The sequence below is a fragment of the Pleurodeles waltl genome, chromosome 6 (genome assembly GCF_031143425.1).
Source record: "Pleurodeles waltl isolate 20211129_DDA chromosome 6, aPleWal1.hap1.20221129, whole genome shotgun sequence".
In the NCBI taxonomy this organism is placed as follows: Eukaryota; Metazoa; Chordata; class Amphibia; order Caudata; family Salamandridae; genus Pleurodeles; species Pleurodeles waltl.
In genome coordinates, this window is record NC_090445.1 from 1363661859 (window position 1) to 1363733947 (window position 72089).

Genomic DNA, 72089 nt, shown 5'->3' on the forward strand with positions numbered 1-72089 from the left:
GGCTGTTTTAGGCTCGCCTCACAATTAGGTTTGCTGCTCACGAATACATTACAAAATAAATTTAAAAAATCACTATATTCTCACTTACATCACAAATATAACTTTTGCTTCCAAGACAATTCCGGACCAGAGTCCACCAAACGGTTTTCCACCAGCCTCATATGTTTTTTTTCTAAGTCCTTCACTCCAAAATGGAAAGGCAAGCACTCTGAAGTCCTACTATTACTAGAAACACACCCCACCTTAAAAGGAGATGCTGGAAATAATGGGATCTCTACCTTTATTATAATTTTTTATTTTAACATCAGAAGAAACTGCTTCATCTAAAAAAAAAATCCTAAAAACCTACACATTCAGCTTTTTTGACACAGAGGAATTCTGAAGTAAAGGAAAGGACTAAAGCATAAGCTATACATAAAACATACGATTAAAAACAAAAAACAGAGTATAATATTCAGAACCTGTTTCCCAGTAGTAGAATACATACATGTATCGGCACATAGAAAAATTAAGGTGCTTAATCTACAAGAAAGGGGCTGATCAAGTTGTGCTGCCATAGGTATTGTTAAATAAGCCGATCAAAATTTCCAGTGCCAAAAAGGCTATGCTTTTGGCTTTTTGTCCTTGGCGGACCAAAAAGTGAAATTTTTTAAGAAACTACACATTTGAATACGTTATTCCTGTAGGAACTGATGAGAAATGTTATAAACTACTTTAACTTTTTTTTAAGTTTATTTTTTAAACTATCGCGAATGGTTTTTAAAAAAAACATTTTAACAAATATGTTTTAATGTGAAAATACAAAAGCATTTTATGATAGGTTGTGATAAGTGCTGCTTTCAATAAAAGTATCTGTATTCAAAATCTTTGCACAGGATGGTAGAGGTGATAAAGGCTACATGTAATCTTTGACGGTACAGTCTTATCTGTGATTAACACTTCTGCTGAAGTGCTGACTTAGGCCGTCTGTACAGGAACCTAGAACTTCCTGTCTGGTATTTGAAAATATTTTTTCTGCGCCCTATAATGTTCACGGGGGAAGTTACCAGCCAATTCTATATTTCAGCGGTCGAAATGCGGTTTCACCCGTGAAATACGAAACTGCACACCTAATAACTGCCTAGTTTATGTCTGAGCGAACTCTCTTTTCCCTACACAAAGTTTACCAGATACTACCTTGCGAAAAATGTACTGGGAAAAGGCTGGGATTAGCACCTTTTCCTCTGGCTGGAATCTCCCGAGATCCTACGCAGTGTTTTTCCAAGACCCTTATATTTTTAAGGTGTTGGTTAAGATGGCCTCAATCTTTCGCCATTCTGAAGTGGATAAAGTTATTCCAATAACGTTATCCCAATAAACTGAGAAATGGTACCAATGAAAGTGGGAAAATACAATTCACGTTTTTGGGTGTGCTATAACAATTGAGAACCTCTTACGTTTTAATTTTCTGTTATTGTAATTTTGTAAGATTTTCTGTTATTGTCATTTTGTAATATAGCCTACATCGCAAAAGTCCCTCGTACATAGAGCTGTGAGAATCATTGAAGCTCGTGGTCTGAATCAGAACCATACCTCAATAGGTCATTCTTTTGAAGACTAAAATTAGAACTATTGAGCTGCGTATTAAAACCACCAAGAGAAAGTGTGGTATGGGTAATGTGGTATGGTCAATAATATGCGTTCTTTGACTTGTTCGTCGTCTTTATTTGGCAACGGGTTAATACGCCTTTTGCAAGGATTTTAAGCAACATATTGGTGTCTGACTCCAACACTATCCCTGCAGCATTCAGTGAAGATCAAAACTTATTACAGCCTTTCAGCCCGGCATAGCGGGCTATACCTGTCATTAAAGCCCACTCCAGCGCTAAAGGCCGAAGGCGAGGGCCTTTAAAAAGGGAGTTGGACTTTAGCTAGCTACAAAGGGCTATAAGGCTATTAGAACATTCTGCCACTAAAGGGCAGAATGTTCTAAGAAATATAACAAAGGCTTCACAGAGCCCGAGGGGATCGAAATCCCCTCAGGCTCCGTTAGGTCTTTGTTCACAGCACAAGCTGTGAACGAAAACATTTGAATATTGTAGCTCCGGGCTTCTACCAGCCATTAGAAGCCCAGAGCACTTTATTGTTTTCAATGGAGCTCAAAACATTCCAATGTTCCAATAGAGGTTGAACTTTAAAGAACATTAGAAAAGAGTACTGCCCATATTTATACTTTTTGACCCACAACTGCGCCAACGCAGTTGTGCATCAAAAATTTTACCGCCGGCTAACGCCATTCCAAAGCGCCCTGCGGGCGCCTTATTTATTGAATGACGTTAGCCGGCGCTGCGGACTGGTGTGCGTCAAAAAAAATGACTCACACCAGGCAGCGCCGGCGTAGGGGAAAATGGAGGTTGGGCGTCAAAAAATGGGGCAAGTCAGGTTTGAGGCAAAATTCAGGCCTCAACCCGATTTGTGCCATTTTTTTTGACGCCCAACCCCCATTGACATGACTCCTGTCTTAGCAAAGACAGGAGTCATACCCCCTTGCCCAATGGCCATGCCCAGGGGACTTATGTCCCCTGGGCATGGTCATTGGGCATAGTGGCATGTAGGGGGGCCCAAATCAGGCCCCCCTATGCCACAAAAAGAAACGAAAAAAAATACTTACCCCAACTTACCTCAACTTCCCTGGAATGGGTCCCTCCATCCTTGGGGGTCCTCCTGCGGTGGGCAAGGGTGGCAGGGGGTGTCCCTGGGGGCATGGGAGGGCACCTCTGGGCTCCTTCTGAGCCCACAGGTCCCTTAACGCCTGCCCTGACCCAGGCATTAAAATACGGCTCCCATCAGGCTGGGCGCCGTTTTTTAAGGCTTGCCCCCTCCTGTGCGTCAAAATGACGTCAGAGTATAAATATGGGGCACAGGCCTTAAAGTCATTTTTTGGAAGGGAACGCATACCTTGCATATAATTAACGCAAGGCTGGTTCCCCCTTCCAAAACATGACGCACATGGTGGAACTTTGACGCCCGCGGGGTCGGACGTCAAAGTATAAATATGGGGCAGGGTTTGCGCCGATTGTGCGTCAAAAATGTTGACCCACATTCGGCGCAAACAGAGTATAAATATGCCCTTAAGTTTTTTTTTTTTTTTTGGTGGCTTTGACACTGGTCAACTTATATCCATAAGCTGCTTCAGAGCACTTTGCGAATTGTCTAGCAAGACATTATTGAGGTACACAGGTCTTTTAAAGCCCCAAGTTGCTTCTTGAGTGGGTTGTATTAGACCTGTCAGCCTTCGGATGGTCCTCCCCCAAACTTTTTGCCTGCTTGCCTCCAATTTTGCTGAATTTATTGTTGGCTTTAGGACTCTGTGCACTTTCTCACTGCTAACAAGTGATAATGTCCTTGTGCTCACTCCCATAAACATGGTTTGATTTGCATGTACCTAATTGGCATATTTAATTTACTTATAAGTCCCTAGTAAAGTGAGCTACCTGTGCTTATGGCCTGTAAATTAAATGCTACTACTAAGCTTGCAGTATTGATTGTGCCACCCACTTAGGCAGTCCTGCAACCATGCCCCAGGCCTTCAATTGCACCTGGAATGCAGTGTCACACTGCCAAGTCGACTTACATATGTCATCCCTAAGGTAAGCCCTAGGTAGCCCATAGGGGAGGGTGCTATGTACTGGACAGCCCTTGATGTGGTTCTTGCCTAGGAACGTCACCGGCCACATACGCTTTTGCAAGACCTTGTAAGACACTCTCCATGTTTGATTACAGAGGCTGTGCGGGGGTCCAATCAGGGAGATCTCTCAAGCCTAACAAATAGAAAGCGCATCCTTTTGTGTGCATTCTGAGAAGTAATGATTAACTTCTAGCAACAGCTGGTACCAGCTTTTAGTATCAGTCTGTACCAGCTTCTGGCACCAGCTTGTACCAGATTTTTGTACAGTGTGAAGCCCAGTTAATAAAAGCAAACTGTGAAACTGGCGCCTTTTCTGATGATAGGTGGGCTATATGGTAGTACTGTTAGGAACCGGGAATGGTCATCAACAGCCATTTCTAGTCTCTACATGTAGGCTTTATCTTTCTGTGAACAAATAAACAATAACCAGACTCTGCTCATTGTCCAATACTTCAAATACAATTCACTACTACAAAAGGAGATTTTGAAGCCTAAGTTACCCAGCTTTGGAAAGTCTAAACCACTTGCCTCAAATCACAATATCTATCATCCTTCTGCAGTAGGACACCACTGACAAATGGACTTATTTGCTGAAACTGGAGCCAGAACAGAAAATAGCTGCTTGCCATACTTGATGTATGTACTATTAGGCAGTAGTCTCTTTGTTTGACACTGTACATCTGGGAGTCTTAGGAAAAGCAATGTAAATAATAGGATAATACCCACTAATATAAGTCAGCATTGTTTATTTGCTCTGGTTTCGGCTTCTTGATCTTGTCTTCTGAAAGCCTGCGCCGCCGGTTGTCCTCCTTGGCCTCACCCTGGCACAGCTCCACATCACTGTTGGACTGCAAACTGTCGAAAGTGCTCTCTTTGGTATGCTCCCTCTTTAGGGTCTTCTTTGTGCTGCGTTTCCTGCGACATGTACCGGAGCATCGCTCCAGGCAGTTGAGCCTGGTGTCCGTTGTGCATGCGTACATGCCTGCCGGCACTGCCAGCACCATAGCACACACAATGACAATAATGTGGATCAGTTTCTCTCGCTGCTCAAGTTGACTAAGGTCTGTACCAGTGACGAATACAACACACTGACCGCGTCTGGGTGGCTGGTTCTTCAGCGTGATGCACACCTCATACTTTGTCGCTGGCAGCAGATTGTCCACTGCATAGGTGTTGATTCCAGGACCAATATATATCATCTCCTTCTTGGCAGTCTCATATGTGCCGAAGTAGATGGTGAACCATGTCTCTGATGGGTTCTCAGTAGCTGCATACCACTCCAGAACAATGCCATACACTGTCTGCTTGGAAATGCGGATGTCTATGAACACATTTTCATCTGAGTCTGGAGGAGAAAAGGACGAGGAGAGAGAGGAGGAGGCTGGGATGAACTTCTCCGGGGCCTGAATATTAAGGGAGATCCCAGTGGAGGAGCTGCCAATAAAATTTGTGGCAGTGCATTTATATGTGCCCTGATCAAGAATTTGTGTTGAAGGTATGACCAGTTCTGATATCATTCTGTCTTCACTTTCGTGAGATGTAGATACTATAAAATAAAACAAAACAAAAAGGAACAGTCAGAGAAAGAAGTGTACATTAGAATGAGCTCAAACATGTTGCATTTCACATTCTGGCCTCTGCTCTGAGTGAAGATTTCAAATGACTGCAACAGGAGAAAAAAGCTGCGGTGGCCACCACGTATGTCAAGGGAGGGGACATGATGGGGGACTACGAGGGACTACAGGGATGCAACATTTTGGGATTTTTTAGAAAAAAGAAAACACTTACCTTGCTCTGCGCATCTCCAGCTGCCGTTCCCAGCCTTCTCGCTCCTCACCACAAGCTCCCCAGCAATCCTGGTGCTGCTTACATGCCAAACATAGAATGTAAGCAGCTTCTGGATTAGTCTGAGCGGCAGTCACTGCTGCTCAGACACAAGCCTGGGGCATGTGTTGTTTCGCCAGCCCGGCTGTTTATACAGCTGGGTTGGAGAAACCTAAGGGTGCATGTGCACTCATGTGCACTTATTGCACTCTCCCCTACTCCTCCATCCCACCTCCCTGTGGCCAGCCCGACCCTCCCTGGACCTGTTGGCTGAGACAGCTGATGCAAAATGAAAAATGAAACAATAGCATACAATTGTTTTATTTTTCATTTTTCATCTGCTGGCTCTTCCAGGGGGACGCCCCTCCACCACTGAGGAGGAGCCACCCCTGGTAAAAAGTAAAAAAAGAAAAGAGAAGGACAATTTAGTGGAAGAAACAAAAGATAAATATGAATATTAAGAGGATTTATTGTGACAGGGAACTGTAAAGAAACAGAAGACGAAATTAATGAAAAGAGGAAAATAAATATCCTAGGTCAAAGTGATGAGGGAATAGAAATGGTAGATGAACTGCAGTTGGAAAAGAAAGAATGTAGAGTAACTAGATAAGCAACAATAGAAATGATACATTGAAATGCTTGAAAGTAATTAGGAAATAAGTGAAAAGAGAACACCTGTGTTAGTTTAGGAGGACGTTATGAAGAAAATGAGGATAGAAAAAATAGTATTGATTGGAATGAGAATGCGAATTGAAAGAGAAACAAGAAATTGTAATGAAGATACATATTGGAATGATTAGAAAAGGAAAAAAGTTAAAGGATGCATTAAAAAGCAGTATGTGGGATAGAAAGCAGAAAATTAGATTGAATGGAAGATAAACTGAATGTAGAAAGAGAAGGGACGTTATGGAGATTAAGGGTCATATTTATCAAACATTCACGCAGTGCAGGGCAGCAAACAAAGTTGTTGTGCTGCCTTGTGTGAATGGGAGAGAACTGAAAAGTGTGTTATCTACCAAGATATGCCCTCTTCAGCTCCCTCTGTGTGTTGGCACACTTGTGGCTGCCTAACTCCAATGCAGGCACATTAGCAACATGGTGCAATTGTGCCTGCATTACAGGCAAGGTTGTTTTTGTGCAGAAAGGCGTACCTTCCTGCACAAAACAATCTTGTATGCCACTTTTCTCATATAAAGAGGAAGTAACAAAACAAAATAAGCATATTACTTGTTACGCCTCAATGGGGAACACTGGGGGATCGCACTAAAATCCAATGGTGGATGCGTGGGAACACCCATGCTTCACCCATGTAACGCCTCCCAGATGCAGTGTAAGGCAACACAGCATAGGGCCTGTGCTGAATTACATATTCATACTCAAGGCAACGTAAGTCAGCCCTAGCGTGTCTTAGTAAATTCCAAGTAACATTTAGTATCATAGCTGTGTCAGAAAAGTGGCACAACCATCATGTACCATTATAGTACATTTGGGCCTACATGCTCCAAAAAGAAGGGTGTGGTGAATGGGAGGAGAAACAGTCTGTACTTGTAGGACTGAAAGAACAAGAACCAAAGAAGGGAACCAAAAATGGGAATGAAAAGATGAGACAAAGTAGCAAAAGCAAGTCTTATGTATCAAAGAGTAGGTTTAAAGGCATCCTGGGTAGAGTATTGAATTCTGATCAGTGCTTAATTTGTCAACAAACATAATTTAAGGGCCCAAGATCTTTCATAGGATTCCACTGGAGGTGGCACCACCCATAGTTCTCACCACTGCACCTGAATGTCAGAGCCAGTATTACCAACTTAACACTCAAGCACTGTGACATTTTAGAGTATTTGAGATAACTATAAACTGTAAAGATTTCCTGGGTATGAATGTTTTATCTTTTATAAAAGGAATTGAAACAGTTAAATGCTCCCCTGGTGTGCTTTGCTTAAATAAATAGGCACCCGGCTCTGCCATGAGGCGGACTCTCATAAATATTGGCACACATTAAGCACTCATTTTGGACAGGCTTGCTCTTTGGAAGATAGCCCTCTGGGGATAGGGGTTAATGCTCTTGGATCCCTGTTTGATAAGCATCTTCATGTTACTGATGTTTTTTCCACTGTGATTTTGCTGCAGAACTGCAGACCTACCGACCTGGCACTTTCTCCCCACTCTGATAGTCATTTTAAGCATACAATCCAAGGGCAATTGCTTAATTCTATGGTTAATGACTATAACTTGACTGATGATCATGTGCAGCTTGATCTTAGTGCCTTAATGGACTCCCTTACTCTAGACAGGCAAGAGGTAGTGAGAAATGTATTGGTGTGTAGGTTACTGAAAATCATTACATTTCCTAGAAGAGTAGGTTCTCAACCATACTCTATTACAGGGTGTTAACTGAGAGTTTTAGTACTTTTTGTATTGGTAGCAACAAGATAATAAGGATTGCATCTTGAAAAGTTGTCAGGAAGTAATAATAAAAATACTTCAACTGACAACCCATAAATCTATGTTAAATGCAATCAGAACAAGTACTACATAGACTATCAGAAGCATAGAGAAAGGTTGAATAGAATTTAATCAAAAATCAATGGAGTGACAACTAATTATGTGGGCAGCCACGTGTCACTTTTGTCTAGGTCCAATGCCTACTTCGACTTGCAAACACTCAATTTCCTCATCAAGTGTCCGATCCATCAAACCTCAGAATAGCATACATTAGCCATTAACATGCAAAGCCATGCCAGGTAAAAAAGCCCCTGTGTAGTAAAGCTTAAGAAAAGTGGAGCACTGTATTGTTTAGCACCCCCTCAGACAAATTGTTTAATTGGCATAGATCATACTATGTGTAATAAAAGTTGCATTTATTACCCACTAATTCCTCATTGTCTATGTTTGCAAAGGTAGAGAGTGAAGTCAATTGTAGTGAATGCTCCTGCAGTTCCTGTAGCCCCTCCAGGCGACCTCCAAACCTTCAAGGGACCCCTATTCAAAGGAAGGTCAATGATTGCCACTAAGAGACAAGAAACACAGGGTCTCGTTTACATGAACTTTTCTCCACTGTTGCATCATTTTTTTATGTTTTTGGCACATCAGTGGCAGTCCTCTACGCTGTTCCAGATTTACAAACTGACGCATTGGGTCCAATGATCAGTTTGTAAACCCTTGCGTCACATTATACCTGTGCATTGTGTATAATGTATGCAGGGTAGCCATTCTCACAGGAAAAGCCACACAGAACTGACGCAGTGAAATTTACACTTCACTGCATCATTCTGCAACGTCATTCCATCAGAATTTTACTGCCTGCTCAGAGCGGGCATAAAATTGACACATGATGTGTCAGAATTTCAGACACATCTGTGAAAACGTGTGCCATGAAATACAGCACATCCATGGCATTGTTGGGGGATCATAGGGCAGTACAAGAAATCGGGGCCAATTCGTCAAATTCTTGTAAATGAGGCCCTCAGGGAGTGTTCATCCCATTCTTCAGGGGGCCACCATCATTTTGCGTTACATTATTGACCCTACCTTCAATACAAAAATAAGTTTCATGCCGTTATTTTGAAGGCTTTGTTTATGGGTCAAACGTGGGTCAAACAGTTCCACTTTCAATAGGCTCCTTCCCAGATTGCAAAGGTTTTAAGGTACATTTTGAGTATACCATAGGATTGGTATGTATTACATTTTTGTTAGAAATATTAGCACGATCTGATTCCCTAATTGCCCTGATCTTGATACTTGGGTAAAAGGACTGTTTCTCTTCTGAGATTTTTAATCATGTTGCCATTATTTTTTTCTGTTTCACTGTACACCAGGGAAGAGGCCTGATATTACAGCTGGACTTGGTGGATGGAAACATATGAGGAATTATAATGAGGCGTTTATGGAAGTGGATAGCCGAAATTAAGTGAAAACAAAACGATTATGAAAGACTAATAGAAATAAAAGTGAAGCGACTGGAAGACGATTGTTTAAGCATGATGAAACAGAATCACCAAAGCGGAAAAACAACTCGAATGAAAAGGAGCGTAGAAAGTTGAATAGCAGAAGCGAAGGTGAAAATAATGTATTATATATAAAAGTTTTGTTGCCACAAAATCCTCGATTAGTATTTACCACAGTATACATATTAATAGCATAAACTGAAAACGCTTTGAAATGCCTAAAAATCAGACAGACAAAGAAGGAGGAACATTTTCGACTGCCTATTCGTCTGGTTGCAGGAAATCTAGCAATCTAAGATTTCAAATCAGGAAACTGCCTTCACTGTCCCAAAAGATTTTGGGTAAATATGCACGAAGAATGTGTGGCACATTTTGGTTGGGGATCTTAGCAATTAACATCTGTCATGTTTGTGATGTGTGAATGAAAATATAGTTGGTGATAGTTTCAGAGATGTAACTTTGTGTATGTGTTTTGCAGAGAGATGTGTCACATGCGTCTTGGATGTAGGTGTTTGGGCTGTTCAGTGTAAGAAGGTTATAGTCTGGTGATGCCAATATGAAGAAGGACTGAGTTGTCTTTTTGTTCAGTGGGCAGGGCATTTGCAGGCGCAAACTAGAGTTGCATTGTGCTGGACATGCTTGGCAGCAACAATTCTATTTTCGTGACAGTTAGTTGAGATATACATGTAGCCTGACAATGTTCTTTATTCTAGCGACTGCCATCTCATTCTGTGCACGATGTGGCATTATAACAATTATGTTAAGGATAAAAGAAACTTAGTGAATCATATGTAAACCTGATCATGGGAAAACCAATGATTTTCTGGTCGCTTCGATAAAATGTCCCCAAGTACTCCTGTTTCAACTACAGGAAGTCTGCAAAGCTCATCTTGCACTAAAGAAATACCTTTGTGTTTCTGGAGCTTTATTAAAGGATCTGTGATAAAGATGCACACAAAATATCTGGAAAGATGTGATCACCAGACCCTTCTCTATGCACTGTCCCTCTTGAAACGTTTGCTTCACATCCATAGCCAATAACTGCACTTTAAGTCCACCAGGTTGCTCTTCCGTTGCTATGCATGGGTTCAGCTTTGAGACCAATACTGCCAAATGTGAAGGAGCACATCAGCTGTAAAAACTGAGGGCCTCATTTACTAGGAAATGGTGCTGCAAGCAATTTTGCAGCACTGAGCTATGTCATTTTCAGACCGCAAGATTGAGTCATATTTACAAGAATACGGCACATCCCTGTGTTCTTCCCTGCGCCGGTGCTGAATTAGCTGCCGAGCACCAATCCAGGCACCCGTTCACCATAGTGCAAGGGTGCATGCATTGCAGGGAATTATTGTTTATATGCAGGAAGAGACACCTTCCTGCAAATAAACAATCATTAATTGTGTTTTGCTCTTTCTATGTGTGCTCCAGAATGCAGCACACATAAAAAAAGCAAAAACGAGGAGAAATAAAAGTATTTCTCCTTGTTACGCCACTCTGACACCACCCATGGGTTGGCATTAGTTTTTGGCACTGCCTCAGATTTACGTTTTCTCGTAAATCTAGGGCAGCATCAAAATACATTGAGTGTTGCAGTGGAAAGCCGACAGCTACATCCATTGCACTCCCCTTTCATGCAAAGTGATCCGTGTAAAGGTGCTGAATTTACAAGGCAGGGTTAAGCCACAAAAAGTGGCTTAACGGTGCCTTGTAAATATGGAAAAGGGCACAGCGCTACCAGAACGTTACTGAAAGTGACGCTCTGGTGGTGCTAGGGGATTGTAAATTACCCCCTAAGTGCCTGATTTAGAGTTTGTCAGCTGGGGACTCTGTTACAAATGAAATGGAGTACTAAGCCCACCAAACCCTTGGTTCGTCCACCTCATTTAGAGAAGGGCAGGCCTTAAGTATTTTTTCAAAAGAGGCCCTCTTTTTTCTGTTGATGCAATACCTCATCCAGTGACCCAACAGAGAATGTGACATCAGAGGAAGGACATTTCACCAGCCACACTTTTTAGGATGTGCATGTATTGTTTTTTCTGTCCCTCATTGCCAGGTTTCTGGTGGTGAGGGCTGTTACCCCCTGTTCAAGCAAGGACCCTCGCTATAGTCAGGGTAAAATGGGATCACCCTCAGCTAACCCCTGCTTACTCCCTGGTAGCTTGGCAGAGCAGTAGGCTTAGCTTCAGAGTGGTAGGTGTAAAGTATTTGTACCAACACACACAGTAACTTAATGAAAACACTACAAAATGACACAACACAAGTTTAGAAAAATAGGAAATATTTATCTAAACAAAAGAAGACCAAAACGACAAAAATTCTACAATACACAAGTCAAGTTATCAATTAAAAATCAAAAGTCTTTAAGTAGTTTTAAACACACACTAACGCTGTAAGCGTGAAAAAGTAGCTTGGGTGCATCAAAAATAACCCCGCACGGGTGAGTGGGTGTCAAAAAGGGCTTGTGATACGTTGATTCCACTCACGAGCGGGATCTTGCATCATTTCTCCTTTCGTCAGGTCAGGGCGCGTTGTTTCTTCTCTTCACAGGAGAGCGATGTGTCGATCCGGTCAGCACTCTCAGGTCCAGGCAGGCCTTGCGCTGTTGTTACACGCCCAGTGGTACTTGAGTCGGAAATCCAGCCGCACGATGATCTGAAAACAACGCAGCGCGGGCTGCGATCTCCCAGCCTCCCTCAGCGATGCTGCGTGTTGTTTCTCCTGCTCCGTGCGTCGATTCTATAGTCGCGTTTCTGGCGAGCGTCAATTTTCAGCTGCAGAGCGGGCAGTGCGTTGTTTCTTCAGCCGCAGATTGGAGTCGCATCAATCTTTTCCCCGCACGGCGCTCTGTGCATGGATTTCCTTTTCTTTAGGCTGCCAGCTTCTCCTTTCAGGGTCCCAGGAACTGGATGTGCACCACAGGGCAGAGTAGGAGTCTCTCCAGAGACTCCAGGTGCTGGCAGAAAGAAGTCTCTGCTGTCCCTGAGACTTCACACAACAGGAGACAAGCTCTAAATCAAGCTCTTGGAGATTTCTTCACAAGATGGAAGGCACACACAGTATAGTCTTTGCCCCCTTACTCTGGCAGAAGCAGCTTCTGCAAGATAGCTCCACACAGCACAGTCACAGACAGGGAAGCTCTTCTTCCTCAGCTCTTCTCCAGGCAGAGGTTCCTCTTGTTTCCAGAAGTGTTTCTAAAGTCTGTGGTTTTGGGTGCCCTTCTTATGCCTAATTTCTCCTTTGAAGTAGGCCTACTTCAAAGTAAAGTCTCTTTTTGAATGTGAAATCCTGCCTTTCCCAGGCCAGGCCCCAGGCACTCACCAGGGGGTTGGAGACTGCATTGTGTGAGGGCAGGCACAGCCCTTTCAGGTGTGAGTGACCCCTCCTCCCCTCCCTCCTAGCACAGATGGATCATCAGGATATGCAGGCTACCTCAGCTCCCTTTGTGTTACTGTCTAGTGTGAGGTGCCACCAGCCCAACTGTCAAACTGACCCAGACAGGGAATCCACAACAGGCAGAGTGACAGAAATGGTATAAGCAAGAAAATACCCACTTTCTAAAAGTGGCATTTTCAAACACACAATCTTAAAATCCACTTTACCAAAAGATGTATTTTTAAATTGTGAGCTCAGAGACCCCAAACTCCACATGTCCATCCACTCCCAAAGGTAATCTACACTTTAATCAGATTTGAAGCCTTGCAACAGTGAAAAAACAATTAAGAAATATTTCCCTGTCATGACATATAAAACACATTAGTATATGTCCAACCTTTACCATACACTGCACCCTGCCCTGGTGTCTACCTAGGGCCTACCTTAGGGGTGTCTGACATGTAAGAAAAAGGAAGGTTTAGGCCTGGCAAGTGGGTACACTTGCCAAGTCGAATTTACAGTTAAAAACTGCACACACAGACACTGCAGTGGCAGGTCTGAGACATGATTACAGAGCTACTTGTGTGGGTGGCACAACCAGTGCTGCAGGCCCACTAGTAGAATTTGATTTATATGCCCTGGCACCTACAGTGCACTTTACTAGGGACTTACTAGTAAATCAAATATGCCAATCATGGATAAGCCAATTACATACACATTTTGTAAAGGAGCACTTGCACTTTAGCACTGGTTAGCAGTGGTAAAGTGCCCAGAGTAACAAAAACAGCAAAATCAGAGTCCAGCACACATCAACAATCTGGGGAACAGAGGTAAAAAGTTAAGGGAGACCACGCCAAGGATGAAAAGTCTAACAAGGACTATTTGTTTTTTTTTGTTTTGTTTGCTGTTTTTTTTTAAAAAGCAACCTGCTTTAGGAGTTTGTTTTTGAAAAACAAAAAAGTTAAAATGTTGGCATCCACCAACCCCTTAGTACATTGAAAGAAACTGCTGTGATGTGGTTCCTTTCAATGTACAAAGGTGACCACTGGGCCAGATGTCATCTCTAAATTTGGCAGGAGGATGCCCATCAGGGTGGCAAAGATAATGTCCTCCACCACTCTAATGGGCTGTACATTATCTACCAAACATTAAATCAGTCCCTAAAGAATTGACCTTGGAAATATACAAGAGATTCAATAACTTTGAGTCAAGTAGCAGCTGCCGAAAGAAGCTTGCCTTGACTGGAGATTTCTGTTAGTTTCAAATCTGCTTTACCTTGAGATTCTTCTGAAGAATGTGGAATTTCACTCAGCCATCATCTCCACTCCCATATAAGCAAATGTTCTTCATTAAAAGTGATCAAGACTAAAATTAGCTTTTATGACTGTTTTCACATTGCCACCTTAGGTTGACCACATTTATGGATAGTTCAAAATACATTATCTTTTACTATGTTTAGGTTCCCCATAGACTTTAAGGGCCCTTAATCTACAGCCATATCATTGAGGGGTAATAGAGACTCTAATGTAATATGCTTAACTTTGTTTACATATACTGCATTCCCAGTCTCTTTTTCTTACTGCATGCTTTTGCTAATGGCTTTAAAGCACTGTAACACAATTGTGGATGTTCTTAAAGGGGCATGGTAGTTTAACATCATAATCAAAATATTGCCCAAAATAAATATTGGGTCTTAAATATCATTACGGAAATATCACCCCATTGGTCTTGATAGATTAAAAACAACTCCCAGTGGAGCAACATCTTTTGTAAATGACATTCAAAATAAAATATGTCTGTCAAAATATATTTTTACTAATGATATTCTGACATATTTCCCTTCAAGGAGGCATTCCAACTTCTATATACCTGCAAATCTCTGGCTTTAATAGTGTCAGAGTTATGGTTGTTTGTGTTAATCCTGTTGATACTCAGCAGCTATTGACCATTGGTTCTTAGAGTGGGCACTATGACATTGATTCAGGAACTTGTAGCCTTACACAGAATTCCAATGCTGTGCGCCCATCAGGTCCTTTAATATGTTTGCCAGGCCACTCAATTGCCATGCAGATCATACAACAGCCCCGGGATTGCAATGTTTATCAAAAGGTTATACTACACCAATACTTAACCTTTTGTGACCTCAGTCATGATGTTTCTTAGTACAAGTCCTGAGGTGAGGTTGAAGTGCCTCAACATAAGATGACACTTTGGCCCTCATTACAACATTGGCGGTAAAAGCTGCTTAACGCCGTGCAGAAGACCGCCAACACCTCGCAACGGCCGTGGAATTCCGCCATAGCTATTATGACCCACATTTCGGAATCCGCCAAAATTCAGACACTCACACAAGTCCGCCACACCAAACGTCAATGATAAACTGGCGAAAACAAAACCTCCACCGTCACGCCAACAGAAAAACGTCCACACTATCACGACACACGAATCCACGCGGCGGTCTTTCAACCGCAGTATTCCATTGGCGGTACACACCGCTGCGCTCACAATACACACACTCTTACAAAACACAGCAACATTGGACAATTCGAAATACACACACCTGATGCACATACACACACCACTCCCACACACCCATTACAATATAAAACACCCACCCACATCACCCACAAACCCCTACGACAAAAAATTCCGAAAGAAGGCCAGAGAGAGACAGCCCCAGCAAGAACAACAGCATCCACAGGCACACAACACCATCACCCACATAACTTCCACGCACCTCACACAACACACCACTACATATCAGCACACTTATCACCACACACTCCACCCCACACATCACCTACACCACCCCAAGGCACAGCAAAGACACCCCAGGTTCTCGGAGGAGCTAAGGGTCATGGTGGAGGAAATCATCCGGGTAGAGCCATAGCTATTTGGATCACAGGTGCAGCACACTTCAATAGCAAGGAAGATGGATCTATGGCGAAGAATAGTGGACAGGGTCAACGCAGTGGGACAGCACCCAAGAAATCGGGACGACATCAGGAAGAGGTGGAACGACCTACGGGGGAAGGTGCGTTCCGTGGTCTCAAGACACCACCTGGCAGTTCAGCAGACTGGCGACAGACCCCCACCTCCTCCCCCACAACTAACAACATGGGAAGAGCAGCTCTTGGCGATTCTGCATCCTGAGGGCCTCGCAGGAGTAGGTGGAGGAATGGACTCTGGTAAGACAAATCTTAATTATTACATTCCCCACCCTACCTGCATGCCAGCACATACCCCCACCCTCACCCTCACCCCCAGCACCCCAACTCCTCACATATATCCCAACATCACAAACCACCCATCCCAACACCAAGCCCTGCATGCAACAACAAAGCATGGACACCCATCACTAAAGCATGCCCACTGCACATACCCATACAACCCCCTAAACCATCATCACACAAGGTCCCACACAGGAATGCAAACACTGGGGTACACGGTCACCCACCCATTGCACACCATGACACACACATATGTAATACCCATCCTTTTATACCCCTGCAGGACCCCTACCCAACGTCACCGGACAGGAGGTTCCACACATGTCCACACCACCAACAGAAGAGGCCCACAGTGATGACAGCACCTCTGTCCAACTGGATCTAGATGACCAGCCCGGCCCATCGGGGACCTCGGGACAGTTGGTTCCCCACACCCAGTCACAGGCCACCACAGACCTTCCCCCAGCTGCAAACACCAGCACAGCACACACTCAGCGGGCCCATACCTCCGTCCCCAGGACACGTCAATCAGCTGTGTGTCCACCTCTACAGGGAACCCAGGATAACCCACCACCCCAACAACAACAGGGACCTGGGGGCAGTGGCAGTAGGCACACGGTCCAGGGGACGGAGGCCCAGGAACACAGGGGAACTGGGAGGGCTGCTGTGTGACAGGGGGCAGACAGGCCAAGGGAACCCACTCTCCTCAAGGCCCTCTCCTCCATCATGGGAGCCTACCAGCACTCCCAGGAGACGATGGCAACGGTACTGGCCAAGTTTCAGGAGACCTAGCGCCTGTAGGAGGAACAGTATATGGGCTTCAGGGAGGAACTCAGAACCATCAGCTCCACCCTGGGCACCCTCGTAGGGGTGCTGAAGGAAGTACTCAACACCAGGAGGGATACTGTGGCACTACAAGGGGCCCCTGACACTAGCATGGACGATGAACTGCCCACCACCTCCGCCGGCACTAGTGGACAGGAGGCACCGCCACAGGACCACCACACCAGCACCCCACCCCCTGCAGAGGGAGAACCACCCCGCAAACGGTCCCTGAGATCCAGGACAAAGACAGAGCACGATGCCAAGACCCCCGCCAAGAAATGAGACCACCCGGATTGTCATCTACTGTCCCACTTTGTCACCCTGTCCATACTTAAACTTCCCCAGCTCCACTTCCTATGCCCATATGGGCAATGCACCTGTGAGACTAATAGACTGGACATTCCTCTGCCATCACCCCTCACCATTTCACTACCCCCTCCAATATTGAGCACTTAAAGCACAAAACAATCTGGAGTCTCTCTGTGATTTTGAAAAAGTGTATTAGCAATTACAGTGACAAAATGCTCTTTCAATTGTGATGTCAACATACCTATGTCACACAGCGCTAGTCCATGAGGAATCTAAGCAGATGTCACACAGTGGGACCCACATCTGTGAAATCGTAAGGGAAAGTGACAACTCAGTGACCATACACTGGGTGAAAACGAGAGACAGTAGAGAGGTAGTGGTGTTAAAGTGCATGTAGTAGGCCGGTCTGTACTGTTACCTGTGTCTCACTGGAAATATTGCTGGATCACTGAGTCCCTGTTGTTCACGTCTTCTTCCTCTGCTTCCTCGTCTTCACTGTCCACAGGCTCCACACCTGCCACAACACCGCCATCTGGACCATCTTCCTGCAGAAAAGGCACCTGTCGTCGCAAAGCCAAGTTGTGAAGCATACAGCAGGCCACGATGATCTGGCACACCTTCTTAGGTGAGTAGAATAGGGATCCACCTGTCAAATGGAGGCACTGGAACCTGGCCTTCAGGAGGCCAAAGGTCCGCCCGATTACCCTCCTAGTTTGCCCATGGGCCTCTTTGTAGCGTTCCTCTGCCCTTGTCCTGGGATTCCTCACTGGGGTCAGTAGCCATGACAGGTTGGGGTAACCAGAGTCACCTGCAAATGGTGAGGGACAACTGTTAAACACGCACTAACCTGGAGGGATATCCCCAGACCCAGACAACCATTCCCACTGACTTGCTACCAGGTGCTCACCTAATAGCCACACACGGTGCCTCTGGAGTTGACCCATCACATAAGGGATGCTGCTATTCCACAGGATGTAGGCGTCATGCACTGAGCCAGGGAACATGGCATTCACATGGGAGATGTACTGGTCTGCCAAACATACCATCTGTACATTCATCGAATGATAACTCTTACGGTTTCTGTACACCTGTTCACTCCTGTGGGGGGGGGGGACCAAAGCCACATGGGTCCCATCAATGGCAACTATGATGTTGGGTATGTGTCCCAGGGCATATAAATCATCTTTCACTGTAGGCAAATCCTCCACCTGAGGAAAAACGATGTAGTTCTGCATGTGTTTCAGAAGCGCAGACAACACTCTGGACAATACGTTGGAAAACATAGACTGGGACATCCCTGATGCTATGGCCACTGTTGTTTGAAATGACCCACTTGCAAGGAAATGGAGCACTGACAGCACCTGCACTTGAGGGGGGATTCCTGTGGGATGGCGGATTGCTGACATCAGGTCTGGCTCCAACTGGGTACACAGTTCCTGGATTGTGGCACGGTCAAGCCTGTATGTGATAATCACATGTCGCTCCTCCATTGTCGACAGGTCCACCAACGGTCGGTACACCGGAGGATGCCGCCATTTCCTCATATGTCCCAGCGGACGGTGCCTATGAAGGACAACAGTGAGCACAGAGTCAAACAACTCAGAGGTACGTACCCACAGTTTACACAGAACACCATTCATACACAAAAGATGGCCTGTATGTGTGTAGAGTCTAGGCCTATGTATGTGTGACGCAGTTGAAAATGAAGCCATGTGGGCCCCTGAAATGGCAGCTGCCTGACCTGTAAAATGGGACAATGGGATGTGAGGTAACTGCGCTGGCATTGTACACCGTCGCGGTAGGCGGTCGAAGACCGCAGCGCAATGCTGCATTGGTTAACATTGGACACTATGGGTCCCAGGAGCCAATGACGATGTACGCCGGTGGTGACGGTACGCACTGCCGCGGACGTGACCGCCATTTTCTATCTGTTCAATCACTCGATAACTGATCTTCGACAGGAGAGGACCTACACTGCAAGTGCTGCTGTGACCTCGGTCTGGAAGAGACAATGGCGCGAGTGTCTGGGTAAGGGCCCCTGCCTTCACATCGGAGGAGTTGGAGAAGCTCGTGGATGGGGTCCTCCCCCAGTACACGCTACTCTACGGTCGTCCGGGCAAACAGGTAAGTACACAGGGAGCATGTTGTATCGGCTATGCCTGTGTGGAGAGTGCTGGATGTAAGAAGGAAGGGGGGAGAGTGCTGCGTGCATGAAAGACGGTGAATGCATGTGCCACATGGCAAGGGTAGGGATGGGGGCCAATAAGTTTGACGGTGCAGTTGGTAATAACTTCTCTTTTTCCCCTGTACATTTCATGTAGGTCAGCGCCCACCAGAAAAAAAGATATTTGGCGTGCCATCGCCAAGGACGTCCAGACCCTGGGGGTCTACCACAGATGGAGCACCCACTACTGGAAAAGATGGGAGGACATTCGCCGCTGGAGCAAGAAGACAGCGGAGGCTCAGCTGGGGATGGCCTCCCAATGTGGGAGGGGTGCCCGTCGCACCATGACCCCCCTGATGTTCAGGATCCTGGCGGTGGCCTACCCGGAGTTAGATGGGTGCTTGAGGGCATCACAGCAGCCACAAGGGGGTGAGTACACTCTCATTCTGCTGAATTTGCGCGCAGTGGAGGTGTCTGGGTGGGGGAGGTGGGCTGTGGGTTTCTCTAGGTCAGGGCGAGTTCCGTAGGCAAGGCCCCTACGTAAGGCAGGCCATGTGGCACCCCACCCCACCTCTGTAGAGTGCCAAGTACACCTAGTCATGCCCCTGTGTCATCTATGTGTACAGATGTCGTCCATAGCCTTGTAGGCCATTTCCCAGGAATTGAACAGTGGACCCCAAGAGCGTGGCGTAGTGCAGGGGGCTTCTGTGTCTGTCCGCCAACGGTAGCGGTAATGCATGCACTCAACATGTCTTTCTTCTGTCGTCCCCCCCCTTTTTGTGGTCTCCTTGTTCTTGTGTGCATTAGCATCATCAGGCGGAGGAGCAGTGGCACCGAAGCACGAGGGAGCTGCATCCCACATGGCCCTGGAGGGCGAGTCTACGGACTCAGAGTTCACCAGTGGGACGGAGGGCAAGGGGAGCTCCACGGTGGGGACAGGAGCTGACACCAGCGACACGGACTCATCCTCTGATGGGATCTCCCTTGTGGTGGCGGCAACATCTGTACCCCCCGCATCTACAGGTACAGCCGCCATCCCCCCTACCAGCACCGCCCTCCCAGCAGCCCCTCAGCCTTTGCCCCGTGCCCGCTAACCCAGGAGGGTGGGCATCACCTTCGCCCCAGGCACCTCAGGCCCTGCCCCAGTCACCCCTGCTGCCCTCAGTGAGGAGGCCATTGACCTCCTCAGGTCCCTCACTGTTGGGCAGTCTACCATTTTGAATGCCATCCAGGGTGTAGAGAGGCAGTTGCAACAAACAGTTATAATAATGAAAAAGTGTATTAGCAATTACAGTGACAAAATGCTCTTTCAATTGTGATGTCAACATACCTATGTCACACAGCGCTAGTCCATGAGGAATCTAAGCAGATGTCACACAGTGGGACCCACATCTGTGAAATCGTAAGGGAAAGTGACAACTCAGTGACCATACACTGGGTGAAAACGAGAGACAGTAGAGAGGTAGTGGTGTTAAAGTGCATGTAGTAGGCCGGTCTGTACTGTTACCTGTGTCTCACTGGAAATATTGCTGGATCACTGAGTCCCTGTTGTTCACGTCTTCTTCCTCTGCTTCCTCGTCTTCACTGTCCACAGGCTCCACACCTGCCACAACACCGCCATCTGGACCATCTTCCTGCAGAAAAGGCACCTGTCGTCGCAAAGCCAAGTTGTGAAGCATACAGCAGGCCACGATGATCTGGCACACCTTCTTAGGTGAGTAGAATAGGGATCCACCTGTCAAATGGAGGCACTGGAACCTGGCCTTCAGGAGGCCAAAGGTCCGCCCGATTACCCTCCTAGTTTGCCCATGGGCCTCTTTGTAGCGTTCCTCTGCCCTTGTCCTGGGATTCCTCACTGGGGTCAGTAGCCATGACAGGTTGGGGTAACCAGAGTCACCTGCAAATGGTGAGGGACAACTGTTAAACACGCACTAACCTGGAGGGATATCCCCAGACCCAGACAACCATTCCCACTGACTTGCTACCAGGTGCTCACCTAATAGCCACACACGGTGCCTCTGGAGTTGACCCATCACATAAGGGATGCTGCTATTCCACAGGATGTAGGCGTCATGCACTGAGCCAGGGAACATGGCATTCACATGGGAGATGTACTGGTCTGCCAAACATACCATCTGTACATTCATCGAATGATAACTCTTACGGTTTCTGTACACCTGTTCACTCCTGTGGGGGGGGGGGACCAAAGCCACATGGGTCCCATCAATGGCAACTATGATGTTGGGTATGTGTCCCAGGGCATAGAAATCATCTTTCACTGTAGGCAAATCCTCCACCTGAGGAAAAACGATGTAGTTCTGCATGTGTTTCAGAAGCGCAGACAACACTCTGGACAATACGTTGGAAAACATAGGCTGGGACATCCCTGATGCTATGGCCACTGTTGTTTGAAATGACCCACTTGCAAGGAAATGGAGCACTGACAGCACCTGCACGTGAGGGGGGATTCCTGTGGGATGGCGGATTGCTGACATCAGGTCTGGCTCCAACTGGGTACACAGTTCCTGGATTGTGGCACGGTCAAGCCTGTATGTGATAATCACATGTCGCTCCTCCATTGTCGACAGGTCCACCAACGGTCGGTACACCGGAGGATGCCGCCATTTCCTCATATGTCCCAGCGGACGGTGCCTATGAAGGACAACAGTGAGCACAGAGTCAAACAACTCAGAGGTACGTACCCACAGTTTACACAGAACACCATTCATACACAAAAGATGGCCTGTATGTGTGTAGAGTCTAGGCCTATGTATGTGTGACGCAGTTGAAAATGAAGCCATGTGGGCCCCTGAAATGGCAGCTGCCTGACCTGTAAAATGGGACAATGGGATGTGAGGTAACTGCGCTGGCATTGTACACCGTCGCGGTAGGCGGTCGAAGACCGCAGCGCAATGCTGCATTGGTTAACATTGGACACTATGGGTCCCAGGAGCCAATGACGATGTACGCCGGTGGTGACGGTACGCACTGCCGCGGACGTGACCGCCATTTTCTATCTGTTCAATCACTCGATAACTGATCTTCGACAGGAGAGGACCTACACTGCAAGTGCTGCTGTGACCTCGGTCTGGAAGAGACAATGGCGCGAGTGTCTGGGTAAGGGCCCCTGCCTTCACATCGGAGGAGTTGGAAAAGCTCGTGGATGGGGTCCTCCCCCAGTACACGCTACTCTACGGTCGTCCGGGCAAACAGGTAAGTACACAGGGAGCATGTTGTATCGGCTATGCCTGTGTGGAGAGTGCTGGATGTAAGAAGGAAGGGGGGAGAGTGCTGCGTGCATGAAAGACGGTGAATGCATGTGCCACATGGCAAGGGTAGGGATGGGGGCCAATAAGTTTGACGGTGCAGTTGGTAATAACTTCTCTTTTTCCCCTGTACATTTCATGTAGGTCAGCGCCCACCAGAAAAAAGATATTTGGCGTGCCATCGCCAAGGACGTCCAGACCCTGGGGGTCTACCACAGATGGAGCACCCACTACTGGAAAAGATGGGAGGACATTCGCCGCTGGAGCAAGAAGACAGCGGAGGCTCAGCTGGGGATGGCCTCCCAATGTGGGAGGGGTGCCCGTCGCACCATGACCCCCCTGATGTTCAGGATCCTGGCGGTGGCCTACCCGGAGTTAGATGGGTGCTTGAGGGCATGACAGCAGCCACAAGGGGGTGAGTACACTCTCATTCTGCTGAATTTGCGCGCAGTGGAGGTGTCTGGGTGGGGGAGGTGGGCTGTGGGTTTCTCTAGGTCAGGGCGAGTTCCGTAGGCAAGGCCCCTACGTAAGGCAGGCCATGTGGCACCCCACCCCACCTCTGTAGAGTGCCAAGTACACCTAGTCATGCCCCTGTGTCATCTATGTGTACAGATGTCGTCCATAGCCTTGTAGGCCATTTCCCAGGAATTGAACAGTGGACCCCAAGAGCGTGGCGTAGTGCAGGGGGCTTCTGTGTCTGTCCGCCAACGGTAGCGGTAATGCATGCACTCAACATGTCTTTCTTCTGTCGTCCCCCCCCTTTTTGTGGTCTCCTTGTTCTTGTGTGCATTAGCATCATCAGGCGGAGGAGCAGTGGCACCGAAGCACGAGGGAGCTGCATCCCACATGGCCCTGGAGGGCGAGTCTACGGACTCAGAGTTCACCAGTGGGACGGAGGGCAAGGGGAGCTCCACGGTGGGGACAGGAGCTGACACCAGCGACACGGACTCATCCTCTGATGGGATCTCCCTTGTGGTGGCGGCAACATCTGTACCCCCCGCATCTACAGGTACAGCCGCCATCCCCCCTACCAGCACCGCCCTCCCAGCAGCCCCTCAGCCTTTGCCCCGTGCCCGCTAACCCAGGAGGGTGGGCATCACCTTCGCCCCAGGCACCTCAGGCCCTGCCCCAGTCACCCCTGCTGCCCTCAGTGAGGAGGCCATTGACCTCCTCAGGTCCCTCACTGTTGGGCAGTCTACCATGTTGAATGCCATCCAGGGTGTAGAGAGGCAGTTGCAACAAACAAATGCATTCCTGGAGGGCATTCATTCTGGTCAGGCGGCCCTTCAGCGAGCTTTTCAGACTCTGGCCTCAGCACTGATGGCAGCCATTGTCCCCGTCTCTAGCCTCCTCCCTCCATCTTCCTCCACCCAGACCCAATCCCCTGTACCTCAGCCTATCCCAAGCACACCTACAGACCAGCATGCACACACGTCAACACACAAGGGAAGCTCTGCCAAACATAAGCACCACACATACCACAGGCACTCACGCAAGCATCACACACATGCAGACACACAAACATCCACTGCCTCCACTGTGTCCCCCTCCTCCTCATCTCCCTCCTCCCTCCCAGTCTCGTCTACACTCACACCTGCATGCACTATCTCTACAGCAACTACGTCCCTCTCCTGCACACCCACCACCACACCCTGCTCACGCGCAGTCACCACCCCCACTACCATTCACACATCCCCTGTGTCCTCTCCCAGTGTGTCTGTGACGCCCCCTCCCAAGATACACAAACGCAGGCACACACCCACCCAACAGCCATCCACCTCACAACAGCCTCTAGTGCATGCACCTTCACCCAAAGTCACCAAACGTACACCTCCTACAACCACCACCTCTTCCTCCACTCCCAAACCCCCTCCAGCTACCCGTCCCAGTGTGTCCCAAAAACTTTTCCTGTCCACCCTTGACCTCTTTCCCACACCTCCCCCACCACGTCCATCTCCTAGGTCCCGAACTAGCACCTCAGCCACAACATCTCCGGGACCAGTGGTGCCTGTAGTCACCCTAATCTGGAGTGCACCAGCCACCAGGGCAGCCAGTGTGGCACGGGGCCACAGCACAGACAGTCCCCCACCTGTGAAGCATCAGAAGTTGGCCAGTGCCCGGCGGGAGAGGGGGAAAACTCCAGCCACCAAAGCTGCTCCCGAGGGGTCCCGGTGGGAGTGTGGAGTCAGCTGTGACACCTTCCAAGGTGGGGAAGGGCCACAAGAAACCCGGCAAGTCTGGGAAGAGCAGCACGGCGGAGAAGACCGCCATCATCCCCGATGCCCAGGAGCCCACCTCCAGCACAAGCCCAGCTGCCCAGGACAGGACCGCCAGCACTAGCCCACCTGCCCAGGAGGGGCCCACCAGCCCACCTACCCAGGAGGCCACCGCCAGCACCAGCCCAGCTGCCCAGGAGGCCACCGCCAGCACCACCCCACCTGCCCAGGAGGCCACCGCCAGCACCAGCCCACCTGCCCAGGAGGCCACCGCCAGCACCAGCCCAGCTGCCCAGGAGGCCAGCACCAGCCCAGCTGCCCAGGAGGCCACCGCCAGCACCTGCCCACCTGCCCAGGAGGCCACCGCCAGCATCAGCCCACCTGCCCAGGAAGCCACCGCCAGCACCAGCCCCGCTGGGCCATGAAGGACCGTCAGCACTAGCCCCGCTGGGCCATGAAGGACCGCCAGCAAAAGCCCCGCTGGGCCATGAAGGACCGCCAGCAAAAGCCCCGTTGGGCCATGAATGACCGCCAGCAGCTGAGACCCTGCAATTGAGACCGCCATCTCAAGCACCGCTGAACAGGGCACCGCCAACTCAAGCACCGCTGAACAGGGCACCACCGTCTCAAGCACCGCTGCACAAGGCACCGCCGTCTCAAGCACCGCTGAACAGGGCACCACCATCTCAAGCACCGCTGAACAGGGCACCACCATCTCAAGCACCGCTAAACAGGGCACCGCCATCTCAAGCACCGCTGCACAGGGCACCGCCATCTCAAGCACCGCTGAACAGGGCACTGCCAACTCAAGCACCGCTGAACAGGGCACCGCCGTCTCAAGCACCGCTGCACAGGGCACAGCCGTCTCAAGCACCGCTGAACAGGGCACCAGCGTCTCAAGCACCGCTGCACAGGGCACTGCCGTCTCAAGCACCACTGAACAGGGCACCGCCGTCTCAAGCACTGCTGCACAGGGCACCGCCGTCTCAAGCACCGCTGAACAGGGCACCGCCAACTCAAGCACCGCTAAACAGGGCACCGCCGTCTCAAGCACCGCTGCACAGGGCACTGCCGTCTCAAGCACCGCTGAACAGGGCACTGCCGTCCCAAGCACCGCTGAACAGGGCAGCACCATCTCAAGCACCGCTGAACAGGGCATCGCCGTCTCAAGCACAGCTGAACAGGGCACAGCCATCTCAAGCACCGCTGACCCATGAGCGGCAAGGGCACTGACGCAACTGAGTCCGTCACGGGGTGAATGATGCACTCTGGGTACCATGCCCCCTCCAGAACCAGTGGAGACTGTCATCCACTATCTCTGTCCTTAGCAGGATGAAGCACTCTGGGCACCATGCCCCCTCCAGAACCAGTGGAGAAAAGCATCCACTACCCCAATCCTTAGCAGGATGAAGCACTCTGGGCACCATGCCCCCTCCAGAACCAGTGGAGACTGTTATCCACTTGTGAGACTGTGGCTTTGCACTACCCAGGATATGGCAGTGGGCAACCCAACCACTGTAGAGAATTGAGAGACTGTGGCTTTGCACTCCCCAGGATTGAACAGTGGGAAAACCACCCACTTTAGAGACTTGTGAGACTGTGGTTTTGCACTCCCCAGGATATGGCAGTGAGCAACCCACCCACTGTAGAGACTTGAGAGACTGTGGTTCTGCACTCCCCAGGATTATACAGTGGGCAAACCACCCACAGTAGAGACTTGAGAGACTGTGGCTTTGCACTCCCCAGGATAAAGCAAGCAGTGGCCAACCCACCCACTGTAGAGACTTGAGAGACTGTGGCTTTGCATTCCCTAGGATTGAACAGTGGGCAAACCACCCACTGTAGAGACTTGAGAAACTGTGGCTTTGCACTCCCCAGGATAAAGCAAGCAGTGGGCAACCCACCCACTGTAGAGACTTGAGAGACTGTGGCTTTGCACTCCCCAGGATTGAACAGTGAGCAACCCACCCACTGTAGAGACTTTAGAGACTGTGGCTTTGCACTCCCAAGGATATGGCAGTGGGCAACCCACCCACTGTAGAGGCTTGAGAGACTGTGGCTTTGCACTCCCCAGGATTGAACAGTGCGCAAACCACCCACTGTAGAGACTTGTGAGAATGTGGCTTTGCACTCCCCAGGATATGGCAGTGGGCAACCCACCCACTGTAGAGACTTGAGAGACTGTGGCTTTGCACTCCCCAGGATTGAACAGTGAGCAACCCACCCACTGTAGAGACTTGAGAGACTGTGGCTTTGCACTCCCCAGGATATGGCAGTGGGCAACCCACCCACTGTAGAGACTTGAGAGACTGTGGCTTTGCACTCCCCAGGATTGAACAGTGGGCAAACCACCCACTGTAGAGACTTGTGAGACTGTGGCTTTGTACTCCCCAGGATATGGCAGTGGGCAACCCACCCACTGTAGAGACTTGAGAGACTGTGGCATTGCACTCCCCAGGATTGAACAGCGGGCAAACCACCCACTGTAGAGACTTGAGAGACTGTGGCTTTGCACTCCCCAGGATAAAGCAAGCAGTGGGCAACCCACCCACTGTAGAGACTTGAGAGACTGTGGATTTGCACTCCCCAGGATTGAACAGTGAGCAACCCACCCACTGTAGAGACTTGAGAGACTGTGGTTTTGCACTCCCCAGGATTGAACAGTGAGCAACCCACCCACTGTGGAGACTTGAGAGACTGTGGCTTTACACTACCCAGGATGGAACAGTGGGCATGTGGCCCCCTCATGGATTTGGTGTCGTGCACTCAAGCGGCTAAGGTGCCCCCCCCTTTCCCTCCCCCTGAGGTGCTTGTTTAGTTGCTCTATGATGCCCCTGCAGTGTTCTCTCCGTTATGGTTGGGGATCTTGTGTGGGCCTCCCCCATACCGTGTGGTCCCAGTGTTCCACGGACTTTCTTAGATCACTACTTGGGTCTACTATGCTTGGTATATATTATGTACATGGTGTATATATATATTTCTGCCTACTTGCTTTTAATATATTAAAATGGTTACACTCATTTTCTATTATCTTTGCATTCTTCCAGGGGGTTAGGGGGGTGTAACTGTGATGTATTGATATGCATTAGTGTGTGTGTTGTAGTGGGTGAGGGTGGGGGTGTTGCGTGTGTGTGTCCCTGTTTTTTGCCTCCCCCCTCCCCTGTGTCGTAGGTGCAGTACTCACCGTGGTCTTCGCCGCCGGCGTTCATGCTCCTGGTAGAGGAGCAGGAAGACTATTGCAGGTACAATTTGGAGTTCCGGGTCCATGGCGTCCTCGTGGGGTGTGTAGAGGTGAGCGTTTTCCCTTCGGGATTCCTGTTTCTGCCTGGTTTTTATCCGCCCCAGAAAAGGTGGCGGATTGGCCTGTCATAATAGTGTGGGCGGTACATTGTCTCCCGCCTGTCTGTTGGCGGTGACCGCTGCGCTGTTTGTACCGCCGTGGCGGACGGAGTGTTAAAGTGGCTGTTTTTGTTGGCGGTTTCCGCCACGGTCGTAATTGCAAATTTTTTACCGCCGGCCTGTTGGCGGTCTTACCGCCGCTTTAACACCGACCGCCAGGGTTGTAATGACCACCTTTATCATGACATGCAGGCACGATCAGTATCACGATCACTGATACCACTAATGCCTACATCATCATTACTACCACTACTGTTACCTACACCATCATCACCAACATCACCACCACCATTGTTGCTGCTACCACAATCCTTACCGACATCCTTATCATAGCACCATCCTAAATACCATCTTTTCCACTATCATTACCAGCATTACTTATGCCATTATCACTACTACAACCATCAACAGCAGTTCCTCAGCCTATTCCATTTGCATCACTATCAACAACACCATCACCCCTATTAACAATTCCTCATTTATCCCCATCACTACCACCTACCACTGCTATCAACATCCTCACATCACCCTCATCAACATCCACTACCACTGCCCACCACTGTCTCCATCACTAACACTATTATCACTCTCACTACCACCACCACTACCATTACCATTGGCACCACTATCAGCAGCATCACCACCACTTCTGCTACTTTTGTCACTACCAAGATAAGGAAGGGAGGGACGTTGTTGGAGACTACAAGTCCCGTTCCTGCAACCTAGGCTGCCTGGGGTAAGGAAGGGCTGCATTGCACTACATTGCACTCATAAGCACTGCACAGACTCCCGCTGTGGAGGAAGAGAGAGACACTATTGGGTACTATGAGTCCCATACCTGCAATTAAGGCCACCTGGTGAGAGGTGGAGCTGCTTGCATATCATCGTGCTCATAAGCACTGCAAAGACTCCTACTGCGAAGGAAGAGAGAAATGCTGTTGTTGACTACTAATCCGATACCTTCAACTCAGTCCGCCGGGGGAGAGACAGGACTGTTTTGCACATCATCATGCCCATAAGCGCTGTGTGGGAAGAGAGAGGCGCTACTGGGGACTACGAGTTCCATACCTGCAACTGGGGCCTCCCGAGGAGAGGCAGGTCCACTCTGCACATCATCGAACTCATGAGCACTGCATGGACTCCTGCTGCGCGGAATGCTCATGTGACGTGCCTGGGCCAAAAGCGGGAACGTGGCTGGGCTGGACCACCCTCCTTGATTTTGTTTCTGGCCCTCCGGGCGTTGTGGTGAGTATATTTAGAATAATTTGCATGCTGTTCTGGCTTAGCCTTTCATTTTACATTTTACAAGGAGACTGTATGCTTCGTTCTTGAAGGCAACTGTCTCCTTCCCCTATGTGGCCTGTGGAATTGGCTTTTGATATGGGGAAAAGAAAAGTAGAGCCAGCGAATGTGGCCAACGTGGCCGACAAGCAGCCAAGGACTCACACCCAAATACTGACGTTTCTTAATAATGAAATGGGAGAGATATTGAAAGACATTACCAGTGTGGAAGATCGATTGGTACTTACTCGCTCTGTGGGAACTTCTGTAGTCACTCAAATAGAGGACCTGTCTAGCACTACGCCCACTACAGCCTTATTAAATGATAATGATAATGCTTCACTGCAGGGTGGGAAAGGCACATGAGTGCTACAAAAGAACTCTGATGAATCACTTAGTGGACTTCCTAAACAATTAGTCAGGGCAAGAAAAAAGACTTCCACTGTGCCATGTCAACATTACCTGGAAAGCAATTTAGAAAAAAAGGGGAAGAATGGGACTCTAGCTCAGGTGACAGACACACCTTTAAAACCTTGTAAATGAATCTGTCAAGCAAAAACTTTTGATTCAAAATTCTGGCAGCCCTTGGTGCACTTGTTGTGGCCTAAGCAATGTTAGGGCTGAAGCATGCTAGCAGTACATGCAGCAGACACACACACAGTAGTATACTTGTGACAAACAAAATGTGCAGTCTTCTCCCCTTTATTTTATAGCCTCTGGCCACACCTGGAAAGAGAATGTGGTGAAAATGTGTCCGGAGGCCAACAGAACAACTGGTCAACTAGACAGGAACCTGGAGGCTCATTACATCCCTCCCCTACTTGATTTTAAATGTTCATCCAGCCAAAAGGCACACAAAGGGGGTGATTCTCACCCTGGCGGGCGGCGGAGGCTGCCCGCCAGAGTTCCCCCCTCCAAAATACCGCTCCGCGGTCGAAAGACCGCTGAGGGTATTTTGGGATTTGCACTGGGCTGGCGGGCGACCGCCAAAAGGCCGCCCGCCAGCCCAGTGCAAATCATCCTTCCCACGTGGACGCCGGCTCAGAATTGAGCCGGCGGAGTGGGAAGGTGCGACGGGTGCAGTGGCACCCGTCGCGTATTTCAGTGTCTGCAAGGCAGACACTGAAATACAAAGTGGGGCCATCTTACGGGGGCCCCTGCAGTGCCCATGCCATTGGCATGGGCACTGCAGGGGCCCCCAGGGGCCCCACGACACCCCATACCGCCATCCTGTTCCTGGCGGGCGAACCGCCAGGAACAGGATGGCGGTATGGGGTGTCAGAATCCCCCATGGAGGCGCAGCAAGCTGGGCCGCCATGGGGGATTCCCAGGGCAGCGGAAAACCGGCGGGAGACCGCTGGTTTTCCCTTTCTGGCTGCGGCTGAACCACCGCGGTCAGAATACCCTGTGGAGCACCGCCAGCCTGTTGGCGGTGCTCCCTCCAACCCTGGCCCCGGCGGTCCATGACCGCCGGGGTCAGAATGACCCCCAAAGTCTCTGAGTCTCTGGTTTGGCTGCGGATTTGTCTGTAGTCCATGTCGCTGAAGATGAGGGGGGTGAGCTTCCTCTCGGGCATCCTCACCATTGTCAGCTCTCTGGGCTCCAGTGCTTTGCTCAGGTGCTGGGCTTCTCTATTCATGGACATTCAGGAGGCAGATCCCAGGTGTCGTCCTCGGGACCTATGTTGTCTTCTGCACCATCTGGGAATGTTTTTTTTCAGAACCACAATATATTCTGGGTCACTTGCTCAACCCCTTTCTTTGCAGTGATCATCATACTTGATACTGAAAGAACCGTCCACCTTCCGGGTTCGAAAAGTGAATGGATTTTCAATCACAGTCTTCTGTCCCTGATGATGCCATGGTAACCGGGGTGTAGTTGTTGTGTGGTTGCATGTCGCCTCTTGCTAGCCTGTGCATTGTTTTCTTGTCTACCCATCTGAGTCTCTTCAGGATTGTACGGCAGAGGCATTCATCCGGGGCAAGTGGGTATGGTGTCATGTCTCTCTCCATTTAACTTGAATGACCATGGGGCCGCTGCATGGTACAGTGTGGAGTTCCTCTGTATTCTCTCATAAACCTTTGAAAACTCAGTTCAGGGTCAGCAGCTTCCAGTGTGGCAATCAGGATGGCCTTATTCAGATGGCGCATGAAGCACTCAACTTCACCATTTGCCTGTGGCCATTGTGAGGTAATACGTCAATGCTTTATTCCAAGCCATTCAAGTAAATCTTTGAATTCCATCCCTTGAAACGGTGGGCCATTGTCAATCTTGATTTCTTCTGGGCTGCTGTATGGCGACACAGGCAGGTGCAGACCAGGACAGCAGATAAGTCTGGGGCAGTCCCGACAGGATCACGGCCCTTGCGGCGTGTTGTGGGCAGCAAGAGGGCTGGGTGGGGCACATAGCAGGCTTCTTGGCTACTTTACTCGGTGAGCATACACTGCAGCGGTGAGGCACATAGGCTGAAGACCCTCGTCACCAGTGCTATGACTAAGCAATGTTAGGGCTGAAGCACGCTAGCAGTATAAACAGCAGAAACACACACACAGTAGTTTACTTGGGACGAAAGACCACGTGAATCTTCTCCTGTTTATTTTTTAGCCTCTGGCCACACCTGGCCAGAGGATGTGGTGAAACTGCTTCGGGGGGCCGACAGAACAACTGGTCTCACTACAGCGCTCAATGCACGCTTATCTAACCTGGATGAGGTTGGGAAGTTGTAGGGGGTCTTGGGGTGTATTTCCTATATCATAGAGAAAGTGGGTATTGGGTTGTACTGTATTGCCCCAAGTCCAGCACTCCTCATGAAGAGTGATTGCCCCACCTCAAGACTTGTCGGCAGACCCCCCCCCCATAGAGGATCCTTCTCCACCCTCAAAGAGTTTGGGGACTACAGGAGGTATTCCCAGGCACCCATTGGTGGTCACTCCCTCTGCAAATACCAAGCAGTCAGAGCTCCACATTTCTGCATAGAGATCTTGTAGTTATTTACTTCTAGACTACCCCCTATAACCAATGAAGAGAGTACAGTTATTGGCCCTTCAGGAGAGACTCTTGTCCTGCTTCTCCTTTGAACGGAATCAAGGGCTAAGCCCTGTCTGGTGGTTATTCAGTTGCCCCCTGCCTTAAAACTACCAAGATTATGAATAACACTATCACCACTACAACCTCCACCACTACCACCAAAACAACCATAACCACTACTACCACTGTTGAGGTGATGGGTATCAGAACTGATTTTTGGGACCTATTGGTTATTTATCATCACTAGAGTAAAAGCGAGGAGGGGAGACCAAAGAGAAAGAAGTTTAAAAAGAAAGATAATAAAACAGTGACTAAAGGACAAAACACATGCAGGAAAGAATAGACACCATTGTGTTCAAGAGTCAGGACGTGTACAGTCGTGGAACAGATAGGCGCAAGACTTCTCTTTTCAGTAATCTCGGTATTTTGCAGCATCAGCAGTGGACTACTCAGAAAAAAACTATGAAAGCAACTTTTTTCATTTTTTTGCAATTTATGCACTGGGCACAACCTTAAATATCATATACTGGCTAAATGTATGCATATACTAAGCATGCCATGCATCTGGCTGGAAGAACAATGACCTTATTGTGCACTCAGTCTTGCCAAAACTGGCACTTAACGTTACTATAACACAGTATTCATTGACTATAAACTGGTAATTAAGCACCACTGTGATAACCCTTACTCACTGGCTGAGGCATGCTAAATTTGCGTAATTTGCATAATTATATGATTTTTTAGGTAAAATTTGTCCTCCTATCCTGTTTAGATGCAAGGACGCATTTTGCGCTAAAAAATGGCACCAAAAACACAAATGTCATAAGCAACTGCTGCTCACATTCAGGGCATTCTCATTGTTCATGCACTATAATGTTGCTGTAAATACTGAGTAACTATGTGAGATGGCATATTGTCCGGAATTTCATATAGCAATCGCAATGTGAATTTCACAAAATTATGCAAATTATGCCAGTGTAATTTACATTTTGGAGGCCCTTTTTCCCATAGCTAATAGGCGCTGTGGCTCTGATCCTAGATAATGTGATTTAGTGAATTCTGCTTAGACTAGGTGCACCAGTACCCCTAAAAAGGAATCAATAAAGCACAACTTACCATCAAATGCTCTGAGAGATTTCAAGGGATAGGACCACAAAATTGTGGGAGTAGGGCTTGCCTGCACAAGGCAACTCAGTGTGGCATTTTGACCAACCTGCACAGTGATGTTCGAAACGAGGGCAGTAGTCTCTGGCTTTGTACAGGGGTTTAGGTCCACCTCATGGAAGAACTTGCCGGCGCGGAAGTCTGGACTGGCACAAGTTAAATAAGAGTTCATAAGGATAATGGGGGGACTGACGGTCTGAACGAAGTGGACAAAGCCCCTTAGGCGGCAGTCACACATCCACGGGTTGTCATGCAAGGCCAGCACTGCGTTGGACATGGATTCTGGTCTCCTTTCTCCCACCTGGAAGTTCTGGTGGAGCGACCAGTGGAGAAAGACATCTTTGGAGATGACAGTAAGCTGGTTGAATGATAAGTCTAAGTAGGTCAGGTTGCCTAGATACCTCAGCGCGTGCTCAGGGAGAACGTCAAGTCTGTTGTGCTTCAGATCCAAAATCTTTAAAGCTGGAGTGTCCTGGAAGGCAGTCCAGGGCATGGAGCGTAGCTTATTCCCTTGCAATCTCAACTCAGCCAGATCCTTCAGGTTCTCCAGACTTTTCAGGTGGATGACTGTGATGTTGTTGAAATTCAACCATAGATATTCCAAGGCACTGACACTGGTGAACGAACCACGTGGCAACTCCGTTAGGTGACATTTTTCGATGCGGATCTTTCGAATGTCTGCAGGGATGTTTTCTGGGATCCTGCTCATAGGAGTCGCCATACACATCAAACTCCTGCAAAAGGGATATTTTTTCATAGTGTTTATTTTCAAGTCAAGAACAATCTTTTCAAGCGTTGTTAATGCCCTCCATGCACCCCTTAACCATGAACATGGGTTGCTATGTTGTGTTCCTACACAACGAAAAAAAAAACTTTTTTGAAAAAGTCAACAACGATACCAAGAAAGACAATACACAAGCAAATAGAGGTAATAAAATTAACTTTATTTTCATGAAAAGCATGTACACATAGGTATTTATCGCATATTTGTATACTGAGTTACTAATTTTACTCAGGCTAAACCTGGTTACGTGGTACTGTTAAACACAAATAGTGTATTTACGGATTCACATATCATATAACATATAAAATAATTACATCATATGTGCGCTGTGATGCCATCTCTTGATGGTTTGTAGCGTTTTACAAAAAGTCCAAACAAAATAAAAAGAAATAATATGGGAAATCGAGCATACTGACCGCCTGCTCTCTGAAACGAATTTTTCTTTTGATGCCTCGAATCCCTGGCAGTAAGGGCACTACTTGAGCGCAATATACGTGGATCTTACCTCCCAAAAGTATCACTTGAACAGGAGCAGCCGGTCACACAGGAGGAAAGCGCGGGGTTAGCTTTGGATGAAACAAGAAGCAAGAATAAAATATTATGAAAACGATCCATATTCCTCATTTGGGAGAAGCAGCGCGCGTTTCCCACACGACATACCAACCGCGTCTAAATCTTAAATCCTATTAGCTGTAATCTTCCTTGACGTCGTGTGGGATGAGCGCTGGAGACAAGATAACAACTGGTTAGGCAACTGCCTACTGAATCTGCAACTGTGTGTTAAATACAAACTCGAAAAACACATTACCTAATTCAACAATATGGACTCAACTTTTCTCAAAACAGGAGAGAAAATATTGCGGAAAAAAAGGAGATACCTTGCCCAGAAGAAGATTATGTAGCGTGCATGTTAGTGTGTGTTTTGTGCTTGGTTCTATACCCTGAAGTGTGAAGTGTTTGTGTACCTGAGAAAAGGTGGCTGTGTTTGTAGGAAAGTACCATCTTGCCTGGCATGTTACCCCCATTTTTCACTGTATATATGTTGTTTTAGTTGTATATGTCACTGGGACCCTGGTATCCCAGGGCCCCAGTGCTCATAAGTGTGCCTGAATGTGTTCCCTGTGTAGTGACTAACTGTCTCACTGAGGCTCTGCTAATCAGAACCTCAGTGGTTATGCTCTCTCATTTCTTTCAAATTGTCACTAACAGGCTAGTGACCAATTTTACAAAGTTACATTGGCTTACTGGAACACCCTTATAATTCCCTAGTATATGGTACTGAGGTACCCAGGGTATTGGGGTTCCAGGAGATCCCTATGGGCTGCAGCATTTCTTTTGCCACCCATAGGGAGCTCTGACAATTCTTACACAGGCCTGCCACTGCAGCCTGAGTGAAATAACGTCCACGTTATTTCACAGCCATTTTACACTGCACTTAAGTAATTTATAAGTCACCTATATGTCTAACCTTTACCTGGTAAAGGTTAGGTGCAAAGTTACTTAGTGTGAGGGCACCCTGGCACTTGCCAAGGTGCCCCCACATTGTTCAGGGCCAATTCCCCGGACTTTGTGAGTGCGGGGACACCATTACACGCGTGCACTACATATAGGTCACTACCTATTTGTAGCTTCACAATGGTAACTCCGAATATGGCCATGTAACATGTCTATGATCATGGAATTGTCCCCTCTATACCATCCTGGCATAGTTGGCACAATCCCATGATCCCAGTGGTCTGTAGCACAGACCCTGGTACAGCCAAACTGCCCTTCCTGGGGTTTCACTGCAGCTGCTGCTGCTGCCAACCCCTCAGACAGGCATCTGCCCTCCTGGGGTCCAGCCAGGCCTGGCCCAGGATGGCAGAACAAAGGACTTCCTCTGAGAGAGGGTGTTACACCCTCTCCCTTTGGAAAATGGTGTGAAGGCAGGGGAGGAGTAGCCTCCCCCAGCCTCTGGAAATGCTTTCTTGGGCACAGATGTGCCCAATTCTGCATAAGCCAGTCTACACCGGTTCAGGGGACCCCTTAGCCCTGCTCTGGCGCAAAACTGGACAAAGGAAAGGGGAGTGACCACTCCCCTGACCTGCACCTCCCCTGGGAGGTGTCCAGAGCTCCTCCAGTGTGCTCCAGACCTCTGCCATCTTGGAAACAGAGGTGCTGTTGGCACACTGGACTGCTCTGAGTGGCCAGTGCCACCAGGTGACGTCAGAGACTCCTTCTGATAGGCTCCTTCAGGTGTTAGTAGCCTATCCTCTCTCCAAGGTAGCCAAACCCTCTTTTCTGGCTATTTAGGGTCTCTGTCTCTGGGGAAACTTTAGATAACGAATGCAAGAGCTCATCCGAGTTCCTCTCCATCTCTCTCTTCACCTTCTGCCAAGGAATCGACTGCTGACCGTGCTGGAAGCCTTCAAAACTGCAACAAAGTAGCTAAGACGACTACTGCAACTCTGTAACGCTGATCCTGCCGCCTTCTCAACTGTTTTCCTGGTGGTGCATGCTGTGGGGGTAGTCTGCCTCCTCTCTGCACTAGAAGCTCTGAAGAAATCTCCTGTGGGTCGACGGAATCTTCCCCCTGCAACCGCAGGCACCAAAAAGCTGCATTACCGGTCCCTTGGGTCCCCTCTCAGCACGACGAGCCAGGTCCCTCGAATCCAGCAACTCTGTCCAAGTGACCCCCACAGTCCAGTGACTCTTCAGTCCAAGTTTGGTGGAGGTAAGTCCTTGCCTCACCTCGCTAGACTGCATTGCTGGGAACCGCGACTTTTGCAGCTACTCCGGCCTCCGTGCACTTCCGGCGGAAATCTGTTGTGCACAGTCCAGCCTGGGTCCACGGCACTCTAACCTGCATTGCACGACCTCCTAAGTTGTTCTCCGGCAACGTGGGACTTCTTTGTGCAACTTCGGGTGAGCACCATTTCACGCATCCTCATAGTGCCTGTTTCTGGCACTTCTCTGGGTACTACCTGCTGCTAAGAGGGCTCCTTGTCTTGCTCAACGTCCCCTCTACCTCCTGGTCCAATTTGCAACTTCCTGGTCCCTCCTGGGCCACAGCAGCATCCAAAAACGCTAACCGCACGATTTGCAGCTAGCAAGGCTTGTTGGCGTTCTTTTGGCAGGAAAATACTTCTGCACGACTCTCCACAGCGAGAGAGATCCGTCCACCAAAGGGGAAGTCTCTAGCCCTTTTCTGTCCTGCAGAAACCTCAGCTTCTTTTGTCCAGTAGAAGCTTCTTTGCACCTGCAGCTGGCATTTCCAGGGCATCTGCCCATCTCCGACTTGCTTGTGACTTTTGGACTTGGTCCCCTTGTTCCACAGGTACCCTAGATTGGAAATCCATCGTTGTTGCATTGTTGTTTTGTGTCTTTCCTGCATTATTCCTCTAACACAACTTCTTTGTCCTTAGGGGAACTTTAGTGCACTTTGCACTCACTTTTCAGGGTCTTGGGGTGGGTTATTTTTCTAACTCTCACTATTTTCTAATAGTCCCAGCGACCCTCTACAAGGTCACATAGGTTTGGGGTCCATTCGTGGTTCGCATTCCACTTTTGGAGTATATGGTTTGTGTTGCCCCTATCCCTATGTGTCCCCATTGCATCCTATTGTAACTATACATTGTTTGCACTGTTTTCTAAGACTATACTGCATATTTTTGGTATTGTGTACATATATCTTGTGTATATTTCCTATCCTCTCACTGAGGGTACACTCTAAGATACTTTGGCATATTGTCATAAAAATAAAGTACCTTTATTTTTAGTATAACTGTGTATTGTGTTTTCTTATGATATTGTGCATATGACACTAAGTGGTACTGTAGTAGCTTCACACGTCTCCTAGTTCAGCCTAAGCTGCTCTGCTAAGCTACCATTATCTATCAGCCTAAGCTGCTAGACACCCTATACACTAATAAGGGATAACTGGGCCTGGTGCAAGGTGCAAGTACCCCTTGGTACTCACTACAAGCCAGTCCAGCCTCCTACATTGGTTGTGCAGCGGTGGGATAAGTGCTTTGAGACTACTTACAACTCTTGTCATTGTACTTTTCATAAGAGAAAAATATACAAAACAAGTTCAGTGTGTGTACACATAACTAAAAAGTTTTGCATTTCCTCTTTTCACTCTTTTCTAAAGTGCTGAAAAGTACTTCTAAACTTTCAAAAAGTTGTTAAAAGTTTAAAAAGTTTTTTTTTCTGTCTTTCTAAAAAGCTCTGACAAACTTTTTTCACTTTTTCTATCACTTTAAGGGGCATATTTAGACTCCGTTTGCGCCGAATGTGCGTCAAAAATTTTGACGCACTTTCAGCGCAAACGTTGCCCCATATTTAAACCCTGACGCCCGATCCGGCGCACCAGGAAAATGGCGCTATGTGCGGCAGTTTTTGGAAGCGGCACCCCGCCCTGCGTTAATGACATGCAGGGTAGGCGTTCCCGTCCAAAAACAGACGCACATAGCGGTGCGTGGTATTTATGCTTCAGGGCAAAAATCACTCCCGCGCGGCAGGCGGCGCAAAAAAATGGAGCAAAGCACGAATATCGTGAAATTTTAACGCCTGGGTCAGGGCAGGCGTTAAAATGGGGCAAACACACCTGTACTTAATCAGAACACACAGAACAAACAACAGAGCAGCAGAGCAGCAGAGCAGCAACAGGGAGACATGGAGGTGATTTTTCTTCAACGTGCACGTAGACGCAGAGCCCTGCAGCAACAACAGCAGGGACCCCAAAGACAGCGCAGAAGGCAGGAGAGGATATTCCGCCCAAGAACAACCCTGCATGGCCTCAGGGAACGAGACATCATACAGAGGTACCGGTTGAACTGGCAGGCCATTCAGCAGATGCTGACAAATATTGAACAGCAATTGGCCCCCACTTTAGTGACTCCACGCACTATCCCAACCGAAACAAAGCTGCTTGCCGTACTTCACATGCTGGCAAGTGGCTCCTTTCAGACAACTGGTGCCCTGGTTGGTGGAATCTCACAACCATCTTTCTCCGCATTCCTGCCTAAAGTACTGGATGCCATCATTGGACTGACACCCCGCCACATCTGCTTCCCTAACACAGTGCAGAAGCAGCAGGAAACTAAACAGGGGTTCTACGCCATCAGTGGCTTTCCGCACGTCCTTGGTGCAATCGACTGCACACACGTACGCCTTGTGCCACCTGCTGCGAGTGAACACCTCTACCGCAACAGGAAGCACACACATTCCATCAACGTGCAGGCCATAGTCGATCACCAAGGACTGATCAGCAACATTGTGGCTAAATATCCTGGGAGTGTACATGACGCATTCATCTTCCGTCACTGCACCATCAACCAACACTTCCAGGATGGACGGTATGGCAATGGACTACTTGTTGGTAAGGACAAAAATCTACTTATATACTCACTGCACAGAAACCCTCTAGGATAAACAACCCATACACCACAATAGCAACACCTAGACAGGAACACACTGAGGTACTCACATCACTAGCCATGTTTCACAAGTCACCATTGAACCTCTCACACCTTGGAATTTACTCCACAGCTTAGTGTGAAGACATTCATGACTGTGGTTGCCTAAATGTCACCTTGCAAATTGGAAGTCTCACAATAACCTGTACACTAATACAATGCATAACTTTTAAGGGATGGGATGGCCTGGGTATGTTCAATTGAACGTTTCTAATACCCTTTCATGTTTCAACTCTGCATGGAACTATCATCACACCCCCAGTGAGGACACACGGACACCTGTGTCACAAGTCACAATGCAAGGGAGGGCACACTGTACTTGAGAAACCGATACATCCTGCTGACAAACAGTTAGCCAACAAACACTTGCTCAGCCAAGGAAAAAAAACAATGCCAAAGTTTCCACCAACAACCATAGGTTGTCACGTTAGTACACAAAATAGTCACAGACAACACAATACAACTACTTCCATCAAAGATACGTACAACAGTGCCTCCTACATCTAATTGATACCATTCTGTGTTTCTCTTTCAGCTGATCAGGGGTATGGCATCCAGCCTTGGCTAATGACACCATATGGGAACCCAAATACTGCTGCTGAGCGCGCATACAATGACACCCACAAGAGGACACGCAGCATTGTGGAGCGGACCTTTGGGATCCTAAAGTCAAGGTTCCGCTGCCTTGACATCACTGGCGGAAGCCTACTATACTCCCCAGAGATGGTCTGCAAGATCATATGCACTTGTGCCATATTACACAATATTTGTGTAAAAAGGAACATTCCCCTCCTTGAACCGGACCCAGACATGCCTGAGGATGATGACGAGGAGGATGCTGGCCTGCAACAGGAGGGGGAACAACCTAACACCGCAGCAGGAGTGCGTAGGCGCCAACAGCTTGTGAACATTTTTTTTACTTAAGTTATTATAATCACTTGTATTCCACACTTGTAAATAAACACAGATAACAAACACCACATCATGCTTTGGCCTATTCATTTCTGACCACCTTTAGTTTGAAATACCTGAAGATGAATGTCGTCTCATTGATCAAGAATGCCATTAAAATTCATCACACCAAAAATAAACATCACAACTGTATGCACAGAGGGTAGGATGTGACATGTTACATTACCATACACAGAGCCCAACAAGAGTACAAATGTGACAATTACACATGCCGGATCCAAACAACTGAAACAGTCTCTCATCCAGCCCAAAATTGGAGATCATTTGAAAGTCACATCACACGTGTTCAGAGACAGGGTGGGACCATCCATGTGTACGTGAACATGTCATCAATGGCTTCTCTCCAGTGTATGATGTGAGCAATATACAATTGCAACAACATCAGCTGCCACTAACTCAGGAGGAGACCTTGAAGTTACAGTGACAACATACACACAGACAGGTCATAGTGGATCCACATTCCCACACACATGTACACATATGTCATACAACCAACCTAATATTTGAAAGTAGACCATCACAGCTGTGTCCCAGTTTGAACCTAGCAGGAAGATTGTAACATGACTCTAACCAGTTTATGCAGAAAGGGACACAGACAACCAAAAAAATCTTCGCATTATCACATCGTGAACGCTGAGAGTCTTGCAAACTTAGTCATATGAAAATGGTATGCAACTTAGCTCCAAATCATCATTACTGCAAACGTCAAATGGGCTAATGAGATGAATGAATGGTCAACAGTCATTCATACCATATGGCCTTACATTAGCACGCTTCTGCAGGTTTGCCATGATATAATAAAAATACTCCATGGATACAGTAGCTATTCTGGATGGTCAAATCCTATGGTGCTGGGGGCCTAAGTCCACCTCTACCGCCCCCAAAACATACAAGAATCATCTACTTGTGAACTAAACACATGCATGAGGCACATGTGTGGCCTCCATGTCACAAGTCCTACACAAATTTGAAACACAAAATCATAATGGGACATGGTCAGCCCCATAAAAACTGAAAGTGACTCTCCCACTCCCTGTTAGGACTACAGATAAAAGCATCACCATCATAAAGGTGGGCACATTTTGGAGACAGAATACATAATGGTATCCCAGGCATCATTTCAAAATAGCCATCAGCAATTACACCAAATATGTTGTCAAATATGGTCAATACATTAGTTAAAGTATCCCAAACATTACAGTGTGAAGGGCGTCTATACATAAAAGTACGGACATGTGTCATATACAAACACAAATGTGTCTCACATCGCACCATTTGACCATGATAAATCACCTTTCCAAAGCTAAACACATGAAGACATTAGGATAAATTTGCTCCATATTCTACGCATACAGCATGGCCGTCATAATTTGTTCACGTACATGAGTGCACACAATGCAGAGTCAGATACAAATGTATCCAAAAGTGTCTTGATATTTCGCCTTCAAAATATAATTAACATCCACAATATTTTTGACTCTGCATCATGTGCACTACTGTACGTGTAAAAAAAATGACGGCCATGATGTATGCGTGGTAAAATTGACGCTACATGGACAATATGTTGGTCATTTCATGTACATTATTAATTATTAATATTCATATCATATTTTTTCACTCTGCATCATGTGCACCACTGTACGTGTAAAAAAAACGACGCCCATGATGTATGCGTGGTAAAATTGACGCTACATGGACAATATGTTGGTCATTTCATGTACATTATTAATTATTAATATTCATATCAAATTTTTTCACTTCGCATCATGTGCACCACTGTACGTGTAAAAAAAACGACACCCATGATGTATGCGTGGTAAAATTGACGCAACATGGACAGTATGTTGGTCATTTCATGTACATTATTAATTATTAATAATCATATCATATTTTTTCACTCCGCATCATGTGCACCACTGTACGTGTAAAAAAAACGACGCCCATGATGTATGCGTGGTAAAATTGACGCTACATGGACAATATGTTGGTCATTTCATGTACATTATTAATTATTAATATTCATATCATATTTTTTCACTCCGCATCATGTGCACTGTAATGCGTCAAAAAAAAAATACGCACAACTGTGTATGCGTGAAAATATGACGCATAACGGGAAAATAAAAACGGCGGCCATTTTATGCAGGAAGTGATGTAATAGGATATCCTGTTTACAAAATCTGTACTGGAAGTTAACTTTCACTTTCACTTTGCAGTCTCAGATTTATCTAGACTGTGTGGTTGTGTGAAAGGTGTTGTCCTGTGTTTTACTGCTTTTGTGTCCTGTGTGCCTTGTATTTTGTCTTAGTGTCAATCTATTATTGTTGTATAACATTGTCTCAGTCTGTTTAGTGTTATTTTGTCTATACCTGTGATAGTTTGTATTGTCTGTGGGAGTCTGTTGTGGGTAGCATAGTTTGGGGGGTTAGTTGGGCTATTTTTCTCCTTCTTCTTTTTCTTTCACACCTCTACCTTTCCCCATTTCCCCCTTTTTATTTCATATTTTTTTGGTACATTCTCAGTCCTCTCAATATGTCAGGTAGGCCTCGCCTGTCCAGGATGGGGGAAGACGAATTGGGGGGGGGTTCATATGGCTCGTAAGCCATTTCCTCCCACTAATGCTGGAAGCTGGGGGCCGTGTGATACAGGGGTATCACACGGAGGCAAGGAAAATCCGGTGGGAGAAGGTGCGCCATCACCTGGTCCGGGTCTATGGGAGTCTCAGGAATGTACACCAACTCAAGCACCGCTGGGCAGATCTGATCACCAGGGAACAGGACCTGCTGGACCACCTGGGACTCCGGATTGGTGGCCATGTTGGTGAGTAAAAAACAATTAAATGGGAATGACAGAAATCGGTGTGTGAACATGTGATGATTGTTAGCCAATCTGCAAAATAAGTAGCTGAGTGTGTGTAATGCCAGGGAAACCTAGGCCCATGGTTATACACATTAATCCCCATTTTTGCAACACATGTACACGCAATGACAGCTTTATAAATTCAACATCTATTTGTATTATGCTAAGTCGCCCCTTCTCTGCGTCACAAAATGTTTCAAATGCTGCGCTACAAAGGTATACATATGTGTCCTAATGTGTATTTGTTGCAGAATGTGTATGAAGACCTATGCTACCAGTCCGATGGCTCATTTTTGCAACACATACCAGATGCCTGTAGCTGCATGTAATGTAGTGTTGCATTTGTGTCAGAAAAGCAACACGTGAACGGCTCTATTTGTACTCCGCTGGTTATAATGGCCAGTGAGTACGTCATGTAGAAACAACATACCTACATATGCAGACGCCATAGCTAGACAGAAAATTGGAAACACATGATGATGCTATACATGTGTGTTGCCGTCACGTCACATGAAGTTAGTCATGTTGTTCACACATATGTCACATGTGTGTCTGGTTGCTGTCTGTTGACCCTGTCCAAATAGCCTGTTTAATTGTGAGTGGTCATGCAGTCCTCATGGAACCAGTTTTGGAATGTCTCTCGGGGATGCACATGCTGAGATGTATGGATAACATTATTGTTGGGGCATACTAATGGAGGATTAACTTGGACGACACATGACTGTCCTGACCACTGTATGAGTGTAGTAGGGTGTGACACTGGAGCAGGAGACTCATCCAATGATAATGTTGAATACAAAGTGATCCATGCAGGATGAGCATGTGTGAAAGTCTATCATTACCATGTCATATTCACACAGTGTCATTGTAACAGAAATCATTTGTCCGTTCACACAGTCTGAGTATAATCTTTGTTTCATGCTTTACAGGTGGACCAGCCCCGTACACCGTGGGAGAGGTGGCCCATTTTGACGACCCCGATACCTACAGTGAGTGTCGCCTGAGTGCTATTTACATTGTTTGGTAATGACGCATGATGGATTACTGTGTGTTCAAGAGAATTCATGATTTGATGTGCTGGCCGTTCATTGGCTTTGTTCTTTTAGTGTGATATCAAATTTGAATAATGTTTCTGCAAAGCAATACGTAGTCATCTCTCAGATTGAGGGGCTGTAGCCCATTCAATTAGGGCGGCAATTGGGAATGGTATGACTCATTTGGAATACAGTGGTCAATGTTAGACTTGGTCAGGGACTTGCCATGAACTGAGTCTGCATATCAGACTGACAGTCTCCCAGATAGCTTAGGCACATGGCTTTGATGACAAGTGCTTCTTCCTAGTTGAGGATGGACTGTGTACACTGTAGGTTGGATCTTCCGTGGGCATGTACTTCCACAAGGTGAACTCGAAGTGTGTGTGACTTGAGTGCAATACCCTAGGTGTTCAGTTGAATCATGTGAATGGGTGTACTACCTCCCCTGTGTGTGTTGTTAAACATGCCTCACTAATAGTATGTTATGTTGGGCTAAGTCATAACATTTTGACATGTGTGGACCTGGGATGTGACAAGGTTGGGCTGACTACAACGTGTTGCTAGCCCTTCCTAGGTGTTGTGTGTGAAGGCACATAATTGTTGAACTTTCTGTACACTCCTGGGTGTGCATTGAACATGGGATTGTTGGTTGTTCTTCCCACACCACCCACAAAGACTGGGATGTTACTGTGAAACCGGGTACCTAGGACTGTAGCAACCAGTATGTTACACGTACTTAACACCTTTTGTGACTTGAGTTAGTACCTTGGGCCAGAGTGAGAAAAATGTCTACACGTTGCAAATGGCATAAATATATGTGTGGGATTTGCAAACGTCTGTTTCCTATTACAAAATGTATTTGGTGGTCATGTACATATGAGGAAAATGCTTTTCAAAATGGATATAATAAAGGGTTTTACCAGACCTACTTGCAAATCACAGTGGTAGGCAATCCCATTTGCAACCGAGTACGTAGTTGCAAAGTGAGTAGCTGTTATCATCCACTTGAAGTGGATGGTAACCACCTTGCTGACTGGAAGGGGTCCTCATTGTAAAGCTTCACCTTTGTGAGTGGACTAAAATAATCCTGCGCAAAACCCGCTAGTGGTCTAAGGGACCAATAATTACCGTGAAAATTTCCAAGTACAATTGTTGTGATTTAAAAATAATTGCAGCTCATTTTCCTTTCCGGTAAACGGCCTACACTTGGGGAAAAATAACTTGCTTAATTTAAAAACAGTCACGTCTATGGAGTTCTGCTGGTCCCAGCAGGCCTCCATCCCCGTGAGTGCCCATGTTGCTAAGGTGGGGCAACTTGGAACCCACATCATTGATGTTCATGAGGTGGGTTTTAGGGACCCCATAGCGACTCGCAGACGGTGTCAGAGACACCGTTCTGCTTTGCAAATTGCTAGTTGATTTTCCTAAATTCCTACATCTGACACCTAATGTGGACATATGATTCTGGGCCAGGGGTTCAATCTTAGCACACAACTAATTAAAAATGCTATTGAGTGAGGAGTGTGAGTGTTATCACATAGAATGACATATGTACTGAAGTCAGTATGCGGAAGAGCTGGTGCCATAATGTCAAATGCCTTAGGTATGATTTGGATGAGTAGTTTAGGGTGATGTCATCCATCATGTAGAGACATGGATATGCTAGGTGAGATATGACCTTAGGTATGCATGATTCACATGTACTTCCTCTGAGCATTTCCGTGAACTATGTTGTAACAATTGCTGCATACAATATATTTATAGTAATGGACAAATGAGCCATTGTGGGATTCAACCCACTGTAAATTCAATGCTCAATAATTCCCTTTTCTCTTCACAGCTGCAAACCTGAGTGCCGCAAAGCGCAACCATTTTGAGCGCAGGGCAATGAGGTACAGGCACATCCTGCAGGTGCAGTGTGGGTATCGGAGGATGGCCCGCAGATACAATTCCGATCGGGCCTCCGGGGCGTGGTATGCCACACCACAGGCTCCACCAACGGTGCCACCTACAACCACCGCCACTACAACCACCAGGTCTGCCCAAGGGGACCCAGCGACGGACCAGGCATCTTCCTCAAGACCTGGACCCAGCCGTGTGTTGGGAGCAGGGCTGTCCCATGGCCACTCCACTCCAGCAACAACCTCCACCTCCACTGGCACGCAGACCAGCAGTGACCCTCCGATTGACCCTGCAGCCTTCCAGGCATTGTCTAGAAAATTGGACAGGTTAATTCGCAAGGTGGACAACCTGACGGAGGACATGGCTGAGGTTAAGGAGAAGGTGCGCTCCATCCGGCGCACACTTCAGAGGGCAAATCTTAGTCATTTTGCCCTCCTGAACTTTTACCCCTCCCCTCTCACCTCTTTCCTCTTTTCATACTGTTAGTTGGGTTTGGGGGGTTAGTTATAGGATAAGTATAGGTAATTAGCTTAGTTAGTGTTAGGTAAGAGGGTGGGGGGTCCTTATTCTTTCTATCTAATATTTTTGTGTGGGTGGGTGGGTGGGGGGCAATGTTGGGATTCCTGTTTAATAAAAAAAAAAAAATATATATATATATGTTTGTTTAGGATAGTATAGTATGTGTGTAGGTTAGTAAGTGTTGTCCTGCATGTGTCTTGTCTCTTAATGGTGGGTGGGGGGTTGATGTTTAGATCATTTCGTTACATGTGTAGAGTAAGTTTAGCTTAGGTTAGTTAGGGACAGTTGTGGGTTAGTAGTAGTCAGGTTAGATTAGTGTAGGTTTACCTTTCCCTTAGTTGCCTCTTTTATTACTACTTTTAAATGAAAATTTTGTTAACCTTTTACCTGATGCGTTAGGTGCTACCTTTTCATGGCCTTGACATCAGTGTAGCAGAAAGTTTAAGTATGACATTTGTGTTCCATGCTCGCTATCCCCAGGCTTATGAGGTTTAACATGCCAGCTACCCGTGTGCTAACTTGGTAAGTATCCACCATGTTGGAGAGCCACCATTGGTAGTGTGCATTGATCATCAAGGTTTGGGGTTGGTATGTATCCTACTTCACAAAGAGTGCTTCCAGACTTGTTATTGTAGGTAAATAGATAGGTCGGACAGCATTGTGAAGTTCAGGGAGAGCTTTATAGATGAGGATTTGTTCACACTCTTGTCTTGTTGCTGTCATTGCTGACCTACATCATGTGTGTACTGATTCAGCATTAATTTCCTTCATGGAAGTATACGCCGTAAGGGTGATTGATGCTGTGTAATTTGTTTATCATTCCTTTCATTCTACAGCATAATTTCAAATTTTAGTATTGCATGGTGCCTACATTTCTCAGCCACCATTAGTTGTGTAGAATAGCTATAGATGGTGCATCATTCTGTCCAACACAGCATGATTGTGTGTGCTTAGTCCCTTCATCAGTTATTTTCCTCAGTATAGTAAAGCTATGATGCAATCCTGGCCACTGCACAGATGTTTCAGTATACATGAAATCAGGACAGTAGTATAGAGAATCGACATGGTTGCCACACAGCCACTTTGGAGTTATCTACTGCACAGTTGAATTTTGAAATGACACAGAGACACAATAGGTGTGCAAGTGATATTTATTTATAGGTGGTGTTGTGCAAAATGTCCATTCACCATGTTTGCTGACTCCTTTCTGGTGCATTATTACATGGTGATCCTACAGAAGGGGTGTGGATGATGCTCCTGACATGCTGGGGTTATGTCACAGACAGTGCAGAGGAACATGAAATGCCAAATGGTAGGAGAGAAACATTCACTGGCAAGGTGGACAAGTCATACAGTGGATTGCCGAACAGTCATTGAGGTTAGTTGTAGTGAGACTGGCATGTGTCAAAACGTAGGACCTTGGTCAGAGTAGGGCATGGTGCAGGGACTAGGGCTTCCGGGTACTCTTGTGTGTGAATGTTATCTGTTCCATGTCTTCTTCTTCTGATGTGTGTGTTGCCTGGTGTGTCCTTGTTGTTGTTGGTTGTGAAGGGGCAACACACACCTCAGTGTTAGAAGACATGGAGGTAGACATCCCGGGGGCTGATCCCTGTTGAGTAAGGAAGGGCAGTACTGCAGCAAGGAGGGCCTGCTGGTTTTTCAGAATGGCAGCCACATCCCGATGGTAGGCAGCCAGGTCGGCCCTGAGGGGTACTATGTTGCATTCGTGCACACGTTGAGTGGCTTGCAGTTTGAGTTGTTGTGTCAACTGGATGACAGCTGTGCCAATTTCCTTCAGTGTTTTTGAAATGTCCTCCAAGAGCAAATTTCTGGCTTGCATTGCAGCTGCCTGATCAGCAGTTGACAACATGCACGAAAGCACCCCCTCAAGGCTGGCTGCCATATTTTGCATCCCCACTCGCACCTCCTTGGCCAGCTCCCGCTGGACCCCAACGACAGTTCTTTCGAAGCTGGTGCCAGTGTCGTCAGAGTCCTCAGCTGTGTTGGAGCTGGCAGGTCTTACAATTGGGGTGGCGGGTGGTTCTACTGTGGTGGCTGCTTGTTCTGTGCTCCTCCTTGTGACTGAAGGTGGGGTTTGGAGGCTTTCAAGGACCATGTCAATGGTCTCTTGTGGGAGGTTGATGGTCTCGTCATCCATGTCATCAGGGAACTCATGGACAGGCAGATCAGCAGGAGATCCGTGTTCCTCTGCAATGAAACAGGGTACAATTAGTGTGTCTGTGTTGTGACAATTTTGCAGTAAGATACAAGCCTTTGGATGCCTTAACATTGTACTCTGTGTTTGTCTAGGTATCTGCTGTCCGTCATAGGGCATTGTTGTAGGCCTATGGCCCACCTGTGTGTCACATGTTTGATATGGATCTTTCAGACATGTCTGCCAGGTCGCCTCTAGCTGTTGCTTTGTAATTATTTAGGAATAGGCGTTTTTTTCTCCTACTCCTCACTCGGTGTTTCACTATTGTTATGGAGGGACATTTTGTAGGGTGGGCTCTCATTATCCAACATGTGATTCTTGGCTTTCTAGGCAGCAGGATAGCTAATGGTGTGGGGGGCTAAGTTTGACCCACTTGTAAATAACTCTGTCACCCAGATATTCAATTTAGCTAAGACTAACTAGCAGTGCCTCTGGTCTCCCACATCAAAGGAATGTTTACACATCCGAGCGCATGACATCTTTGGAACTTCTCAGGGAAGTGGTGGTCACTCAGGTCCTACACATTTCTATCTTTTCCGGTATGTTCCCATACACAAATGACAAAGACAGTATTAGTTTGATATGTAGTTTCATTGTACAACTGACTTGTAGGAATTTAGGTGTGAGCCCCAATTACACAAACAATACACACTGTTAGAATTGAAATAGTCCGCAGGAGAGTAATACATTGGTACACAGCTTTCATGGTGCCTAACAGTTTCTACTCTCCCTCTGCATGTTCTATGTATAGCACAGCATGTTAAGTTTGGAGGTTGCCTGTCAGAATCACAGGGGAGACATCATCCCTCATATCAGAGGAATGGGCTAGGATCTGGTTGTGCATCAGCAGCAAGGCAGGCAGCATCTAGTTATTATTTTCTGTTTGGAAACTCCCCCATGCGTGTCTTGGGACAAGGAAGTGAATGTAAAAGACATATGTCATGGTGATGACAAAGTTTCCCTACGCAGGAATGCCAAACCTTAACCCCTACCACATCTATCAGCAACGTACCAGACGGTATCCTTGACTGGGGCACAGAGTGAATATGTTCTGGCAAACTCCAGTGCAGAAGTAGGCAAAACAGTGTGATTTGACTAATTGACAACACCTTAGGACTGACTATTTGCTACATTAACTGATAGGAAGGGCAATGAGAATCATTTAGTGCAAATTGCTCTGAGGCACTTAGATGTGAGCAAATGAGTATAAGTACAATCAGGGTAAGATGCACAAAGGCCTCCAGCCTGAGGCTAATGCGCAAAGTATACGTTTCACTTGCCACACTACACTTTGACTGACTGTGGGTGTTGTGACTGCCCTGGCAGCACACTTGCCTCTCAGGCCCTGCCCCATACACTTTTTATTCACATTGCATGATCTGTACATGTCACGTGGCATTACCTATGCATGTCAATGTTAGGATGTGGTATGGATGTAAACATTCTTGATGTTTTGAGATGATGTTGGGTGATGTGTATTAAATTGGATTGGCCTGTTTATCGTATGAATGTCCTATTTGTTTGTCCGACTTTGCAGGTGTGTTTCAGTGACCAGTTGCCTGTGTCCCCTCCTCAATGTTGTTGTCTGAGCAGTATGACATTAGTGATGTAGCCTTGTTAGCCAGGCACGTGAGGGACCCTGACGTATGCCCTATTGCTGTTTACTTAGGCTTATGTATGTGTCAGTTATGGACATTCGGCATTTGAGTGTACTGGTACCTTTGTCTTATTTCTAGGAGTAATTGCAGATGTCATCCTCACCCCCTAATTTAGGTATGTATGTTCCAGGGTGGGGTTCCTGCCATTTGGTGCTATAGCTGCACAGAGATGAGAGGTGTTATTGTCAACTGTGGTGGCAGTTAAGTTGCAGTTGTTGTATTTGCTACAGCATCACAGGTAGGGACCTAGTTGATGGGGAATAGATTTTGCAATACAAGTGCCTGGATGTGGATTTGAGGTAGTGTCCTTCCCACCTGTCACTGCTTTCCCTTGGCTCTCTTGTTGTAATTACAGGATGTCCCCGTGGGACTGTTGTTGTTGCTGTATTTTGTCATGCCCCAGCTTCGGTCAGTACTGGGCATGCCCCCCTGCCGTGCCCCTTTCCCCATGCCACTTCATATATGTGCTGACTTACATGCATTGTGTAGTAGGTATCCCCCCCCTGCTTACAGTCCCCATTATTGTATTATGATTCCCCATGCGACTTACCCTGCATGTGCCTAGTGTCGTGGTAGTCTGCGCTGTCCAGTTCTTGAATCCCTGTGACGATCTCCTCCGGGATGACGGCTGCGACCATCTCCTCCATGTGGTCCAGGGCCTCCTGTTGTGCTGGACTCCCCCCTCCAGTCTGCATTGCTGCCTTCCTGTTCCTGGCCATATTCTCTTTGGTCCTACGTTTGCAGTCATGCCAGCGTTTCTTACACTCGGTGACTGTCCGGCGTTCTTCAGCCACACTGTTAATCTTGTCCACAATTTGTTTCCAGATGGCCTCTCTCCTACTGAGTGGCAATTTAGAGGTGATGAAAAGTTGGTGCTGGTGTTCCGTCACCTCTTTCACCAGGATTTCCTGCTCCTCTGCACTGAAGCGACACTTTTTTTTTTTTTTAAATGTCCTGGTTCCTGTATGCTTCCTCCTGGCTGGTTCCTGGTCTGCTCTCATCCTCCTGGGGTCTGTTGGGGCATCTAGGATCCATTTTGGGTCTCCTCTCCTGAAAGGGCAGTTTTCGCGCAAAAATGTGATGCAATAGCGTGAAAAAAACGGCGTTTTCACGATTGCGCTGTTGTAAATCGACCCACAGTGATGTGCGTCGCATTTACGTTGGTTTCCTTTACGACAGACGGACGCTGTCTGCGTCACGAAATAATGACTCCCACCTGTTGGTTGCGCCGCCGTACGTCAAAGTATAAATTTGGCGCATCCAAATGGCGTTAGACGGCGCAAATTTTTTTGACGCAAAATTGCGTTAGCGCAGTTTTGCGTCAAAAAGTATAAATATGGCCCTAACTCTCTCTAAAAATGTCTGGCACAGGCCAAAATGTTGATCTGTCCAAACTTGCATATGATCACCTTAGCTGGAAAGGAGCAAGGAGTCTCTGCATAGAGAGAGGTTTGAGTGTAGGGAAGAATCCTTCCTTGGAACTGTTACTTAACATGATTAGAGAACATGATAGGGCTAAAAGTGCCCCATCTGTTGAAAAAGTAGCTAATGGTTCCCAATCTGATCCAGGGACTCCCCCAGGAAAAGATTCAGGAAAGAAACTTCAAAGCCTGCCCATTACTAGACAGTCTAGCATAGTTGGTACTGATGTTGAGTCACACCATACAGATAGTGTTGTCTCACATCATAGCAAGAGCATTCATTCTCATCACAGTAGAAATGATGTTTCTGTTAGCCAAGCTGTTAGGGTGTCCTCTGTAAGGGACAGGTCTCCTTCTGTCCATTCTCACCATACTTCTGTTTCAAGACATGTCCCTCCCACCCACCCTGATGACAGATTGTTAGAAAGGGAGCTCAATAGATTGAGAGTGGAACAAACCAGACTGAAGCTCAAGAAGCAACAGCTGGATTTGGATAGACAGACCTTAGAAGTAGAGAAGGAGAGACAGAAATTGGGTTTAGAAACCCATGGTGGCAGCAGCAGTATTCCCCATAGTCATCCTGCAAAAGAGCATGATTCCAGGAATCTGCACAAGATAGTTCCCCCTTATAAGGAGGGGGATGACATTAACAAGTGGTTTGCTGCACTTGAGAGGGCCTGTGCTGTACAGGATGTCCCTCAAAGGCAGTGGGCTGCTATCCTATGGCTATCATTTAGTGGAAAAGGTAGGGATAGGCTCCTTACTGTAAAAGAAAATGAAGCTAATGATTACAAAGTTCTTAAGAATGCACTCCTGGATGGTTATGGCTTAACCACTGAACAATACAGGATAAAGTTCAGAGAGACCAAAAAGGAGTCTTCACAAGACTGGGTTGATTTCATTGACCACTCAGTGAAGGCCTTGGAGGGGTGGTTACATGGCAGTAAAGTGACTGATTATGACAGCCTGTATAACTTGATCCTGAGAAAGCATATTCTTAATAAATGTGTGTCTGATTTGTTGCACCAGTACCTCGTGGACTCTGATCTGACCTCTCCCCAAGAATTGGGAAAGAAGGCAGACAAATGGGTCAGAACAAGGGTGAACAGAAAAGTTCATACAGGGGGTGACAAAGATGGCAAGAAGAAGGATGGTAAGTCTTCTGACAAGGGTGGGGATAAATCTAAAAATGAGTCTTCATCAGGCCCACAAAAACACTCTGGTGGGGGTGGTGGGCCCAAATCCTCTTCCAATCAAAACAAGGAAAAGAAACCATGGTGCTATTTATGTAAATTAAAGGCCATTGGACAACAGATCCCAGTTGTCCAAAGAAAAGCACCAAGCCTCCTACCACTACAACCCCTACTGCTGCACCTAGTGTCCCTACTAATAGCAGTGGTGGTGGGAGCAAACCTACTAATAGCCAATCCAAGGGAGTAGCTGGGCTCACTATTGGTAACTTAGTTGGGGTTGGCCTTGTTAGGGAGGCCACAGAGGCTGTGTTAGTCTCTGAGGGGGCTATTGATTTAGCCACCTTAGTTGCTTGTCCCCTTAATATGGATAAGTACAAGCAGCTACCCCTAATAAATGGTGTTGAGGTTCAGACCTACAGGGACACTGGAGCCAGTGTGACTATGGTCATAGAGAAACTGGTCCACCCTGAACAACACCTACTTGGTCACCAGTACCAAGTAACCGATGCTCACAACAACACACTTAGCCACCCCATGGCTGTTGTAAATCTCAAGTGGGGGGGGGTTACAGGTCCAAAGAAAGTTGTGGTAGCCACAGATTTACCTGTAGACTGTCTACTAGGAAATGATTTGGAGACATCAGCTTGGACAGATGTGGAGTTGGAGGCCCATGCAGCAATGCTGGGCATCCCAGGGCATATTTTTGCTTTAACCAGGGCTCAGGCCAAAAAGCAAAAAGGACAGGGAAGCTTGGATCCTGGAACAATGGACCAAGTGCTCCCTAAAGCTAGGGCTAGTAGAAGCAAATCACTTCCTACTATCCCTCCCTCTACAGTGGATTCTACTTCTGAGGAAGAAGAATTTCCACCCTTTGCAGAATCTACACCAGAGGAGCTGGAAGCAGACACTGCTGAGCTTTTGGGTGAAGGGGGCCTGCCAGGGAGGAGCTGAGTGTGGCACAGCAAACCTGTCCCACACTAGAGGGTCTAAGACAGCAAGCTGTCAAACAAGCTAATGGGGATGTCAGTTACTCTCACAGAGTTTACTGGGAGGACAACCTCTTGTACACTGAAGCAAGGGATCCTAAACCTGGAACTGCCAGGAGGTTAGTGATTCCTCAGGAGTACAGAAAGTTCCTCCTAACTCTTGCCCACGACATTCCCCTAGCTGGACACCTGGGACAAATGAAAACTTGGGACAGACTTGTCCCCTTGTTTCATTGGCCTAGGATGTCTGAGGACACAAAGGAATTTTGTAAGTCCTGTGAAACCTGTCAAGCCAGTGGCAAGACAGGTGGCACTCCAAAGGCACCCCTTATTCCACTGCCTGTGGTTGGGGTTCCCTTTGAAAGGGTAGGGGTTGACATAGTTGGCCCCCTGGACCCTCCTACTGCTTCAGGCAATAGGTTTATCTTGGTGGTAGTGGACCATGCCACAAGATATCCTGAAGCTATTCCTTTAAGGACCACTACAGCACCTGCAGTGGCAAAGGCCCTCCTAGGAATATTTTCTAGGGTGGGCTTCCCAAAGGAAGTAGTATCAGACAGGGGAAGCAATTTCATGTCTGCATACTTAAAGGCCATGTGGAAAGAGTGTGGTGTGACTTACAAGTTCACTACACCCTATCATCCACAAACAAATGGACTGGTGGAGAGATTTAATAAAACTCTCAAAGGCATGATTATGGGTCTCCCTGAAAAACTCCGCAGGAGATGGGATATCCTGTTACCATGCCTCCTTTTTGCCTACAGGGAGGTACCCCAGAAAGGAGTGGGCTTCAGCCCCTTTGAACTCCTCTTTGGTCACCCTGTTAGGGGTCCACTCACACTTGTTAAGGAGGGTTGGGAACAACCTTTAAAAGCTCCAAAGCAAGATATTGTGGATTATGTACTTGGCCTCAGATCAAGGATGTCTGAGTATATGAAAAAGGCTAGTAAAAACCTTCAGGCCAGCCAAGAGCTCCAGAAGCAATGGCATGATCAGAAGGCTGTTTTGGTTCAGTACAAACAGGGCAGAAAGTGTGGGTCTTGGAGCCTGTGGCCCCAAGAGCACTCCAAGATAAATGGAGTGGACCCCACACAATTGTTGAAAAGAAGGAAGAAGTCACCTATTTAGTTGACTTAGGCACTGCCAGGAGTCCCCTTAGGGTGCTCCATGTCAACCACCTGAAACCCTACTATGACAGGGCTGATCTCACCCTGCTCATGGCAACTGATGAGGGACAGGAAGAAGTCAGTGATCCTCTACCTGATCACTTCTCTTCCGCAGAACAAGATGCTATTGTGGAAGGTGTAGTTTTGGCTGATTGTCTTACTGCTGAGCAGAAAGACCATTGCATAAATCTCCTGGGTCAGATTTCTGAACTCTTCTCTACTGTGCCAGGTACCACTTCTTGGTGTGAGCACTCTATAGATACTGGAGACAGTTTACCTGTCAAAAGTAAGATCTATAGGCAGCCTGACCATGTCAGGGACTGCATAAAGCAAGAGGTACAGAAAATGCTAGAACTGGGAGTGGTTGAGCACTCTGAAAGTCCATGGGCTTCTCCTGTGGTACTAGTACCAAAACCCAATTCCAAAGATGGAAAGAAGGAAATGCGGTTTTGTGTAGACTATAGAGGTCTCAACCTGGTAACCAAAACTGATGCTCACCCTATACCCAGGGCAGATGAGCTCATAGATACATGGGCATCTGCCAAGTATCTAAGCACTTTTGATTTGACTACAGGGTATTGGCAGATCAAATTGTCAGAAGATGCTAAACCTAAAACTGCATTTTCAACCATTGGAGGCCATTACCAGTTTACTGTAATGCCTTTTGGTTTGAAAAATGCACCTGCCACTTTTCAGAGGTTGGTGAACACAGTCCTGCAAGGGCTGGAAGCTTTCAGTGCAGCATATTTGGACGATATAGCTGTCTTTAGCTCCAGCTGGGATGATCACCTGGTCCACCTATGGAAAGTTTTAGAGGCCCTGCAAAAGGCAGGCATCACTATCAAGGCTTCAAAGTGCCAGATAGGGCAGGGTAAGGTGGTTTATCTGGGACACCTTGTTGGTGGGGAACAGATTGCACCATTTCAGGGGAAAATCCAAACAATTATTGATTGGGTTCCCCCTACTACTCAGACTCAGGTGAGAGCCTTCCTAGGCCTCACTGGGTATTACAGGAGGTTCATTAAGAACTATGGCTCCATTGCAGCCCCTCTTAATGACCTCACATCCAAGAAAATGCCTAAAAAGGTATTATGGACAGCAAACTGTCAGAAAGCTTTTGAGGAGCTGAAGCAGGCCATGTGCTCTGCACCTGTCCTGAAAAGCCCTTGTTACTCTAAAAAATTCTATGTCCAAACTGATGCATCTGAATGAGGAGTAGGGGCAGTCCTATCACAACTTAATTCTGAGGGCCAGGATCAACCTGTTGCTTTTATTAGTAGGAAGTTGACCCCTAGAGAAAAGCGTTGGTCTGCCATTGAGAGGGAGGCCTTTGCTGTGGTCTGGGCACTGAAGAAGTTGAGGCCATACCTGTTTGGCACTCACTTCATTGTTCAGACAGACCACAAACCTCTACTTTGGCTAAAACAAATGAAAGGTGAAAATCCTAAATTGTTGAGGTGGTCCATATCCCTACAGGGAATGGACTATACAGTGGAACATAGACCTGGGAGTAGCCACTCCAATGCAGATGGACTCTCCAGATATTTCCACTTAGACAATGAAGACTCATCAGGTCATGGCTAGTCTTATTGTCCTTCGTTTGGGGGGGGTTGTGTAGGAAAGTACCATCTTGCCTGGCATGTTACCCCCATTTTTCACTGTATATATGTTGTTTTAGTTGTATGTGTCACTGGGACCCTGGTATCCCAGGGCCCCAGTGCTCATAAGTGTGCCTGAATGTGTTACCTGTGTAGTGACTAACTGTCTCACTGAGGCTCTGCTAATCAGAACCTCAGTGGTTATGCTTTCTCATTTCTTTCAAATTGTCACTAACAGGCTAGTGACCAATTTTACAAAGTTACATTGGCTTACTGGAACACCCTTATAATTCCCTAGTATATGGTACTGAGGTACCCAGGGTATTGGGGTTCCAGGAGATCCCTATGGGCTGCAGCATTTCTTTTGCCACCCATAGGGAGCTCTGACAATTCTTACACAGGCCTGCCACAGAAGCCTGAGTGAAATAACGTTCACGTTATTTCACAGCCATTTTACACTGCACTTAAGTAACTTATAAGTCACCTATATGTCTAACCTTTACCTGGTAAAGGTTAGGTGCAATGTTACTTAGTGTGAGGGCACCCTGGCACTAGCCAAGGTGCCCCCACATTGTTCAGGGCCAATTCCCCGGACTTTGTGAGTACGGGGACACCATTACACGCGTGCACTACATATAGGTCACTACCTATATGTAGCTTCACAATGGTAACTCCGAATATGGCCATGTAACATGTCTATGATCATGGAATTGCCCCCTCTATACCATCCTGGCATAGTTGGCACAATCCCATGATCCCAGTGGTCTGTAGCACAGACCCTGGTACTGCCAAACTGCCCTTCCTGGGGTTTCACTGCAGCTGCTGCCAGCCCCTCAGACAGGCATCTGCCCTCCTGGGGTCCAGCCAGGCCTGGCCCAGGATGGCAGAACAAAGGACTTCCTCTGAGAGAGGGTGTTACACCCTCTCCCTTTGGAAAATGGTGTGAAGGCAGGGGAGGAGTAGCCTCCCCCAGCCTCTGGAAATGCTTTCTTGGGCACAGATGTGCCCAATTCTGCATAAGCCAGTCTACACCGGTTCAGGGGACCCCTTAGCCCTGCTCTGGCGCGAAACTGGACAAAGGAAAGGGGAGTGACCACTCCCCTGACCTGCACCTCCCCTGGGAGGTGTCCAGAGCTCCTCCAGTGTGCTCCAGACCTCTGCCATCTTGGAAACAGAGGTGCTGCTGGCACACTGGACTGCTCTGAGTGGCCAGTGCCACCAGGTGACGTCAGAGACTCCTTCTGATAGGCTCCTTCAGGTGTTAGTAGCCTATCCTCTCTCCTAGGTAGCCAAACCCTCTTTTCTGGCTATTTATGGTCTCTGTCTCTGGGGAAACTTTAGATAACGAATGCAAGAGCTCATCCGAGTTCCTCGGCATCTCTCTCTTCACCTTCTGCCAAGGAATCGACTGCTGACCGCGCTGGAAGCCTGCAAACCTGCAACATAGTAGCAAAGACGACTACTGCAACTCTGTAACGCTGATCCTGCCGCCTTCTCGACTGTTTTCCTGGTGGTGCATGCTGTGGGGGTAGTCTGCCTCCTCTCTGCACTAGAAGCTCCGAAGAAATCTCCTGTGGGTCGACGGAATCTTCCCCCTGCAACCGCAGGCACCAAAAAGCTGCATTACCGGTCCCTTGGGTCTCCTCTCAGCACGACGAGCGAGGTCCCTCGAATCCAGCAACTCTGTCCAAGTGACCCCCACAGTCCAGTGACTCTTCAGTCCAAGTTTGGTGGAGGTAAGTCCTTGCCTCACCTCGCTAGACTGCATTGCTGGGAACCGCGACTTTTGCAGCTACTCCGGCCTCCGTGCACTTCCGGCAGAAATCCTTTGTGCACAGTCCAGCCTGGTTCCACGTCACTCTAACCTGCATTGCACGACCTCCTAAGTTGTTCTCCGGCGACGTGGGACTTCTTTGTGCAACTTTGGGTGAGCACCATTTCACGCATCCTCGTAGTGCCTGTTTCTGGCACTTTTCTGGGTGCTACCTGCTGCTAAGAGGGCTCCTTGTCTTGCTCGACGTCCCATCTACCTCCTGGTCGAATTTGCGACCTCCTGATTCCTCCTGGGCTACAGCAGCATCCAAACACGCTAACTGCACGATTTGCAGCTAGCAAGGCTTGTTGGCGTTCTTTTGGTGGGAAAACACTTCTGCACGACTCTCCACGGCGAGAGGGATCCGTCCACCAAAGGGGAAGTCTCTAGCCCTTTTTGTTCCTGCAGAAACCTCAGCTTCTTCTGTCCAGTAGAAGCTTCTTTGCACCCGCAGCTGGCATTTCCTGGGCATCTGCCCATCTCCGACTTGCTTGTGACTTTTGGACTTGGTCCCCTTGTTCCACAGGTACCCTATATTGGAAATCCATTGTTGTTGCATTGTTGTTTTGTGTCTTTCCTGCATTATTCCTCTAACACGACTTCTTTGTCCTTAGGGGAACTTTAGTGCACTTTGCACTCACTTTTCAGGGTCTTGGGGTGGGTTATTTTTCTAACTCTCACTATTTTCTAATAGTCCCAGCGACCCTCTACAAGGTCACATAGGTTTGGGGTCCATTCGTGGTTCGCATTCCACTTTTGGAGTATATGGTTTGTGTTGCCCCTATCCCTATGTGTCCCCATTGCATCCTATTGTAACTATACATTGTTTGCACTGTTTTCTAAGACTATACTGCATATTTTTGGTATTGTGTATATATATCTTGTGTATATTTCCTATCCTCTCACTGAGGGTACACTCTAAGATACTTTGGCATATTGTCATAAAAATAAAGTACCTTTATTTTTAGTATAACTGTGTATTGTGTTTTCTTATGATATTGTGCATATGACACTAAGTGGTACTGTAGTAGCTTCACACGTCTCCTAGTTCAGCCTAAGCTGCTCTGCTAAGCTACCATTATCTATCAGCCTAAGCTGCTAGACACCCTATACACTAATAAGGGATAACTGGGCCTGGTGCAAGGTGCAAGTACCCCTTGGTACTCACTACAAGCCAGTCCAGCCTCCTACAGTGTTCTTTAGAGGGAGCATGTAGTTTAATGTGGCGTGTGGGTGGCCGCAAGACACCACAGATGATATAAGAACATGTGAAGGCCAATTGCTGGCTCTTACTATCATGAACACTGCAGAAGGAAGGGAAACCAGGGAGTTTGTCTCCTATCCGGGACTTCCCCAGTGGCCTTAGATCTCCTCTTAGGGGCTAAAGGAGGAAACAGCTGTACAGAATTGAGCCCTTGAGAGAACCGAGAGTTCTTGAAGGAAAAGACTGAATAGCATCTAAAAGGTCAAAGCACTAATTGTGGGTATCTAGTTGCACAAAGTCGAAAGTTAAGGTCGACAGTGATGGAACTTGAATAGGACACCCAAGGTGGAACGGGCTCAGTTTCAACTTACTTTTGGACTTAGAATACATTTTGAAGAAAAGCTCCTGTGTAGAGTTCAGCATGGAAAGGCAGCGGACTGTGTCTGAAGAGGAGTCATTGCCACCAGTAAGCTCTGGCGAGGTCTTGGTGGAGCCATTGACAATGGAAGAAAAAAGCTCTGAGTCAGAGAAGCCAGATTTCTAGGCTAAGGAGGTGGTTCTTGTCATTGGGGAGCCTTTCGCCATCAAGCCTGATCAAGATTTTTACCTTTGGACTTGAATAATTTTTTGCAAGTCGAAAACCTCCAGCAGGATGAAACTGCAAGGCATAGCCACAGAGGGCTCCACAAGGCTTGATACGGTCACACAAAGATTCAGCAAAACAGGACGTGCTTCTGCAAAGAAGAAAGCAGCGGGAACTACCACAAAGTCAGGCTGACTTGCGATGCACCTTGGATGGAGGCACTCGTTCTGAAGAGGTGGTTTTGGAGATCTAATATTCATACCTGGGGCCAGGCTTTGAATTGGGGGTGACATTCTGGCTACCCACACATCTGGTTCAGAGAGGTTCGTCCCTTCCCCTGCAAAAGCTCCAAGAAGTCTGAGGTAACAAAATACTTCATGTCAGGTTCCTTTTTGTGTGCTGGAGCTATCCCTTTGAAGGGGTAGGGAACAGCTCCATTTCACCATCCTTGCAGGATGACCCATCCTGCCAACACCTAATCCCCATTTCTCTCACTGTCTGGGAAGAATACACAAATATCAACTGCCAAGGTATTCACAGTCAATCAAAATCAATAAAAAATTATTTATTGCTATAGTTAATTAAAACATTAACAATGTTATTTTTTAACCCCTTCTGTGCCGGAGACATAATGGTTACGTCTACCGGCACAGTTCTCCTGTGCCGAGGACATAACCATTATGTCCTCGGCATGGAGCGCTCCCTCTGTGGGCTTCCCTCCCACCCCACCAAGGCACGGATGGAAGGGGAAGCCCTTCCACTTCCACCCACGACCCCCCCAGTGATGTCTGATGACGCTAGTGCGCATTCGCGCGCTGACGTCATCAGAGGCCACTTCCCCATCGTGCTGGAAGCTGATGCTTTGCATTTCTCTTCCAATCATGTGCTGGGGGCCTGAGAGGCTTCAAAGGAATTTCCTTCCCTGCGTCTGAAATGCCCACTAGACACCAGGGATTTATTTTCATAAAGGAAACTGGCATAAGGGAAGCAACCCCTTGGGCAAGGGTCGCTCCCCAAGGGGGCAATTTTTTCAAGGCCTCTTCTGCCTATTGTTATTAGGCCAATCTCCCGGGGGGGGGGCAGAAACCACTAGGAGCCAGGGATCTTTTCTTTTTTTTTTTTTTTTAGAGTTGGGGAGCGACCCCTTAGACAAATTATATTTAGGCCATTTCTGCCCCCCATAGGGAGCAAATTATATTTAGGCCATTTCTGCCCCCCTTGGCTGATTTTTGTTAGGCCAATTTGCCCCCAAAAGGGGCAGAAACCACTAGGCACCGGGGATTATTTTTTTTGCTCCAATTTGAAGCAAGGGGAGTGAACCCTTTAGGCAAGGGTCACTGCTCGGGGGGTAAAATTTATTTGAGGCCATTTCTGCCCCCTTGGGGGCAGATCGACCTATTATTATTAGGCCGATCTGCCCCCAAGGGTGGCAGAAACCTCTAGGCGCCAGGGATCATTTTTTGTTTCTTTTGTTTTAGTTTTGTTTTTTAGAGGTGGGGAGCGACCCCTTAGGCAAGAGTCACTCCCCTAGTGGGCAAATTGTATTTAGGCCATTTCTGGCCCCCTTGGGGCAGATCAGCTGATTTTTGTTAGGCCAATCTGCCCCCAAGGGGGGCAGAAACCACTAGGCAGCGAGGATTTTTTTTTTGCGAATTTATTTTAGGCCATTTCTGCCCCCACTGGTGGCAGATCAGCCTATTTTTATTAGGCCGATCTGCCTCCAGGGCGGCAGAAACCTCTTGGCGACAGGGATCATTTTTTTTTTTGTTTTGTTTTTTTGTTTTTTAGAGGTGGGGAGTGACCCCATAGGCAAGGGGCGCTCCCCTGGGGGGCAAGTTGTATTTAGACCATTTCTGCCCCCCTTGGGGTCAGATCGGCAATTTTTTTTAGGCCAATCTGCCCCTAAGGGGGGCAGAAACCACTAGGCACCAGGGATTTTTTTTGCCCCAATTTCACACAAGGCGAGCGACCCCTTAGGCAAGGGTCGCTCCCCTGGGGGGGGATTTATTTTTGGCCATTTCTGCTCCCCTTGGGGGCCAATCGTTTATTTCTATTAGGCCGATCTGCCCCGGGGGGCAGAAACCACTTAGGCACCAGGGATTGGTGTGTGTGTATATCTGTGTTTTCTTTACGGGGGAGCCCCTTGGGTAAGGTTCGATCCCCATGGGGGCACATTACTGTTGGCCATATATGCCCCCCATGGGGGCATATTGACCTATTTTTGGAAGGCCCATCTGCCCCCAAGGGGGGGCAGAAAGCCCACCAGAGACTAAGGAAGTTTTCTTTTACAAAATAAGAGGGTGGGGGTATGACCATACCCCCACCCCAAATAAATGGGGTCAAAGTTGTTCTGCCCACCAGTGGGCAGATGGGCAATTACCCCTGATCCACACTGGGGGGGGGGGCAGAAATTCTACTAGATTCCAGGGAATTACATTATGGGCTTGGTTTTCCCCCCAACCCAACTGAAGGGGGTAACAGTCTTTCAGCTCTCCCCCGCACTCTAAAACATCTTATCCCACAGCAAAAAGAAGCCGTTTGATTAGTTTGGGTTCTGGTTTTACATTTGGCCCATGAGAGCTTGGCTAACTCCCAAAATCGTCGCACTGGGAATGGTGAGGGCTGCACTTTATGGACTTTGAAACACTGCCAATTAGAAAAATCCACAAGACCTAAACACATCTGAAAACTAAACATCTGGGTGATTCCAGGGTGGTGTGTTTCACATGCACCCCGCACCATTTTCTTATCCACAATGTCCTCCAAACCTCCAACTTTGCTGGAAATCACACATTTTCCCACATTTTGTCATGGAACCTTCCGGAATTTGCAGGAATCCACAAAATTCCTACCACCCAGCATTGTCTCATCTATACCAATAAAAATTGTGCTGCACTTGTCAGGCTAAATTTTTTTTTTTCAAACTTCCCTTTTGGACCCGCTTTGGTTCCCCCTCAATTTCGACATGTTTTTGGCTCTTCCCTGTCACAAGCACTTAGCCCACCTACACAAATGAGGGATCATTTTTACCGGAAAACTGAGGGCAACGTTGGGTGGTAGGAAATTTGTCGCAATGCGGTGATCACACAGAGAAATGTGGGAAAAATGTGATTTTTTAGCTAAATTTGAGGTTTGCTGAGGATTCTGGGTAAGAAAACATTGGGGGATCCACGCAAGTCACACCTCCTTGGACTTCCTCGGGTGTCTAGTTTTCAGAAATGTCTGGGTTTGGTAGGTTTCCTAGATGGCTGCTGAGCACATGACCAAAAACGCAGGTGCCCCCGCAAAAACAGGTAGTTTTGTATTTGATAATTTTGATGTGTCCAGATAGTGTTTTGGGGCATTTCCTTTCGTGGCCAGTAGGCCTACCCACAAAAGTGAGGTACCATTTTTATCGGGAGACATGCGGGAACGCTGGGTGGAAGGAAATTCGTGGCTCGTCTCTGATTCCAGAATTTTTGTCACCGAAACGGGAGGAAAAAGTGTTTTCTTGGCCAAATTTTGAGGTTTACAAAGGATTCTGGGTAACAGAACCTGGTCAGAGCCCCACAAGTCACCCCATCTTGGATTTCTCTAGGTGTCTAGTTTTCAAACATGCACAGGATTGCTAGGTTTCCCTGGGTGCCAGCTGAGCTAGAGGCCACAATACACAGCTAGGCACTTTGATAAAAACAGCTCAATTTTCTTTGCGAAAATGTGATGTGTCCACGTTGTGTTTTGGGGCATTTCCTGTCGCGGGCGCTAGGCCTACCCCTACAAATGAGGTACCATTTTTATCGGGGGACTTGGGGAAACACTGGGTGGAAGGAAATTTGTGGCTCCTCTCTAATTCCAGAAGTTTATGTCACCGAAATGAGAGGAAAAAGTGTATTTTTGGCCAAATTTTGAGGTTTGCAAAGGATTCTGGGTAACAGAACCTGGTCAGAGCCCCACAAGTCACCCCATCTCAGATTCCCCTAGGTGTCTAGTTTTCAAAACTGTGCAGGTTTGCTAGGTTTACCTAGGTGCCGGCTGAGCTAGAGGCCAAAATCCACAGCTAGGCACTTTGCTAAAAACAGCTCTGTTTTCTTTGTGAAAATGTGATGTGTCCACGTTGTGTTTTGGGGCATTTCCTGCCGCGGGCGCTAGGCTTATCCCCTCAAGTGAGGTACCATTTTTATCGCGGGACTTGGGGGAACACAGAATAGCAAAACAAAGCCCATATTGATACTTTTTGATGCAAAACTGCACCGACGCAATAGCGTCAGAATTCCCCGCAAACACAGCCATTTCAGCATAGGAGAGCCAAAATGGATTCCAGATGCCTGTACAGACCCCAGGAAGATGACAACAGACCACGAACCAGCCAGGAGGACCCACACAAGAACCAGGACAGGGAGAAGAAGAAAATAAAGTGTCACTTCAGTGCAGAGGAGCAGGACATTTCTGGTAAAAGATGTGACGGAACACCAGCACCAACTGTTTGTCACCTCAAAGTTGCCAATCAGTAGGAGAGAGGCAATATGGCAACAAATTGTTGACAAGATTAACAGTGTGGCAGAAGTACGCAGAACAGTCATTGAGTGCAAGAAACGCTGGCATGACTGCAAGCGCAGGACCAAGGAAAAAATGGCAATGAACAGGAAGGCAGAACTGCAGACTGGAGGTGGGAGTCCAGCACACCAGGAGCCCCTGGACCACATGGATGAGATGGTCGCAGCCATCATCCCTGAGTAGATCGTCACAGGGATCCAAGGACAGGACAGCGCAGACTACCAGGAGACAACGCAGGGTAAGTCGCATGGGAAACTAAAATGCACTAGTGTTAACTGCAACCGGGGGGGGGGGGAATACCGACTACACAATGCATGTAAGTCATCATATATAGGAGTGGCATGGGTAAAGGGGTACAGCACGGGGGCATGGCCTGTACAGAGGAAAGCTGGGGCACACCATTACACAACACCAACAACATTTCCATGGGGGTATGCTGCCATGCCAAGGATGTTGCAAAGGTAAAGCCACGCCGGGAGGGAAGGGCACAACGTCAAACTGACATCCCATCACACGTCAGCCACTATACCCACTACATTAACTAGGGCCCGATTAACAACCTCTAGTCACACCGACAACTGGAACGTAACATTGACAACAGTTGCCACTACCACCTCCGCTGTGTGTGCAGGTCAAGTAGCCAATGACAGTAACATCCCCATGGATCATACACACCTAAATTAGAGGGTTTAGGATGACAACGTTAACAGTCCCCTGAAACAAGACAAATGTTCCAGTCCTGTCAAATGTGAATGCCCATAGTTGCCGCAAATACAAGCCAATGTCATCAACATTAGGAGCTACACAGCACTAATGTCACACCCATGCTGCATATGTAAGGGTCCATCCTGTGCCTGGGTCACAGTGCAACATCCCAAATGTCATACTGCTCAGACAACAGCATTGAGGGGGAGGACACATGTAACTGGTCACTGAAATACACCTGCACAGTCAGAGGAGGAAATAGGACACTGCTACGACTATCAGGGCAATCCAATGTACAACACATTCTCCAACATCAGCAGTACCCATTACCAATGCTGACATCCATTTTGTGCCATAACAATGCTATGCATAGTATATGCTACATTTCAACTACATATAAGTGGATGTGAAAGATCAGAGACAGGGGCAGGTCCAGATTGTTAAGTGTGCTGCTAGTGCCATCAGAGCACCCACAGCCAGTGAAAGGTCTCACATGAGAACAGAAATAGACGGAGGGTTGAGTAGGACAAGAAGGTGGCAATTCACTATTTGGCCAAAACCAACACCTAGAGGATGTGATGCTGACAAGTCTACTAACTGCATGTGGGGCATGCATGTGGGGCATATTCCTGGGAGAATGCCCATCTGAAAGTCTGGATCAATGAACAGGAACCAAGATCACAATGTGAAATCATCACAAGGCAGGCATGTCACATCACAATGCCACAACACAGACACACTATTTGTACCCTATTTCATTGCAGAGGACGATGGATCTCCTGCGGATATGCCTGTCCAGGACTAACCTGATGACATGGATGACAAGCTGACAAACATCAGCCACCAGACCCTCCAAGATGTCCTTGGAACCCTCCAGACCCCACCTTCAGTCACAAGGATGAGCACAGAACAAGCAGCCATCTCAGAGGACCCACCCACCACCCCAATTGTAAGACCTGCCAGCTCCAATACAGCTGAGGACTCAGACGACACAGGCACCAGGTTTGAGAGAACTGTAGTCGGAGTACAGCGGGAGCTGGCCAAGGAGGTGCGGGTGGGGATGCTGTGAGAAGGTAGCCTCTTTCTAGCCTTGTTACCCCCACTTTTGGCCTGTTTGTGAGTGTATGTCAGGGTGTTTGTCACTGTTTTCACTGTCTCACTGGGATCCTGATAGCCAGGCCTCAGTGCTCATAGTGAAAACACTATGTTTTCAGTATGTTTGTTATGTGTCACTGGGATCCTGCTGGTCAGGACCCCAGTGCTCATAGGTTTGTGGCCTATATGTATGTGTCACTGGGACCCTGTCACACAGGGCCCCAGTGCTCATAGGTGTGCATGTATATGTTCCCTGTGTGGTGCCTAACTGTCTCACTGAGGCTCTGCTAACCAGAACCTCAGTGGTTATGCTCTCTCATTTCTTTCCAAATTGTCACTGACAGGCTAGTGACCATTTTTACCAATTTACATTGGCTTACTGGAACACCCTTATAATCCCCTAGTATATGGTACTGAGGTACCCAGGGTATTGGGGTTCCAGGAGATCCCTATGGGCTGCAGCATTTCTTTTGCCACCCATAGGGAGCTCTGACAATTCTTACACAGGCCTGCCACTGCAGCCTGAGTGAAATAACGTCCACGTTATTTCACAGCCATTTTACACTGCACTTAAGTAACTTATAAGTCACCTATATGTCTAACCTTTACCTGGTAAAGGTTAGGTGCAAAGTTACTTAGTGTGAGGGCACCCTGACACTAGCCAAGGTGCCCCCACATTGTTCAGAGCCAATTCACTGAACTTTGTGAGTGCGGGGACACCATTACACGCGTGCACTACATATAGGTCACTACCTATATGTAGCTTCACCATGGTAACTCCGAATATGGCCATGTAACATGTCTATGATCATGGAATTGCCCCCTCTATGCCATCCTGGCATTGTTGGTACAATTCCATGATCCCAGTGGTCTGTAGCACAGACCCTGGTACTGCCAGACTGCCCTTCCTGGGGTTTCTCTGCAGCTGCTGCTGCTGCCAACCCCTCAGACAGGCATCTGCCCTCCTGGGGTCCAGCCAGGCCTGGCCCAGGATGGCAGAACAAAGAACTTCCTCTGAGAGAGGGTGTGACACCCTCTCCCTTTGGAAAATGGTGTGAAGGCAGGGGAGGAGTAGCCTCCCCCAGCCTCTGGAAATGCTTTGTTGGGCACAGAGGTGCCCAATTCTGCATAAGCCAGTCTACACCGGTTCAGGGACCCCTTAGCCCCTGCTCTGGCGCGAAACTGGACAAAGGAAAGGGGAGTGACCACTCCCCTGACCTGCACCTCCCCTGGGAGGTGTCCAGAGCTCCTCCAGTGTGCTCCAGACCTCTGCCATCTTGGAAACAGAGGTGCTGCTGGCATACTGGACTGCTCTGAGTGGCCAGTGCCACCAGGTGACGTCAGAGACTCCTTGTGATAGGCTCCTTCAGGTGTTAGTAGCCTTTCCTCTCTCCTAGGTAGCCAAACCCTCTTTTCTGGCTATTTAGGGTCTCTGTCTCTGGGGAAATTTTAGATAACGAATGCATGAGCTCAGCCGAGTTCCTCTGCATCTCCCTCTTCACCTTCTGATAAGGAATCGACCGCTGACCGCGCTGGAAGCCTGCAAACCTGCAACATAGTAGCAAAGACGACTACTGCAACTCTGTAACGCTGATCCTGCCGCCTTCTCGACTGTTTTCCTGCTTGTGCATGCTGTGGGGGTAGCCTGCCTCCTCTCTGCACCAGAAGCTCTGAAGAAATCTCCCGTGGGTCGACGGAATCTTCCCCCTGCAACCGCAGGCACCAAAAAGCTGCATCTCCGGTCCCTTGGGTCTCCTCTCAGCACGACGAGCGAGGTCCCTCGAATCCAGCGACACCGTCCAAGTGACCCCCACAGTCCAGTGACTCTTCAGCCCAAGTTTGGTGGAGGTAAGTCCTTGCCTCACCTCGCTGGGCTGCATTGCTGGGAACCGCGACTTTGCAAGCTTCTCCGGCCCCTGTGCACTTCCGGCGGAAATCCTGTGTGCACAGCCAAGCCTGGGTCCACGGCACTCTAACCTGCATTGCACGACTTCTAAGTTGGTCTCCGGCGACGTGGGACTCCTTTGTGCAACTTCGGCGAGCACCGTTTCACGCATCCTCGTAGTGCCTGTTTCTGGCACTTCTCCGGGTGCTACCTGCTTCAGTGAGGGCTCTTTGTCTTGCTCGACGTCCCCTCTCTCTGCAGGTCCAATTTGCGACCTTCTGGTCCCTCCTGGGCCCCAGCAGCGTCCAAAAACGCCAAACGCACGATTTGCGTGTAGCAAGGCTTGTTGGCGTCCATCCGGCGGGAAAACACTTCTGCACGACTCTCCAAGGCGTGGGGGATCCATCCTCCAAAGGGGAAGTCTCTAGCCCTTGTCGTTCCTGCAGTATTCACAGTTCTTCAGCCTAGTAAGAGCTTCTTTGCACCAACCGCTGGCATTTCTTGGGCATCTGCCCATCTCCGAGCTGCTTGTGACTTTTGGACTTGGTCCCCTTGTTCCACAGGTACCTTCAGACAGGAATCCATCGTTGTTGCATTGCTGATTTGTGTTTTCCTTGCATTCTCCCTCTAACACGACTATTTTGTCCTTAGGGGAACTTTGGTGCACTTTGCACTCACTTTTCAGGGTCTTGGGGTGGGTTATTTTGCTAACTCTCACTATTTTCTAATAGTCCCAGCGACCCTCTACAAGGTCACATAGGTTTGGGGTCCATTCGTGGTTCACATTCCACTTTTGGAGTATATGGTTTGTGTTGCCCCTATCCCTATGTTTCCCCATTGCATCCTATTGTAACTATACATTGTTTGCACTGTTTTCTAAGACTATACTGCATATTTTTGCTATTGTGTATATATATCTTGTGTATATTTCCTATCCTCTCACTGAGGGTACACTCTAAGATACTTTGGCATATTGTCATAAAAATAAAGTACCTTTATTTTTAGTATAACTGTGTATTGTGTTTTCTTATGATATTGTGCATATGACACTAGGTGGTACTGTAGTAGCTTCACACGTCTCCTAGTTCAGCCTAAGCTGCTCTGCTAAGCTACCATTATCTATCAGCCTAAGCTGCTAGACACCCTATACACTAATAAGGGATAACTGGGCCTGGTGCAAGGTGCAAGTACCCCTTGGTACTCACTACAAGCCAGTCCAGCCTCCTACATTGGTTGTGCAGCAGTGGGATAAGTGCTTGAGACTACTTACCACTCTTGTCATTGTACTTTTCATAAGAGAAAAATATACAAAACAAGGTCAGTGTATATACACATAGCCAAAAAGTTTTGCATTTCCTCTTTTCACTCTTTTCTAAGAGCTGAAAAGTACTTCTAAACTTTCAAAAAGTTCTTTAAAAGTTTAAAAAGTTTTTCCTGTCTTTCCAAAAAGTTCTGAAAACTTTTTTCTCTTTGTCTATCACTTTAACTCTCTCTAAAAAATGTCTGGCACAGGCCAAAAAGTTGAACTGTCCAAACTTGCATATGATCACCTTAGCTGGAAAGGAGCAAGGAGTCTCTGCATAGAGAGAGGTTTGAGTGTAGGGAAGAATCCTTCCTTAGAACTGTGAATTAATATGCTTAGAGTACAGGATAAGGCCATAAGTGCCCAATCTGTAGAAAAAGTAGCTAATGGTTCTCAATCTGATCCAGGGACTCCCCCAGGAAAAGGTTCTGGAAAGAAAATTCTCAGCCTGCCCATTACTAGACAGTCTAGCATAGTTGGTACAGAGGTTGAATCACATCATACTGATGATGTGCTCTCACATTATACTGGTAGCCAAGCTGTTAGGGTGCCCTCTGTAAGGGACAGGTCTCCTTCTGTTCATTCCCATCATACCTCTGTATCTAGAAATGTCCCTCCCACCCACCCTGATGACAGATTGTTGGAAAGGGAGCTCAATAGATTGAGAGTGGAGCAAACCAGACTGAAGCTCAAGAAGCAACAGCTGGATTTGGATAGACAGTCTTTAGAAATAGAGAGGGAAAGACAGAAAATGGGTTTAGATACCCATGGTGGCAGCAGCAGTATTCCCCATAGTCATCCTGCAAAAGAGCATGATTCCAGGAATCTGCACAAGATAGTTCCCCCTTATAAGGAGGGGGATGACATTAACAAGTGGTTTGCTGCACTTGAGAGGGCCTGTGCTGTACAGGATGTCCCTCAAAGGCAGTGGGCTGCTATCCTATGGCTATCATTTAGTGGAAAGGGTAGGGATAGACTCCTTACTGTGAAAGAAAATGATGCCAATAATTTTACAGTTCTTAAGAATGCACTCCTGGATGGTTATGGCTTAACCACTGAACAATACAGGATAAAGTTCAGAGAGACCAAAAAGGAGTCTTCACAAGACTGGGTTGATTTCATTGACCATTCAGTGAAGGCCTTGGAGGGGTGGTTACATGGCAGTAAAGTTACTGATTATGAAAGCCTGTATAACACAATCCTGAGAGAGCATATACTTAATAATTGTGTGTCTGATTTGTTGCACCAGTACCTGGTAGACTCTGATCTGACCTCTCCCCAAGAATTGGGAAAGAAGGCAGACAAATGGGTCAGAACAAGGGTGAACAGAAAAGTTCATACAGGGGGTGACAAAGATGGCAATAAGAAGAAAGATGGTGAAAAATCTCAAGATAAGCATGGGGATAAGGGTAAAACCAAAGATCCCACTTCAAATCTTAAACACTCTTCAGAGGGTGGGGATAAAACAAATTCTTCCTCTTCTTCCCAACCTGCACACATTAAAAAGCCTTGGT

The 72089-nt window shown here is 47.4% G+C and overlaps 1 protein-coding gene across 1 annotated transcript; it reads right to left on the reverse strand.

The window, feature by feature from the left end:
* Positions 1 to 272: 272 nt before the first annotated feature.
* LRIT2 (leucine rich repeat, Ig-like and transmembrane domains 2) lies at positions 273 to 35141 on the reverse strand. The gene is made up of 3 exons (XM_069240658.1): positions 34978 to 35141; positions 33641 to 34422; positions 273 to 5213 (listed from the first exon to the last, which is right to left on the reverse strand). Exons 1-3 carry the CDS (start codon positions 35094 to 35096, stop codon positions 4393 to 4395), a joined length of 1722 nt encoding a protein of 573 aa, XP_069096759.1. The 5' UTR covers positions 35097 to 35141; the 3' UTR covers positions 273 to 4392.
* Between the last annotated feature and the right edge of the window lie 36948 nt (positions 35142 to 72089).

Excerpts from the sequence above, each read along its gene's own strand:
- LRIT2 (XM_069240658.1), bottom strand. The coding sequence starts at position 35,096 with ATGAGGAATATGGATCGTTTTCATAATATTTTATTCTTGCTTCTTGTT. Across the intron at positions 34,423-34,977 it reads TCAAGTGATACTTTTGGGAG|GAGTTTGATGTGTATGGCGA; the intron begins GTAAGATCCACG and ends TCCCTTTTGCAG. Across the intron at positions 5,214-33,640 it reads ATCTCTCAGAGCATTTGATG|TATCTACATCTCACGAAAGT; the intron begins GTAAGTTGTGCT and ends TTTATTTTATAG.